This window comes from Schistocerca serialis, chromosome 8 (assembly GCF_023864345.2).
Source record: "Schistocerca serialis cubense isolate TAMUIC-IGC-003099 chromosome 8, iqSchSeri2.2, whole genome shotgun sequence".
In the NCBI taxonomy this organism is placed as follows: domain Eukaryota; kingdom Metazoa; phylum Arthropoda; class Insecta; order Orthoptera; family Acrididae; genus Schistocerca; species Schistocerca serialis.
The window spans coordinates 380,297,667-380,369,755 of record NC_064645.1 but is presented as its reverse complement, the minus strand read 5'-3'; positions in this window follow the sequence as shown (position 1 = coordinate 380,369,755).

Sequence of the window (72,089 nt, the reverse complement as noted above, 5' to 3'; positions counted from 1 at the left end):
CTCTTCGTCAAATTTCTGGCAGATGAGTTCCAAGGATTCTTATAACGTAACTTTAGTTATCTAATAGGTCACTGATACTTATTGTGAAAAGTAGACCTTATATAACACTCCCTTAGGGAACGCCAGAAATTACTTTTGCGTCTAAAGACTTATCTTAGCTCAGAATGACATGCCGTGTACTGTTTACAAGAAATTTTTCGATCCAGTCACACATTTGTCTTGGCGTTCCGTTATCTCGTGTTTTTGTTGATGTGGTGGCAGGGCGGGACTGCATCGAATGCGTTTCAGTAGGCAAAGAACACAGAATGCATCTGGGCTGTTGTAGCTACTGATTTCTGCATCTCGTGGTCAAACAGAGCAAGCTGGGTTTCACACGAATGTTGTTGTCCTAACCCATGTTGATTCCTACAGAGGGGATTTTCTGTCCCAGTAATATGCGAGTATAAAACATGTTCCAAAATTCTATAACAGATCGACCTCAGAGATAAAGCCTATAGTTTTGGGCGTCTTTACGACGAACCTACTTCACTTGGAAACAAGAAAGACCTGATCTACCCTGCTTCTAGAAGAGGGGAGGGGGGTGAGGGGTCATTTGCATTCTCTTTGTAGAATCGAGCTGGGTCCCCTTCCCCCCCCCCCCCCCTCCCCTGTTAGCTCTAGTGGCCTTTTCTCTGCTGAATGAGTTTAGTTACTTCTCTGTCCCTTGGTCACTTATTTCGAGATCTGCCATTTATTCATTCGTTCGACGATTTAAAGGATGAATGTAATCTTTCTCTGTGAAACAGTTTTGAAAACAGTCGTTTAGTAGTTTTTTTTTTTTCTCATTCTCGTTTTCATTGCCATTAAGGTCACAGAGTGGGTGAACAGATGTCTTCGGTCCGTTTATTGATTTAACATAAGATCGTGACTTCTTAGGATGTTTTGTCTAGTCGGTAGGTAGTATTTTTCTTTAGAATTTGTTGAACGCTTCATGCAAAGTGCTACTTACGCTAATTTTGGCTCCGTTTCGTTTCTGTTTGTCTGTGATGAACTGGTTACGTTTCAAATCGGAGCGAAGCTCTCTTTGCCGTCGTAGCAGCTTCCGAACAAGGTTGTCGAACCGAGGTCGTATTTTCCAGCTCTCACAATTTTACTCGGCATAAGGCGAATTGTGCGATGATCTTGAACTTACTCTATTGATTCTTAGTATTATTACCCTGGACATGCAATTTTCATGTTGATTTGTCACGCAATGTTAACCTGTCTCTAGTTGCTCCTGCTGAAACGTCCCCTTAGAAAAATTAATGAATTACTGTGCTGATAAACATCTTATGTTATTTGATTTTCAAACAGCTGAGCAAAACGAACGTACTCAGACGTTCACTAAAGTGACACACTATATTTCTAGCGCAATGCAATCTGTCTTTCAGTAATCCCTATAAAAGAATGGTCCTGACTAACAATAACCTATACCTTTCATGAATCACTACAATACAGCGAGCGCCAATACTGCCATGCCAGCTAAATAAAGGATTCAAACTACTGAAGGGACTAACTACTGATAGGCATGGTTAGCAAATGAAAGATTTTGACAAAGAACAAACAATGTATTTACCTTAATAGTGTTCAAAAGTCATTTTATATATATATATATATATACAGGGTGATTCACCTAACACTACCGCTGGATACACTTCGTAAACCACATCAAATACTGACGAATCGATTCCATAGACCGAACGTGAGGAGAGGGGCTAGTGTAATTGGTTAATACAAACCATAAAAAAATGCACGGAAGTATGTTTTTTAACACAAACCTAGGTTTTTTTAAATGAAACCCCATTAGTTTTGTTAGCAGATCTGAACATATAAACACAAACGTAATCATTGCCTTTTGTTGCATTGTAAAATGTTAATTACATCCGGAGATATTGTAACCTAAAGTTGACCCTTGAGTACCACTCCTCCGCTGTTCGATCGTGTGTATCGGAGAGCACCGAATTACGTAGGGATCCAAAGAGAACGGTGATGGACCTTAGGTACAGAAGAGACTGGAACAGCACATTACGTCCACATGCTAACACCTTTTTATTGGTCTTTTTCACTGACGCACATGTACATTACCATGAGGGGTGAGGTACACGTACACACGTGGTTTCCGTTTTCAATTACGGAGTGGAATAGCGTATGTCCCGACATGTCAGGCCAATAGATGTTCAATGTGGTGGCCATCATATGCTGCCACAATTGCAATCTCTGGCGTAATGAATGTCGTACACGCCGCAGTACACCTGGTGTAATGTCGCCGCAGGCTGCCACAATACGTTGTTTCATATCCTCTGGGGTTGTAGGCACATCACGGTATACGTTCTCCTTTAACGTAACCCACAGAAAGAAGTCCAGAGGTGTAATATCAGGAGAACGGGCTGGCCAATTTATGCGTCCTCCACGTCCTATGAAGCGCCCGTCGAACATCCTGTCAAGGGTCAGCCTAGTGTTAATTGCGGAATGTGCAGGTGCACCATCATGCTGATACCACAAACGTCGACGCGTTTCCATGGGACATTTTCGAGCAACGTTGGCAGATCATTCTGTAGAAACGCGATGTATGTTGCAGCTGTTTGGGCCCCTGCAATGAAGTGAGGACCAATGAGGTGGTCGCCTATGATTCCGCACCATACATTTACCAGTCCACGGTCGCTGTCGCTCTACCTGTCTGAGCCAGCGAGGATTGTCCACGGACCAGTAATGCATGTTCCGTAGATTCACTGCACCGTGGTTTGTGAAACCCGCTTCATCGGTAAACAGGTAGAACTGCAACGCATTCTCTGTTAATGCCCATTGACAGAATTGCACTCGATGATTAAAGTCATCACCACGTAATTGCTGATGTAGCGACACATGAAACGGGTGAAAGCGGTGACGATGCAGTATGCGCATGACACTACTTTGACTCAGTCCACCGGCTCTCGCAATGTCCCGTGTACTCATGTGTGGGTTCATGGCAACAGCAGCTAACACACCAACTGCACCCGCTTCTCCTGTGACGGGCCTGTTACGGACCCGTTTGCGTGCTACGACCATACCTGTTGCATACAGTTGGCGGTAGATGTTTTGCAATGTGCGGCACGTTGGAAGCTCTCTGTCCGGGTACCGTTCTGCATACACCCTGCAGGCTTCAGCTGCATTTCGTCGACACTCGCCATAGATGAGTATCATCTCCGCCTTTTCAGAGTTCGAATACACCATGGTCACAGTTCCTACAGCACTACACTATCACAGACGTCTGGTAACACGGTGTGCTACAGATTGTCTGCGTGCGGAGACGAATGCAGAATAGCAGTAGCAGCAAGCGCTACATGCGGACACTGCGACAGCTAGACCAAACCACAACAGTGCACTACAGCCACACTCGTAAACACGGTCGTCATCGTAAACATGCCCCTGCAGATGCTGTTCGCCGACCGTGGCCCCTGTTTGTTACAACACGCAACTGAACGTCGGAGGTTTCAAGCGTCAACTTTAGGTTACAATATCTCCGGATGTAATTAACATTTTACAGTGCAACAAACGACACTGATTACGTACTTGTTTATATGTTCAGATGTGCTAACAAAACTAACTTGGTTCCATTTAAAAAAAACAAGGTTTGTATTAAAAAACATACTTCCGTGCATTTTTGTATGGCTTGTATTAAACAATTACACTAGCCCCTCTCCTGACGTTCGGTCTGTGGAATCGATTCGTCAGTATTTGATGTGGTTTACGAAATATATCCAGTGGTAACGTTAGGTGACTCACCCTGTATCAGTTCATGACATCCAGTCTTACAAATTTACTGTCTCTAATGAACACACGTCCAGATCGTCCGCTCTCAAAACTCCGCCATCTCTCTCCCCACATCCACCACTGCTGGCGGCTCACCTCCAACTGCGCAACGCTATGCGCTGTTAACAGCCAACTGCCCAACACTACAATGGCGAATATTCTAACAATTCCAACGAGCCACGGACTGCACACAGCACAGTCAGTGATTTTCATATAGAGCGCTACATGGCGTTACCAACATAAAAACCTAAACAGCCTACTTACAGCGCTAAACAGAAAAATCTTCCCAACTTCCTTTCTATTCTTATTTCCGCCGTATTCAGTGATGCTGTAGCGGTCTTATGATCCGCGATTCCCCTTCTACGCGTGATGTTCCGAAAAGTACGAGTCTGTCGCCAGCAGATCTAAGATATTATCTTCACGAGTTCCCTTTTTGATTTTCGGATAAAGCACCTAGAACAATTTCACTCGATTCTGTGTCTCTACTAACCGTCCTAATCACTTGGATTTCCCAGTCTATATTATAGCTGTTAAGTTAAAATCTCCACCTAGAACGTTGAAGTAAATTTGTGATTCACTTTCACGCTAACCTGAATGAGGAGGCCCAAGTCATAGTGCGTAAAACATTCCCAGACATTATAGAACCTCCGTCAACCATAACTAGGGATTAAACAAAAAGGGTTGTCGGTGCACTGAGAGCCCTGCATCTTTAGGCAAGAGGCAAACTCTCAACAGTTACACCATACTCCGCAAGCCACCTAATGCTGAGTTGTGGAGGGTACTTCTCGTATCACTAACTGACTTCCCCCTAACTGTTCCACTTGCGAAAGGCACGTGGGATGAATGATCGTCGGTAAGCCCCTGTGTTAGCTCTAATGTCTCGAATTTCCTCGTCTTAGCTATTTCGTTAGATGTATGTGGGGAAGTAATATGCTATCCGTCTTTCCCCGAAAGTACTCACTGAAAATTTGAATAGTAAACCTCTTCGTGATGCAGAACGACTCTCTTGTAATGTCTGCCACTGGTGTTTTTTGAGCATCTCTGTAACTCCCTCGCGCCGACTGAACGAAACCGTGACGAAGGGTGCCGCCTTCGTCCGTTCTTTGTCAGCAGATCCAAGATGTTATCTTCACGAACTGGTTCTCTCTTTATCTGCTCTAAGGAGTTTTTGGACAACACATTCAGAATAATGACACACGAATCCCTGTCTCCGGCAGAAGTTTTGACAGCATAACGATCCCAATCTGTACCTGGCAAGTTGAAGTTATCCGCTATTACAACAGCTTCAGCAGGAAAATTACTAAAAATATTCTGCAAGTTATCCCTGAAGCGCTCTACAGCTACAGCTCCTGAACCGACCAGTCTATAAAAGCATGTGTGGCCAAACTTACATGCACATCTTGAGCCAGATTAAATTAAATTTAGAAATTTACAATACGTGATTACATCGCTAGATATTATATTGTTCATTACTGTAATAAATTCACCGTCACCATTTGCGACTAACCTATCCTTGTGATAAATAATTAAATATTAGCTTAGAACTTATTGGCTGTTTACTTCCGACTTCAGTCAACTTCCTGTTCATAGCGCTATCCACGGGTTATAACTTTTAATAAGTGATACTAACTCTGGGACCTTTGGTTGGATATTGTTACAGTTGCCTAACATCATATTGATCTTTCCGATATCAGATCTCTGAAGATGAACTTTCGCTTAGAATACTGTGGCTGATATATATTAGATATTGGCAGGCTATTAGTGTCTCATCCCAAGAAGTGGAGGGGGACGTTTCCTCTAGCCTAAAATACCGCTGTGCAAGGCACTCATAATCCGCTACACCAGTAACTGCTTCCTGCATGTAGCGGTGCAGTGCATGCCTGTCTTATTAAGGGGAACCCTACAATCCTCTAGCAGGTAGCGGAGGTCGAAAAATTCGCATCAGATACCGTCGCAAACTCCTTTGAGCTTCTGGTTTAGATCTCCCGCTCTGCTCCAAACTGGAGGACCACGATCGACGCTAGTTACGATGCCACAAATAGTCAGCTCTGCCTGCACACCGCTTGCAGTGCTAGTTGCCTTCCCGAAATCAGCCATCCGCCAAAAGGAACTCACGATGGCCTCGGAACACAAGGGACAGGCGTCATTCGTGCCGACATGTGCCACTAATTGTAGCCGGTTGCATCCAGTGCGTCGATAGCCAACGACAGGGACGCTTCCAGTAAACTATCAAGAGCACAATCTCATTCTTTCCCGCCCTGCCTGCTGTTCCTATGGGGGGGCTCCATTACCGGCCCTGCTCCCAGTGATTAACTTTCCTGACCTCTGCACTTGTCCAGACTGTGCAGGGAAACCGACGGCTGTCAAAAACGAGAGGCATCCCGAACTGTCTCTGAAGAATTATCATCATTGGGTAGTGTCACATACCTGTTACTAAGGCATGTGGCTTATTCCCTCTTTCGTGTTCCGCTCAGTGAAGTAGGAGCCCACCACTGTCTGCCACTCACTATCTTTTGAAGACGGACTTGTCAGATGTTGAGTATCTGAAGGCACAGTGACAACCAGGTCACCAGGGGACTCCAACGGCACCACAGGTTCCGCACGTATCGTCATTGTCGCCCCGGTGTCCGCGCAGTCGGAGCCAGAAGCCTGTCGATTGTGGCCAACGCAGCTTCCAGCTGTTTATGGACAGCTACCAATTGTCCTTGGGTCCGCTACAACAAGCACAGACCCTAGACATACTGTAGTGTCTAAAAAAGTGAGTAAGATCTAAAAAAAGTTCAAGAAAAGCGCTCAGGGTTAGCATTGAAAGTATTAACTGACCCCTGCAAAAGAGATCATTACCCAGCTATGCAGCTATTGAGGTTGGAGTGTGTGCAGAAGGTTGCAAGGAGAATAAACAAACCCTAAAATCTGCTCTGCAGAGAAAGCCTGTAAAAATAGAAATAAATATACCTACTACTGCTACTGCAGGAAGTAAATATGAAAACTCTAAAACAATGATATAAAGCTATACGCTGTGTACTAAGAAGAGATTTATACATAGTCACGTGGCGTATGATGTGGCGCTTTCGGTGGCAGAATATGACACGAAGAAGCCTCTAACAACCCTACCACAACAAATGTCAAAATTTCATAATGATTGTGGTGTTGCTCACGCTGCTAAATACTGCATTTCCGGGCAACAACAAAGTTATTATGTGGCAGGTGTCATTAGAGCACAGTTAATAAAGTCATTTCATGTAATAATGAATAAACTAGGCACTCATCTTTTCATGTTTCCCATGCTGGTCTCGTTGTAAAATCATGGCTCAATCGTCGAAAATCTAGGTGGTGATGATTCCAAGCTCGGATGCAAAAAGGCCTAGGTTTTATTCTGCTATATTCAAAAGTTTTGTAGATGTGTTTTACAAACCATTATTGAAGAATACACCTTTGAATGTTAGCACAATGGTGATGTAAAAAAAAGTAATCAGCACTCCAAATTCAAGTTACGCTTCCTTCTCATTGCTTTTATTGCAATATCACATAACACACAAAGGATCACTTCACAATACAAAACATACTTGAAAACATCTTCCTCACTGTTAAAGTTCACATTTTATAAGCTGACTACAATAAGCGTCTTTCCAACATGACGTCAAAAGACTTGACTCTCTCAAGGTCCGACTCTCTAACTAACTAATAATCTGCTTACGCGCCCGAAAGTCAGAGCTACAAGTACGTCAAAGATCATAGTGACAAAAGAAAGAATACACACAAGAATAATATCATTGCAATATAAACATATCGATGAATCAAAGTACTTCTACATTAATTAAATCAAATCTGAACGTTGTGTCAGATATATGTCAACTACTTTACAGAAACACAGTAGAATATTGCTGGTATCGAGAGGTTCAGGTAGGTTGCCGTAATGGTTACGTAATTCAAGTACCATTACAAGCCACATCATACAATGATATGCTCTAAGATTTACACAAAAGCAAAAACTTAAAGCTGGCAAACACTAGTCTTCACGGTAAAATGCAAAGGTACAGTTTTCTTCTTCGCAGAACCACGTGGGAGTAAAAAACAGAAACTAAACTAATTATGGTTTATCAGACAACTGTTACAGCTGCTACCGTTACAGGGGCTTCCTCTCGGCTTGGTGTCTGCCGCTGTACTCGAGTCATTAGGTAACATTACATGCCTACAGTTACCTACTGTCAAGTATCTCTGTTGTTTAGCCCATTCAAGATGGGCAGCTTTGTAAGTCACAGAAGCCATTTCCTTTTTCGAGGAGCCCAACTCCAAATGCCATTACATCCAGTTTCCTTGGCAGTGTTCGCTCAGAAGCTGTTTGAGAAACACCTTCATCCAGTGACAGAGGCAGTCCATGTCGTATTGATGCTGATCGTCATTGACAATAGGTGATACTTGCCTCTGGCTCTTGTCAGTCACCTTCTTTTTGCGATCATTTTGTTATGATGACGACGAATGTTAATGACTGCTGGCCAAGGCTAAATAGAAACATACAAATCTCTTCTTTGCATATACAGCAGGTTTGTCAGTGAAGTCGATAAGGACCTGGCTGCATGGTCTGGGTGTACAACGACTAAAATAATTAGCTGTCGTTGGTAAAAAATTATTTATTGTACTTAACTGGTGATACAGCAGTCTTCATAGTCGGGAGGAATATAATTACAAATAGAGAGCTGCAGAGGCATCACATAGGCCATACTTGAACTTGTTAGAGATTGCTTCCTATCAGCTGAAGGCTACACTACTTTCCTACTTGACGTTCCGAGCAAGAGTGGCCGAGCGCACGCTAGGGACTTGTTGCAAGCCGCTAGTCTCGACTCGATGGGTCCAGCGATATTAGTACGGAGCGCGGTCGATAACTGCAACCCCTAACAAGTGTGGTATCGAACGTTGATACCACACGTTGCTCTTACGCTGTGTTATAGGGTTGAGAGAGGTACATATTCCATGCAGATACGCTGGACGTACCGTGTCGATATACCAAATGTTTAGACAGATTTATACGCAGGGAAAATATGGTCACGTTCACGTAAAACAGTTCCGTTTCTGTCATTTCGTCGTGACACCATATCTGCCACCTGCGCTGATTGCATAATTGCATACAACCAACTGCACGTAAACACCACTGCACTGGCATGACGCATCAGCAGTGGATGGTCATACGTTCACCTGGTATCAGTTCTGCATCATTTACAGCTCTCCAAAGAGACCATTGTAGTTCCTTGTGAGCATCTAATAGTTTGTCCAGTGAGTTTTTTATTTACCTGCGTAGCTAACATTGTTAATTCAAGAAATATCTCTATCATACCTAGTTCACTTCCACAACGGTGAATCAATAGAATCGTGTCTGAGCTACGATTCTTCATTTCCATTATCATTGTACGTACATTTTCATTAATTTTAGTATGTTATCCATTTTCCACAGTCGTAGTTGTATCTATCGACATAACCAGCAACCAGTTGCATAAAAGAAATATTAATTGTTTAACCCGTTTCAGGCACTTAACGCCGTTATCCAGAAGGCTGTACATAGTAATATACTACAAATAAGTAGAAGTTAGGTCAGCGTATTAAATTGAAGAACGAAACCTTTAAAAATTTTAAAAATTTTAACATAAAAATGAAACATATGTATAGCTATCGCATTATTTGCAAGTGTTCAAATGGCTCTGAGCACTATGGGGCTTAACATCTGAGGCACCCGTCTCCTAGAACTTCGAACTACTTAAACCTAACTAACCTAAGGACATCACACACATCCATGCCCGAGGCAGGATTCGAACCTGCGGTCGTAGCAGTCGCGCAGTGCCGGACTGAAACGCCTAGAACCGCTCGACCACCGCGTCCGACTATTTCCAAGTGTCAACAATACGATATATGCAGCACATTGCTGTCGTCCTAAGAATATAAGAGCAATAACTAATACCATAATCAATTCATTAATACAAAAAGGACTTGTAAATGCTTACATGCGGTTCGTAGTGCCTATACTAAAATGGTGTAAGGAAGTCAAACAACAAATACAGACTTAGTGACAGAACTAGAACTAATTAGCTAACGATATGCATATCTTCTTGGTCTAAGGAATCAGGTAAAACAACGATAATATGATAAAGCAAGAATTTTACGTAACTGTAGTTGTCATAAGTCATAAACGACCATATAAGCAGAGTGGTAAGTAATATATAAGAATCTAATGATAAATAAAATAAATTAATACCAACAACAAGTGGCACTATGGACGGGAATTTTGGAGACTGATATCCAAACAGCTGCAGTGAGGTTACTAACATGCAGGGAATCAGTCAGTAAAAACAAAGTACTAAGCGCATCGTGGGTCTAGAAACTGTAAGTGGAGCAAGTGAAGAGAGAATTAACAATCTTTGGCTAATATTAAGTTTCGGAATGTGGGTATACAGTAAAAGAAGAGTGGGTACAGCTGTATTACAGAGAAACAACTTGTACTGGAATACATGAAGGTTGCAAATATAATTAGTATAAGAATTCCCACTAATTTTATGGAGTTGTAAGTTTTATAACACATCGCTGAACTGGTGTAGAGGTGTCAACAGCGTGCGAGCAGAAAATACGGCTAGGCAAACAGCCGATAAGCAATAACTGGTGTAAAAGGAGAAATATTTCTTAGTCAGTAGGTAAAACGAAGAGTCAAAAATAACTATGTGAGAAAGAAAACGTGAAATCATTATGTACGTTTCTAGCAGTGGATAACGAGTTCAGAAACGCATACACTGATCAGCCAGAACATTATGATCATCTGCCTAATAGCCGGTATGTCCACTGTTGGCACGAAGAACAGCGGCGAAGGGTCGTGGCATGGAAGCTGTGAGGCCTTGGTAGGTCGCTGGAGGGAGATGGCAACATATCTACACACAAGTCACCTGATTCCCGTAAATTCCGAGGAGGCGGGTGATGAGCTTCAACGTCACGTTGAGTCACATTACAAACCTGTTCGATCGGGTTCAAATCTGACGACTCGGGGCACCAGTTCATCAACTGGAACTCGCCACTGAGTTCCTCGAACCAGTCCATCACATTCCTGGCCTTGCGACATGGCGTATTGTCTTGTTGTTGAGTGACACTGCCGCCGGGAAACATGTTCATCATCAAGGGGTGTACATGGTCTGCAACCAATATACGATACTCGTTGGCAGTCATTGTACCTTGCAGAAGCTCCACTGGACATATGGGTGCCGACGTGAATGTTCCTCAGAGCATAATGGAGTCGCCGCCAGCTTGTCTCCGTCCAGAGTACAAGTGTCAAGGAACTGTTCCTCTGGAAGACGACAGATTCGGGCTCTCCCATCGCCGTGGTAAGGAAGCCATCGGGATTCATCAGACTATGAACGCTCTGCCACTGCGCCAACGTCCAGTGCTGATGGTCACTGCCCACATCAGTCGTAGTGTCCGATGTAGTGGTCTTAACATTGTCACACGCGTGGGTCATCGGCTGTGGAGGCCCATCGTTAGAAGTGTTCGGTGCGCTTTGCGTTCAGAAACACCTCCATCCTGCCCAGCGTTAAGATTTGATGTTAGTTCCGCCACAGTTCACCGCCTGTCCTGTATTACCAGTTTTCCCAGGTACCACATCCGATATTGGTAATAATGGCTGGCAGTCCAACCCTATGACGTCTAGACGTGGTCTTTCCTTGGTTTCGCTACGAATTGAACATTCTCACTACGGCATTCCTAAAACATAAAAAAAGTCATGGCCTCTGGGCCATCACAATCTGCCCTCGGTCACACACAGATGTATCGGACGCCTTCCCCCTTCTACACACAGACATCAAGCTACTCATATTACATGCATCATATGTGTCTGACTAGCCTGGAGAAGTTTACATCGATAGTAGGTCAGTGGTCATAATGTCCTGACTGATCAGTTCGCGACGTCCTAAACACTCTTTACTACCGATATTCACGTAAGCTGTGTGAAATACGTGCACTAGGTTTGACTACATGACCGTGAATTACTAAGAGTACTTCTTCTTCTTTTGCTACTGCCTGTGTCCCACATCGTGCGCAGGGTCGGCAGGGTTAAGTACGGATTTGCCATGGTTTATTTTTAAGGAGTGGCTGTATGCCCTTCCTGGATGACCCCAGCTGTCTGTGTCTAGTGTTAATCACGAAATAACGCGCCGGCCGGTGTGGCCGTGTGGTTCTAGGCGCTTCAGTCTGGAACAACGTGACCGCTACGGTCGCAGGTTCGAATCCTGCCTCAGGCAAGGATGTGTGTGATGTCCTTAGGTTAGTTATGTTTAAGTAGTTCTAAGTTCTAGGGGACTGATGACCACAGATGTTAAGTCCCATAGTTCTCAGAGCCATTTGAACCATTTGAGCGAAATAATGCGAATTTGTTTCAAATGTTTGCGAGTCAGGTAACTGAGGCCGGATGTTGTAATTCCGACCTGGACGGTCGCGGGGTAGCAATGACGGAAAGCGCGGCGGGACCCGTGGAGGGGGCCACTAACAACAACACAATTGAGAGGACGGAGACGACCAGCGAAGGACAGAACAAATAGAACAAGATCGAACAATGGAGTCACAAGGAAAGAAACACTTCCACTCGTACACAGAACAAGGAAGTAAGCTGTCTAACGCGAGGCGAGGTGTCAACCGATGTACGTGAGATTAGACTGGCTGGCTGAGCTTTTTCTTTCTTTCTATTTTTTTTTCGTCAGCTGAGTGACACGACAACTAAAACAAGAATAAAATGATACATACATAGGGGGATAAAAAAGGGGAACATAAAACGGAGTAAGGGGAGAAAATGGAGGTAAAAATACACTGATATGGAGGCGTTCATGGGGGACAGTTAAAAAAGTCACCAGAAAGTTAAAAAACACAGGTGGCGATTCTTAAAACACAGAGAAGACACTGAATGCGCATGCACAGGTTAAAAGTCGGCCACAGTATTAAAAACACCTCCAAAACAACACACTTAAAACCCACTTGGAGCACACATGACTAAGAATAAAAGTACCAGGTGGGACCTACCGAGGGAAAGGTCAGAGAGGATGGAAAAGGAGGGGAGAGCATGGGGCAGCTGGGGAAGCGGCGGGATGAAGAGAGGAGGGGCATCAGTGGGTGCACGAAGAGGCAGGAGACCTGTGGGGCGGGAGAGGAAGAGGGAAGACAGGGCAGGAGGGAGCGCAGAGACACTGAAAGGAGGCACAAGAGATGGAGGGGGAGTAGGAGGGGGAAGCCGCTCAGGAGGAGGGAGGGGGAGGAGAGGGAGCCCTGAGGAGGAGGCAGGAAGAGGGGGTTAGAGTTGGTAGGAAGGATACATGTCAGGGCGAAGTTCATCATCCGGGAGGGGTAGACGGTGGAAGTTGTGTTGGGAAAGGAGATGGAGGGTGTGGAGATGGAGAGAGGGAGGGACACAACGGTAAAGATGCGGCAGCTGGTTGGTGGTGGAGAGGAAGGGAGACACCAGGGGGTGAGGGGGATCAAGGCGGCGGACAATATACAGGGCTATTACAAATGATTGAAGCGATTTCATGAATTCACTGTAGCTCCTTTAATTGACATATGGTCACGACACACTACAGATACGTAGAAAAACTCATAAAGTTTTGTTCGGCTGAAGCCTCACTTCAGGTTTCTGCCGCCAGAGCGCTCGAGAGCGCAGTGAGACAAAATGGCGATAAGAGCCGAGAATGCGTATGTCGTGCTTGAAATTCACTCACATCAGTCAGTCATAACAGTGCAACGACACTTCAGGACGAAGTTCAACAAAGATCCACCAACTGCTAACTCCATTCGGTGATGGTATGCGCAGTTTAAAGCTTCTGAATGCCACTGTAAGGGGAAATCAACGGGTCGGCCTGCAGTGAGCGAAGAAACGGTTGAACACGTGCGGGCAAGTTCCACGCGTAGCCCGCGGAAGTCGACGAATAAAGCAGAAGCCTTATCATTTACAATTGCTACAAGCCCTGACACCTGATGACAAAGTCAAACGCTTTGAATTTTCGGCGCGGTTGCAACAGCTGATGGAAGAGGATGCGTTCAGTGCGAAACTTGTTTTCAGTGATGAAGCAACATTTTCTCTTAATGGTGAAGTGAGCAGACACAATGTGCGAATCTGGGCGGTAGAGAATCCTCACGCATTCGTGCAGCAAATTCGCAATTCACCAAAAGTTAACGTGTTTTGTGCAATCTCACGGTTTAAGGTTTACGGCCGCTTTTTCTTCTGCGAAAAAAACGTTACAGGACACGTGTATCTGGACATGCTGGAAAGTTGGCTCATGCCACAACTGGAGACCGACAGCGCCGATTTCATCTTTCAACAGAATGGTGCTCCACCGCACTTCCATCATGATGTTCGACATTTCTTAAACAGGAGATTAGAAAACCGATGGATCGATCGTGGTGGAGATCATGATCAGCAATTCATGTCATGGCCTCCACGTTCTCCCGACTTATCCCCATGCAATTTCTTTCTGTGGGGTTATGTGAAAGATTCAGTGTTTAAACCTCCTCTACCAAGAAACGTGCCAGAACTGCGAGCTCGCATCAACGATGCTTTCGAACTCATTGATGGGGACATGCTGCGCTGAGTGTCGGAAGAACTTGATTATCGGCTGGATGTCCGCCGAATCACTAAAGGGACACATATCGAACATTTGTGAATGCCTAAAAAAACTTTTTGAGTTTTTGTATGTGTGTGCAAAGCATTGTGAAAATATCTCAAATAATAAAGTTATTGTAGAGCTGTGAAATCGCTTCAATCATTTGTAATAACCCTGTATAGTGTGCAGATGCGTTAAAGGAAAAGAAGAAGGTGGGGGAAGGAGATGAGGTCGTAGAGGATGCGCGTGGGGGACGGAAGGCGGATGCGGAAGGCGAGGCAGAGCGCATGGCGTTCGAGGATTTGGAAGGCCTTGTAGAACCGGGGAGGGGCGGAAATCCGAGCGACGCTGGCATAACAAATGATGGGGCGGATCATGGATTTGCAGGTGTAAAGGATGGTGGAAGGATGGCTGGCTGAGAGAGAGGCAGGCGCTTAAGTACGCTCTCAGGGGCGCCACTATTGGCCGCTGGAAGCACGTGTTCCACTGTGGCGCCCTCACACTAAAAGCGGGCCAGGAGGCGCGCGCTGCCACAGCTTACGGCGCGATGATGCAGAGACCTCTATGGGTCTTCGACGTCCATGACGTCTGGCGCGGATTCCAAATTCCGCGGCGCACGGTACCAGATGGGACTTTGGGACCAGCCCAGAACTTACCTAGTGGGATGTGGAAAACCACCTAAAAACCACATCCAGGCTTCTCAGCACACCGGCCCTTGTCGTTAATCCTATTCGATCCGGGGCTGGCTCTCCTACACGAGTCCATGAAGCAGTGCCTAAGCGCTCTCGGTTAACCTCTGGGGTAATTCCAAAGAGTAAATACTATTTGTAACTATCAGGTATTGCATAAGTAACTTTTGCATTAGATTGTCTATAAGTATTTGTTTGCATATAGCTAAACACCAATAGCAGAAATAAAATACCACATGTAGGTTGGAGATGGTTTAGTATGTGCTGTAATAAATGGTTAACTTCATGGCAATGTAAGTGGGTAGCCAATTAGAACTGAAATTGCTTGACTACTTATAACTGTACACGCTAGCAGGCTGTAGGTATAGATGATCAGCTTACTAAAAATCTTTGTACAAATGTTAGAAAACTAACTACAAAAGTACCCATGTAAAGGGTTGACTAATTGTAGCTGTGAGCATCTGTTTAACTGTGACTGTGTAGAGCTAACCGAGACAAACTAAACGCAATAATCTATGGCCAAGCTAGAGTGTGTAAAACGCTACTATAGATTTATTGGGCATGAATAACAAATTAGTGATCTGAGTGTAGCCACATACTGCTAATTATTGAAATTAGCGGACTGACTGCAACCTATTGACGGCAACTTACTGAATATAGCTGCAAAGAAGCATATGTAATATAGACTTAAACCAACCAAATGACAGTATTCTACCTATGGAAATTAACAGGTTCATTTAATAAACTAAATATACCTATGGTATCTAATTATATACCAGGTGCTGATCGTACAGCGCTGCAATCGTAACTGAAAAATAATAAGAAAAATGTGAGAAAGGAATTTGGGGAAATGGGGAGAGGGGATGGAGTGGAGGGAGAAAAAGAGGAGATAAACTACATACACAAAACTGTGAACAAAACATGATGTGGGGAGGAGGGCTGGGAGTGGGGTTTGGGGAAGGGAGAGGTGTCATAATGCGGTAAATGGGTAGTGAGGAGTTAGTGGAGTGGGGTAGGGTGTGCGAGGAGAGATGTGGGAGATGTGATACATAGGAATGAAGCTGGCTTAAAACAGCTAAATCTCTTACAACCGATAACATGTAGCAGTGCTGATAATTAGTAGCTATAAGATAATACCAACACTCCGCAAACTATTGAAAATAACATTCTAACTGTAACTTACGATGTATAACATACTGTTTATAGCTAAGATATAAATAAATATTTGTAAGCACCCATTACCTTTCATTGGTACAACATTATCATGCAGCAGACCACAAATAATGGCATAATCATTTGATTTTCATAAATATCAGTAGTTTAAACGCAGTGTGTTTCAGTTGCTATGTTAGCTTCAATAGTTTGCTGACAGTTAGTATTACCAGGTAGCAACACATTATCAGTCGTAGCAATCCAGCTCCTGTTTATCACTTCTGCTTCTTGTCTCCCTCCCATCGGCACCATTCTAACAGCCGGCCAGGGTGGCCAAGCGGTTCTAGGCGTTATAGTCTGGAACCGCGCGACCACTACGGTCGCAGGTTCGAATCCTGCCTCGGGCATGGATGTGTGTGATGTCCTTCGGTTAGTTAGGTTTAAGTAGTTCTAAGTTCTAGGGGACTGATGACCTCAGATGTTTAGTCCCATAGTGCTTAGAGTCATTTGAACCATTTTGAACCATTCTAACAATACCTTCCACCTCGCCCTGTTTTAACATATTACCACCCCCTCCTTACCCCAGAAAACCCCAATGGCAATCCACACTGATCATTTGTCATGTTTTGGTCACACAGTTCCACCTATTGGTTTTGTATCTTTTTCTTTCTGTTTCTTTTTAAAATTTTTCACATCATTACACCCCCCCCCCCCCCAACGCCCCCCATTTTCCGTCGCAACATTTTCGTAAGGTTTGTCTGCTGTAGCTGCAATACTGTATAATCAATTCCTGATAAAAAATCAATTCCTCGTTACATATAATTAGTTATAGGAACATATCAACTTTCATAGATAGAATGTAATTACTTATTAAGCCAGAAGTAGTGCGAAAATCATTCCATTAGTGTTATAACCAGTATGTTTCACTTCGCAAGTTAAAATTAGGATGTTATTTTCAATAGTTTGCAGAATGTTAGTATAATCTTGTAGCTTCTAATTATCATTATTGCTGCATCTTATCAGTTGTAAGAATTTACTTGTTTTAGTCGGATTTGCTACTATTTAACACATATCCCCTATTTCTCGGCTCCCACCTCTACTGCCTGACTCCTCCAGCACCTTACTACCCGGTTTACCACATTACCACACCTCTCCCTTCCGCAAACCTCACTCCCAGCCTTTATCTCCCCCTACACACCGCTACACACATGTTATGTTTTCCTCACAAAGTTTTGCATATGTAATTTGACTTCTTTCTTTCTTCCCCCGTGTCTGTACTTGAAACTTCTTCCCCCCTATTCCCCTCTCCCCCAATTTCCCCAAACCTCTCCCTCATATTTTTCTTATTAGTGTTCAATTACGTTTGTAGTGCTGTACAGTAAGCGTCTGGTACGTAATTGGACTCCCTAGGTGTAGATAGTTAACTATATGAATCTACTAATTTTAATGGGTAGAATATTGCCATTTGCCTCGTTACTGTCGCTACTACATCTACATCTTTGCAGTTATATTCGGTAAGTTGCAGTCAGTGGATTGCAATCAGTACGCCAGTTCCAATAATTAGCGGCAAGTGGCTATACTCAGATGATCACTAATTTGCTTTTTATGACCACTGTAGCTTGGCCATAGACTATTGCTTTTAGTTGCTGTTAGGTATGTACAGTCACAGTTAAACATCTACTCACAGTTACAGTCAGTCAACCTCTTACTGTTGGTACTCGTGTTACATATAGTTAGTTTTTAATTTTTTGCGCAGTATTTTTAGTAAGTTGTTTATCTATAGTTACATGCTGTTACGCATCTACAGTTATCAGTAATGAAGCATTTTCAGTTCTAAATGATTAGCCACCTACCTTGCCAGGTAGATAGCTATTGACTACTGTAGTTACTAAACCATTTACAACCTACCTGTGGTAATTTATTTTTGCTATAACTGGTTAGCTATATGCAGCAATGAGCTATAGACAGTATATTCTTAAAGTTCCAAACATTCTACCTTTTAGTTACATGTAGTATTTACAGTTAAGAAGCCCTGTTAATTCATTGCCACGTAGTCAAACCTATTGTACTTAATTCACAGAACTTCTGTGAATCGCACTACTGAAGGGTAGTTAGGACGTTGCACACATTTCTGAACTAGTTATTCCACTGTAACAAAAATATATAACAATGCCCACTTTTCCTATCTCCTACAATTATTTTTGATTCATCGTTTTAGCTACTGGCTAGGAACTGATTCTGCATTTACTCCAGTTATTGCTTCTCGGCCCTCGTTACATCTTGTGCGCTGTTTGCGCTGCCGTAGTTTCTGCTCCCAAGCTGTTGACGTCTCTACACCATTTCAGTGATGTGTTCTACATGCAGTACCATTGCCTCTCGCTAGAATACTTTCACGAATCATGTTTTTGTGACCTGCTTATATCCCAGTACTAGTTGTTTCACTATAATACAATTAGGCTCACGCTTGTTTTTCTCTATAGTCATTTTCCGAAACTTAATATTAGTCAATGATTGAGAGGGGGCAACATCCTCATACCTCTTATAGAATATAACTTTGCTTCTACTTTCTTACATTTGCAGTATTTTATTCTCTGTATGGTTGATGAACATTTCAGCTACAGGGTGGAGCGCGGTAAATTGCTTTTATTATAATTCACGTTGTGGCGGCACTGTTGGTCTAATAGAGGGGACAGTGGGGGGTTTATTCAATTGTTGTTCAGTTACTGTAATGCAGGGGACACGTGAAGAGCGCTCATTTTGTGCTGAAGCGTATTTCTCGAATTCCCACTCGATCATTGCAGTGCAGCGTGCTTTTCGTTTCCGATTTCCAATACCCCCACACGGATGTGTTCCTGAATGGCAATCAATTTTAAATTGGGTAAATGTATTCAGAACAACATCTGTAAGAAGAGGACCCGGGAGAAGCGTTACAGGTCCACAAAATGTCGAACGAGTCAGAGCAGCTGTACTGCAGTCTCCGAAACGCTCAGCTCGGAAACACCCACTTGCTCTTGGTATTTCAAGACGTTCCCTCCAGCGGATTTTTCATGTTGAACTGAATTTCCACCCGTGTAAAATGTGCGTGGTCCAGCAATTATCAGTATAGGATTATGTAACACGAAAAATATCTTGTGAAGACATGCTTGTAACCACACACCGTGACGCAAATGTGTTCGTTTCTGATGAGACGCATTTTCACATCAGTGAGTGTGCAAACACACAGAATATGTGGTACTGGAGTCACACGAACCCCAGGCAAATTCACGAGAGACCCCTCCACTCATACCGCGTTACTGTGTGGTGCGCCATACCACTAGTAGGTATAATTGGTCCTTCTTTTTCCAAAAGAATCGACGTGCTATAACTTCGAATTCGGATCGTTACTTAACTGTCCTGCAAGAGCTGTTCCAGCCGGCTGTAGAGGCAGTGCAATTGAAATATAACCGGTTTCAACAAGATGGTGCCACTGCACACACAGTGAGCATTAACATGATTTTTTGTGGTTAACTTTTCCTGGAAGGCTTATCTCTCGGATGGGGGATTTCAACTGGCCCGCAAGATCACCGGACTTAGCCCCAAGTGACTTTTTCTTTGGCGTTACCTGAAGCAAAAGATGTATTGCAGCTGTTCCAACACCCTGGGGAACCTACAGTACAATATTGAGGCAGAAATTGCAGCAATACTTGAAGACATGCTTGAAAGAGTGTATTAGAATTTCAGAAAACGACTGCGGCAGTGTGTGGATTGTGAAGGTGGACATTTGACAGATATACTGTTTAAAGAAAGTAATTAGAAACTTCCATTATTAGGAGTGTGAAAATCTCATTCTGGAAACATCCCCCAGGCTGTGGCTAAGCCACGTCTCCGCAATATCCTTTCTTTCAGGAGTGCTAATTCTGCAAGGTTCGCAGGAAAGCTTCTGTAAAGTCTGGTAAGTTGGAGACGAGGTACTGGCAGAAGTAAAGTTGTGAGGACGGGCTGTGAGTTGTGCTTGGGTAGCTCAGACGGTAGAGCACTTGCCCGCGAAAGGCAGAAGTCCCGAGTTCGAGTCTCGGTCCGGCATACAGTTTTAATCCGACAGGAAGTTACTGTCGTTGAGGCATTTTCTTAATATAAAATTCGAATTTTGGTGTGGTCAGCCTAGACTTCTATTGTGTCGTTCTTTGCAAAGAATTCAAGTGCTTTTAGTGTATAATCATCTTAAAGCATAATAACTGTTGTGGAACCTTTATTCCCTTTTTCTGACAGAAGACCATGGGTTTTTACTTCGTTGTTGATGAAATTAATTACATTTATTTCAGCATTATTTGTTTTTATTGATTTATTAGCACTGTGTTTTTCCTTAATTCTACCATCCTCATGGACTAGTGTTGGTTTTTCAGTGTTTTTAAGTTTTTCAATATATGCAACAGTGCACAACGCAGGTAGGCGAGGGTTGTGATACTCCGAAAGAAAGGACCTGGTAACCTGTGAGATGAGGTTGTAATGTTATGTGTGTCAGCTATTTCTTCACTGTCATCTACAACGGAATGTAGTCTGTCATCTGCCATATGTTTGTTGGGTTCACGCACTGTGTTGTATGAAATTCCTGAGCGAGAAAGTTACGCAATAGCTTGCTAAGCCTTCTGGGATGTTCTGACGTAATGAAGACGTCTTCCTAACAATTGCCTACGCTCGCACAAGATGACACGATGGATGCTACTGATCAGAGACAACTGAATACCAACGCCCTTTATGCAATATGGAGGTTCAGACAAAGGGTTTTTTTTTAAGCTAATACTGAGTATAAAAATACCTGAAATTATACAATGCTACTAAATGTCTACCTGCAAATTACCTTCATGCACTTTCTACTGTATTTGGATAGGTTGATGGAAAAAACACAGAATCTTGTTACATGAGAGGGCATTAATGAAGCTTCTCAACGGAAAGAAAAGAAGGTACTCACTCTTGCGTGTCTGAAACTGCTGAAGAATTTTTCAAAGTCTAAAATGTTCTTTTCACCGCAAAATTTATCATCCGTTCCGCTTTTTATTTACCAGCTCAGCAAACTAGTATTGTTTCCGGCATAATTTTGTCGTGGTACATGAAAATGACATCTATTAGCAACGATGAAATAGAAAAATTTTTTACAAGACCTTCAATATTTTAAGTATAACAAATACAAGTTAATTACAAAGGCGTTTCGAACAACAGCATGAAATATTTTTAATTTCGTTTCGCGTCCCCGTTCGGTCGCCAATATGAAATAACTTTTATTTTAATAATATGAATATTTATATACGTGTTTGGAGATAGAGAGAGATTTTTGATTGAGATTTTTACTTTATGTCGTAACTGGTACCTGAATTTTGGTTGCTGCCTCCTTGAATGATCAGCTTCTGCACTAGTTGGTGACATATTACAATTTGGTGGAAGTTATTGTTCTTTAGGGTTTAAAATACGAGTCTCTTAGTTACTTGGCCGTACTACGGATAGCTTTGAGCCCCAGTTTTCGTAGCTTTTCATACCTACTGGACCACTGTTGTAAGTAAATAAAATCAAACCGCAATCTTCTTTTCGTGAGAAAGGGAGATTGCTTGGCACACAAACTTCCTTCAAACTACACGTCTTGCTACATCAAAATTGGTCAGTGTAGTTCAACACCATACTGTTGTACAAGAACATAATCCAAGTACTGTAATTAATAAATTATGAGAAGTTGTTACTTAATGAATGAAAACAATAGAAAATGCATTTCTTTTCCTGTATTTTAGTGAACTTTGTACACTTTCAGTTTTGTCGATTGATAGACGGCGACGACAATGAAGTTCACCTCCTTTTCCAAAAGCAAGATATTTCTATTCTTCGCTTCCAGAAAATTTGTGTAAATAAATGTTTGGCAACTCTTACACATACTTTACTCGATTTTATCACTAAAATATCAACTTTCATTAAATGTAACAATACGTTCTGAGCGACGGCCTAGCAACACGTCCTCTTTCCACGAGATACAGATTAACAGTCCTCTTTTTTTGATAAATCAATTGTCTTTTTTTTTTTTTAGAGTCCATACTCAAAGATTCACAACTACTACCGTTGCAGGGATTGCGCGCTAAAGAGTTTGTTACTGTCCAGCTGCGCTTCACTTCAGTCCAAGTCCTTTTTGAATCAAATTTACATTTACAATATTTACATACATTACTGAGCTTCTCAGAATAAAATCAGACACAAATTAGTTAAAAAAAAGCAGTGAGGCACACATAACAAGGTGGCCAGTATGAAGCTCTTAATGAGCGATCACTGTCTACTTTCCGCATGTAGCTGCTGGCGTAACTGAACCACAATTACTCGTGTTTTCAGTGCATTCTGAAACAACCAGTGCTGAAGGATAGAAGGACTTATTAGCTTAGTGCTGCCACTGATGAAGTTCTGTAAACTGTGAGGAAACAGCGATGTCTTACTAGCCTCTTTAAAGGAACGCTAAACGAAGTAGGTAAACAAACGAGACTGCAAATGCCGACAGTAATGACGATTATTATCACAGAGCCAATGAAGTCACTTCAAGCGTTGTATGCTGCAGAGCAGCTGCAGCTGAAGGTTGTCACAAACATGTACTGTCTGATGAAAAGTATCTAGACAGCCCCATATAATGTTTGACGGACGACTACATGTCATGAGAGGCAAACCCACCGGTGTAAAAGGAGAAGGGGAAATTTCAGTCCTTCTGAAGCTGCCCACGTCGACTGCTGGTAATGAGACAGTGAAGTGAAAGCGCGAAGGAACAACCACGGCTAAATCAAGAGCAGCAGACATCGTGCAGTGACGGACAGGGACTGTCGAACACTGCGAGCGGTAGTTTGTTAAAAAAATCCCTTGAAATCAGCTGAAGGAATAATTCTTGAGGTCCAGAGTACTACCAACAGTCTAGTTAACACAGTGGCTACGGAGTTAAAAGGAATGCGATAGAATGGTCGACCATGTCCTCATAAACCACTCATGTCTGTAGTCAGTCGAGTTTACCCTCATAAGCTACCCATTTCTGTAGTCCGTACTACTCACTGCATGAGGTGGTGTAAAGAGCGATATCACTGGACAGTGGATAATTGGAAACGAGAGATTTCAAGTGACAGATAACGCTTTATCCCGTGGTAATCAGATTGAATGGTTTGAGTCTGACGAATGCCTACAGAAATTTACTTGCTAAAACGCGTAGTACCAACCGTGAAACATGGAGGAACACGAGTTTCGTGTTTAGGTAGTAGCCTACTTATTGCGCTTAAGAAAACGCTAAATGCGGAAATATATGAACACATCTTACATAACTGTCTGCTGTTTACTGCAGATCAACTGTTCAGAGGCGATGACTGATTGCATCAGCAAGACAGTGCTCGCTGTCATGGACTGGCCTGCCCAAAGTCAGTACCATAGCGCAGTAGACAACCTTGGAGAGAGTTAAAACGTCGAAATCGCTCTAGACCCCACCGTCGAAAATCACTAGCTTCTCTGGTTTCGGCTCTTTGGGAAGAACGAACTGCCATTCGTCCAGAAATATACAGTTGATTGAAACTGTCCTCAGGAGAGGTCGAGTCGTCGTAAATACCAAGTTTGGACTCAGCCCACACTAATGCACACGAACAGGTGGCCAGATAAGTGTGATCAGACACTGTAAATGCAGGCTTGAAAGTCGCCCATAAGCTAGCATTATCTGCAAGTGTGCTTGATTGTCTGCAGAATTATTTTGCGTAAGTATTGGGACCATGCGAGCTTCGAGAATGTTAGACATCAAAACGCAGAGACTTACAAGGAAACGCCTGTTGAGAGGCAATCTTATTAGCTGCACTCTGTCGAGTGGTGTGAAACAATATGATGGTAAAGTTCCATCGTGTATACGAAAGTTAGCATTGTTTTGTTTGTGTTAAACGTCTATAACAGTAAGAGAAAAAGGGATGTTACATACATTGTTGGTTCAAGAAAATAGTTAACAGTTGCCCTGTCACGAACAGACGTTAAAAAATGAATTTACCCAGAACCAGTTATAAGAAGGAAGAAATGTAAGATCTACATCTACATCTACAACCATAATCCGCAAGCCACCTGACGGAGTGTGGCGGAGGGTACCTTGAGTACCTCTATCTGTTCTCCCTTCTATTCTAGTCTAGTATTGTTCGTGGAAGGAAAGATTGTCGGTATGTCTCTGTGTGGGCTCTAATCCCTCTGATTTTATCCTCATGGTCTCTTCGCGAGATATAAGTAGAAGGGAGCAACATACTGCTTGACTCCTCGGTGAAGGTATGTTCTCGCAACTTCAACAGAAGCCCGTAGCGAGATGCTGAGCGTCTCTCCTGCGGAGTCTTCCAATAGATTTTGTCTATCATCTCCGTAACGCTTTCGCAATTACTAAATGATCCTGTAACGAAGCGCGCTACTCTCCATTGGATTTTATCTATCTCTTCTGTTAACCCTATCTGGTATGGATCCCACACCGGTGATATTTATTAAATTGGGAACGGGTCAGGTGAAGTACATAAATCAACACTCGCGTATTACAGACACGTGTTTGAGCTTCATAGCCCTTCAGTATGGCTGTCGCTCTTTCTTGTGGTGGTACAGTGGCTATACTTTGCTTTTTAATGTTTTACGAGTGACAGAAGGTTGAAATATGTTTCTCCGTTGACCATGAAGTAATTACACCAGTCAAAGAGAAACATAATTTCGGAATAAAAGTCTTTCATCTCATTAATGAGTTTTTACTTTTAGCGTTAAGGGCTCTCGCTGTTTAATTACCTGCGTACACGTGCCTTAGCTTCTAGCCACGCAGAACTTTCAGCAAGCAAATAAAAAGGAACTGATTGAATGTGAGCGTAGAATTTTTCTGTTCATCGTTCTGGTTTACTTATTTTATTTCTGAAATATTCTCATTATCCGAAAAAAGTTGAAAATGAACTTCTGGAGTGCGCTAGAGGTCATAAAACGAGAAAACATGTTCACAACTTAGCCATAATCAAAATATCACTAAGGTAGACAGTTTTCGTGTACGTTTTTCTCGTGGTTCTTGTTGTTGTTGTTGTTGTGGTCTTCAGTCCTGAGACTGGTTTGATGCAGCTCTCCATGCTACTCTATCCTGTGCAAGCTTCTTCATCTCCCAGTACCTACTGCAACCTACATCCTTCTGAATGTGCTTAGTGTATTCATCTCTTGGTCTCCCTCTACGATTTTTACCCTCCACGCTGCCCTCCAATACTAAATTGGTGATCCCTTGATGCCTCAGAACATGTCCTACCAACCGATCCCTTCTTCTGGTCACGTTGTGCCACAAACTTCTCTTCTCCCCAATACTATTCAATACTTCCTCATTAGTTATGTGATCTACCCATCTAATCTTCAGCATTCTTCTGTAGCACCACATTTCGAAAGCTTCTATTATCTTCTTGTCCAAACTATTTATCGTCCATGCTTCACTTCCATACATGTTTACACTCCATACAAATACTTTCAGAAATGACTTCCTGACACTTAAATCTATACTCGATGCTAGCAAATTTCTCTTCTTCAGAAATGCTTTCCTTGCCATTGCCAGTCTACATATTATATCCTCTCTACTTCGACCGTCATCAGTTATTTTGCTCCCGAAACAGCAAAAGTCCTTTACTACTTTAAGTGTCTCATTTCCTAATCTAATTCCCTCAGCATCACCTGACTTAATTCGACTACATTCCATTATCCTCGTTTTGCTTTTGTTGATGTTCATCTTATACCCTCCTTTCAAGACACTGTCCATTCCGTTCAACTGCTCTGCCAAGTCATTTGCTGTCTCTGACAGAATTACGATGTCATCGGCAAACCTCAAAGTTTTTATTTCTTCTCCATGGATTTTAATACCTGCTCCGAATTTTTCTTTTGTTTCCTTCACTGCTTGCTCAATATACAGATTGAATAACATCGGGGACAGGCTACAACCCTGTCTCACTCCATTCCCAAACACTGCTTCCCTGTCATACACCTCGGCTCTTATAACTGCCATCTGGTTTATGTACAAATTGCAAATAGCCTTTGTCTCCCTGTGTTTTACCCCTGCCACCTTCAGAATTTGAAAGAGAGTATTCCAGTCAACATTGTCAAAAGCTTTCTCTAAGTCTACAAATGCTAGAAACTTAGGTTTGCCCTTCTTTAATCTAGCTTCTAAGGTAAGTCGTAGGGTCAGTATTGCCTCACGTGTTCCAACATTTCTACGGAATCCAAACTGATCTTCCCAGAGGTCGGCTTCTACTAGTTTTTCCATTCGTCTGTAAGGAATTCGCGTTAGTATTTTGCAGCTGTGACTTATTAAACTGATAGTTCGTTAATTTTCACATTTGTCAACACCTGCTTTCTTTGGGATTGGAATTATTATATTCTTCTTCAAGTCTGAGGGTATTTCGCCTGTTTCATACATCTTGCTCACCAGGTGGTAGAGTTTTGTCAGGACTGGCTCTCCCAAGGCCGTCAGTAGTTTCAATGGAATGTTGTCTACTCCCGGGGCCTTGTTTCGACTCAGGTCTTTCAGTGCTCTGTCAAACTGTTCACGCAGTATCGCATCTCCCATTTCATCTTCATCTACGTCCTCTTTCATTTCCATAATATTGTCCTCAAGTACATCGCCCTTGTTTAGACCCTCTATACACTCCTTCCACCTTTCTGCTTTCCCTTCTTTGCTTAGAACTAGGTTTCCATCTGAGCTCTTGATTTTCATACAAGTGGTTCTCTTATCTCCAAAGGTCTCTCTAATTTTCCTGTAGGCAGTATCTATTTTACCCCTAGTGAGGTAAGCCTCTACATCCCTACATTTGTCCTCTAGGCATACCTGCTTAGCCATTTTCCACTTCCTGTCGATCTCATTTTTGAGACGTTTGTATTCCTTTTTGCCTGCTTCATTTACTGCATTTTTATGTTTTCTCGATTCATCAATTAAATTCAATGTTTCTTCTGTTACCCTAGAATTTCTACTAGCCCTCGTCTGTTTACCTACTTGATCCTCTGCTGCCTTCATTACTTCATCCCTCAAAGCTACCCATTCTTCTTCTATCGTATGTCTTTCCCCCATTCCTGTCAATTGTTCCCTTATGCTCTCCCTGAAACTCTGTACAACCTCTGGTTCTTTCAGTTTATCCATGTCCCATCTCCTTAAATTCCCACCTTTTTGCAGTTTCTTCAGTTTTAATCTACAGGTCATAACCAATAGATTGTGGTCAGAGTCCACATCTGCCCTTGGAAATGTCTTACAATTTAAAACCTGGTTCCTAAATCTCTGTCTTACCAACTGGAAGGTAGAGCAGTTGCCCGCGAAAGGCAAGGTCCTGAGTTCGAGTCTCGGTCGGGCACACAGTTTTAATCTGCCAGGAAGTTTCAAATCAGCACACACTCCGCTGCAGAGTGAAAATCTCATTCTGGAAACATCCCCCAGGCTGTGGCTAAGCCATGTCTCCGCAATATCCTTTCTTTCAGGAGTGCTAGTTCTGCAAGGTTCGCAGGAGAGCTTCTGTAAAGTTTGGAAGGTAGGAGACGAGGTACTGGCAGAAGTAAAGCTGTGAGTACCGGGCGTGAGTCGTGCTTCGGTAGCTCAGTTGGTAGAGCAGTTGCCCGCAAAAGGCAAGGTCGTGAGTTCGAGTCTCGGTCGGGCACACAGTTTTAATCTGCCAGGAAGTTTCACATCAGCGCACACTCCGCTGCAGAGTGAAAATCTCAGTCTGGAGTTGAAGACACAGTTGGAATGGGCCATCAGGTCAACAGCATCACTGCGGACCACCACGCAAAAGGCGAGCAAAATGGAATGATTTCAACAGTGGGTGTAATAACTATAACTGGCGTGTTGATAGAAACTGGCGTGAGCCGAACAGGATCAACCCACCTGAGGAGATAGAGATTAGAGCCCAAAGCCAAAGAGTGAGGATCGAAACGACTACCCATGATGCAGCTGAAGATACAGTAGTTCGGGTTCAGCTCGAAATTTATCTGCACGAAACACCAGAGTGAGCCAGATTAACTCATTATAGTAAGAACGTAGGGAGATAATTGTTAGAAAAAGATCATACCAAATGAGCCAATAATACTACTCACCGTAGGAGGATTATTGCCAAAAGATATTGTGGACAGTGGAAACTACGTTACCGCCATATCGGAATCGGCATTTGAAGATGCTCTCATAATCATTCACGGCTGACCCTTTCTCTCAAAAAAAAAGCGAAGATTAAGGCAGTTTTAGTGGCCAAACGCACGGAATTCACTCAGCAATTGCTACTAGAATATATATTCTTGGCCACACACTAGCCGGCCGCTGTGGCCGAGCGGTTCTAGGCTCTCCAGTCCGAAACCGCACTGCTGCTACGGTCGCAGGTTCGAATCCTGCCTGGGGCATGGATGGATGTGTGTGGTGTCCTGAGGTTAGTTAGGTTTAAGTAGTTCTAAGTCTAGGGCACTGATGACCTCAGAAGTGAAAGTCTCATAGTGCTTAGAGCCAATTGAACCATTCTGAGCCACACACTAGAAGACAATTTCTCGGTGGTGCCTCATTTGACGATCAATCTAATAATTGGAATGGATTTCCTTAATGAATAGAAGGTCATACTAGGCGTTTGCAGAGAAGGGACGCTTAATTCCAAATCGGTTTGAGGAGCAAACAGTCTAGGCATATATTCCACAAAACTGTTGGAAACTAAGTTTTTCTGTCAGAATAGAGAGGGAAACTTGACAGATGTGACATGATAAGGATATCCACCCATCAGGCACAATTGTTGAGATGACAAGTTAACACTGCAATAGGGCAGGAAATTCAGTTATGCAAAACATTGGAGAGAACTAGAGGCAAGAAGTATGTTATATTTTATTAAAGAATGCCAAGGTATTTTTACCAAAACTTTGCAGTATAAAGATCTTTCAGTACCAGTTTCTAGTGAGGGGACACAGTCGATTTCTGGTGCTTCTGTCAATGTTCCACCATCACACAAGCATCAGGTATTTTCAGTAATTCAGAGAACGCAGGAAGACAGGGTATACAGCCTGCAAGTTTGACATACTACAGCTCTAGGTGTGAGATTGAAATGAAGAATAGTTACACTCAGATGGTGTTGGACTCCTATCAAATCATCACAATTATTGACCCAGAGACAGACAAGCCTGAGAAATTAGTGGAGCTACTGTAGAGTTTCTGAGGAGTGTCAGTTTTCTCATCGGTAGACTTACACACCAGTTTTTGGCGGAGAAAACTTTGTCCTGAGTGCAGACAGTACACCGTCTTTCTAGTATTCCGACGTTCTTACCAATTTAAACGTTTGCAGTTTGGGTCAAATGTCTCTTCATCTGTATTCATTTGTGGCTTACGTATTATTCTAATCAAAGCGTTGAAACAAAGAGTCACCTTTTACATGGACGATCTGCTAATAGCTGAATAGTATTTGGAGGAACACCACACAGTCTTTAGGTATGTTTTGTGGACATTTCAACAACATAATGTGATGCCCAATATAGAGAAATCAAGTTTTGGGTCCAAAAAGGTACAGGTCCTTGGGCACATCATTTCTGATGATGGTGTAGCACCGAACACAGAAAAAATTGAGGCCATTGAAAAATTTGCAAAAACCTCTACCAAGATGCAGCTAAGCGGATTTCTTGGAATCATAAATTTTTGTAAAAAAATTCACCAGTATTGACACTTTAGTCCCCACTTATGTCAACTCATGTGGAAGAAAGCCTCTTGCATCTGCAATAACGGAGCTACAAAGACTTGATGGCAGCAATGACTGAGCTGCAGACGATGACTGACTACATCGGCGCTGGCTCACCAGTGAGCGCGGCTACGAACTGTAGACTGGCATAACTGCACTACTCTGCCGCTGCACATGAAGTGGCCTAGTGACGCCTCGCGGCGAGCATAAGTACTGCGACTGGCCGTGTACTCTTCGGCTAGCACAACCGTTCTTCTGTTCCGTTTATCGAGAGAATCGCATCCGCTAGATCGATCTCTCAGGCGGCGGTTAGGACTCACGACATCACAATAACAATGACGTCTCCTAAGGACCTGATATGAGAAATCCTTGACTCTCGCCCAAGTACCAGAGTACACGACAAGAAGATATTAGAGGATACACTGTGCAAGATGCAGATTCCATGGAGGAGAAGGAAGGAACGCTCTGACAGGAAAGCCAGAGAGTGAAAAATTTTCCATTGGACAAAAAGTTTTGGTTAAAGCGTTTAACCTCTCCAATAAACAGAGCCAGGTGTGTCACAAATTCTTTACTGTCGATAGTGAACCAGTGCGCATGAAAAGAACTGAAACTAGAAATGTCAGAATCTAGCAAGTCGATCGGCGTCCACCATGTAAACCACTTAAAACATTTCGTAGAATAAGGGAGAAGGTGAAAGATGGAATTTTTTCTGCTACTATGGTAGACTGAATAGTCTTAAGGCAGGTTGTAGTGTATTGATGGTTTAACAAGCTTGTATGGGATTAAAAAAAAGTTTACAAATTTAGGTTCCTCTATAAAGCGTTATGGATGACTGCGTGTAATTAATTCATTAATAAATTGTGTATCTGCCCAGTGCACTAATTTCAGCACATTATTTGTGTGTTGTTGTTAACTATGTTGTCCATTGTATATAGATAAAAAGGAAAAGCTAGGCTGCAGAAATCAGAATCAGATGTCATTGTTGTTACCTTTCCGGAGAGATGATTCAGAAAAGTTAGCAGGAACCTTACATTCCACTCACATTGCGTGTTACATTAGGGAATTTGTTGCCGTGATCCACATTCAAAATGGTTTAGGTTCCATGACTTGGTCTTCTTTTCGCTGAGAGACAGCGTTGTATTCCTTTTATGTCTTTGTGTTTGCTCACTCCACTGAGGCGTTGTGTTTTAGATTTTCGTTGGTGTCTTCGGTTGTGTCTGCACAATGGATGCGTGTACTCCTCGAACTGAGCCTAAAGGGTTTTGTCCCCACAAAGACAGCGGTCCGACCACGTTTTTGTTGATGTGCGAGAGATCTGTGAACACCCCGTACCACGGTAGGCGTGCAAGATGATCGCACTGTCTCTCTCTCTCTCTCTCTCGTCGTTTATCGCACACTGAGTGCAAAGCGCCATTAGTTCTGACTCCAGGAAAACGAAGAACAGTATAGAAAATAGGTCGACCTAGATGAGGAATACGACGGTCTGGTTCCCATGGAAGGAGAAGCATTTACTGTATTGCACAAATGAGCTCCGTTATGCATGGAATGTCTCATCATTGTACTTTATCTCACTGAATTAGAAATGTGAAGCATTTGGTTAGTTTGGTGAGTTTCAGAAAAAGAAGAGGGAAGCCATGATGAGTAAATCGTCAAATTATATAAAAACTGTTACTTCAATGATGTAGCCACCGGAAAGTCGACCCAAGGCACACGATACATCCACCTTAGTCGGTAACTCTGCACCAAAGGTAAGAGGTAGGAGTAGAATGTTGACCAGACCCTTCGAGGCCAATTATGACACGTGGATTAACAATTTTGTTTGTTTTTTGTGCGTGTTCTCTATCTTGTTCGCGAAGGACCAAAGCAATATCTGGGCTTTTCCGAGGAGGACAACAATGAGTTGGTGAACAGAGGAAAACCGTGCATAGTTGGGATCCCAGCCAGTTTTACGTTCAGTTTATTTTGTGCGTGTTACCCTAAGTTTCCATGCTTAATGGTCAAAGAAACTACATTTTTTTTATTTCTCGTGAAGGCGCTAATGATTCAACGGTGACTGGTAGCCTGTTAGCATGATTTTGTTCCATGTGTATAATTTTAACTGTAGTAACTGGGCTACGTCTTAGTGGGTGCTTGCGAAGCTCTGTTTTGGGCTCTGACACAACACACAGTTACTCACACATCAAATTTTACTTTTAGTATCATTATTTGTATGATGTACAACTTTCCCTCGTGCATCAGTTTCATACTATAAAGTATAAGTAGGAATAAGTTAAATCGTGGAAGTATATATTTGATTCACCCTTAAGGAATTTATCCATCGCTATTCGACATGTAATCATCTATGTGACCCATATGAGTTGTAAGAGACCAATGGCTTATGTGGCATGCAAAACTTTGTTCAGGCAGCGCCCAGAAGATTGGCGCCACGGGAAGTCAACATTTGACTGATTTCCTGGAGAGCGGAATGAATGAGGCAGGCATCCCACGGGCCGTGGTTACGGTGACACGCAGAAGTCTCTGTCACAAGCAACCCTCCAGGAGAACGGACGCACGCAGTTCTGCCTGGCCGGCCTATTGAAGGACGTCTGCAGCCACGTGCCGAACTGGCTCACCAGCAGACCTTTATCTGCAACGGGAGGTGAACTGATGCGTGCGAGGTTGGCGAAACACACGTGACCCACCGCTCGACCGCTACGGTCGCAGGTTCGAATCCTGCCTCGGGCATGGATGTGTGTGATGTCGTTAGGTTAGTTAGGTTTAAGTAGTTCTAAGTTCTAGGGGACTGATGACCTCAGATGTTAAGTCCCATAGTGCTTAGAGCCATTTGAACCATTTTTGTCCGCCCCAGGCGTGGAATGCATGCGCGTTCCTCTGCCACCAAGTTCAGCGGGGGAGAGCGTAGAGCTTGGCGGCAAACATTCTCACTCGAAGAACACCGTTATGCCGTGTGTAGCACGGAGTTCTGGCACGGTGTTACAAGTACGCCATTGGCGCAAGCTGTGTGAGGAGTTCGGCCGTTGGAGGGGACAATTTTTTACGACTCCACGTGGATTTGGTGTCTTACAGCCATCAACATCATCTGTCACCATGTATTTTGTTTCGTGCTTTCTCTTTTTGTGATTTGATCGGTGTGCTAATTTTGGGAATTCACATGTTGGCTTTTTAGAGCAATATTTTCTAACCATTTGAATTATAATAATTTTGTGTGAGTTTGAGGGCAAGTAATATGGGTAGGAAATCTTACAACTGTAAGCCATCTAAAGATGGGCACAAGGCCGAAACCAGTCGTGTGTTAATTAGAATCAAGCTCCATCCTGAAGAAACTACAACATTGGTAATAACAACAATACCAACGAAAGTAGTTGTGGTTGTCCATTAACGGCGAGGTGAAATCGAGATATCACAAGGAATCGTAAGACCGTTGCGTGTGTCTCCCAGAGTGTATGTTCCAGGCCTGAAGCAACTGTTAAATATTTCTACGCTGTTGATGAGCGACAGAGAAATCTCATCTCGTGGTTATAGCAGTACCCTTCACACTCCCGGATACAGCACGAGTTGACACCTTTGATAATTGTACCTATGCTGAAGTACCTTTGATTTGGTTGGGAAGTTATTTCTTACTGGCCTTTATTTTTAAATTTTATTGATTTTTGTTTTACACTGTCGTTTTCAATAAATAATTATGCGAGACACGAAATGACTTTCATAGACTGCGCTTGGTGCAAGTCTGTACTACATATTTCTTGTATTTATGGTATACAAAAGCAGTCGGTCTACCAATCACGACTAATACTTTTATGTGTCATGACCTCAGTGCGACAGCTTTTTAATATATGCGTGAGCGTATCGATAAATAATTGTTCATTTAATAATGATTTATTTTATTACGCCACGACTATAGTTCGGTGAATAAGTGCGGTTTTTATAATGACCAGATATTTTTTATTACCACAAATACACTACATTACAAAAAATACACAATACTAAGACTGATGCATTAATCAGAGATGTAATCGCCATCTTTGTCAGTGCCCCCCCCCCCCCCCCCCGTCAGTGTTAAAGTAGGTGTTCTATTTCTCTCCTATAGATCTGTTGTGGTTTCGAGGTGAAGAGATCTTTTAGTCAGTAGCTAACGGAAGAGAAGCTCCATCATGAAATACGTGTCTCTGTGTTGTTAGAGAGAGAACGGAAAAAGATGATAATGAGAAACTGCTAACCCCAAAAAATATGGAGGGCGAGGAATTGATTATGACCCACGTTCCGCAGCTGCATCTTTGGTGATACCAACACTACGTGCGTGTGTATGAATCATCCTGGAGCAACAACGAAGGTTTATCTGGTGTTTTGTTTTGAATAGCCATAGCAAGCCCTCTTAGATTTTATCGTTTTATTTCTTGGTATGACAGTAATTCACGATGAAGAATGTCAGTGTCTTTCCACCAGACGTACAACATAACTTTCTGAGAGGGAACACGATCTTCCACACAGGTCGTTTCTTTCTTTTTTTTCGATGGACAGAGTCATTTTTGCCTCTTCTTTAAGTTCATATAAACGCAGTACTTCCCGTCACCCGTGACAATATTCCGAAGGAATGGAGGATGAAATTCTAAATGGTAGCGGGCCAGCATAGACGAACATGATTATTCGCTGATTTTTATTGATGTCGCTTAACACATATGGTACCAATTTACCCTCTATTTGCACCCTCCCCAGTGATTGTAAATGATGCACAATGAATGTGTGCCCGCGCTCCATGACTTGCACCACTTCCCGCGTTGTACGGAGAGAGTTATTGTGAAGCAACTGATTTAGGCGATTTTCGTGAGAAAGAAGTGGACTTCCGAGATGTGTTCATCACAAATGTGTCAGAAACGAGGAAACCATTTCTGTACCGTCCTCTCAGCAAATTTTTCCTCCCTGTACACACCACAACTTCTTCACGTGAGTTCTTCGACTAAATTCGAAGACTTTAATGAGAAAAGAGGTGTTAATTTTTGGCTACTTCACACTCCACACTGATTAACCTTGAATATGGCCAAAATGCGCTAGTAACAACATCGACTCCCTCCTCACAACAACCAAACAACAGACTGAAGAAAAACAACTAAATCACGAAAATCGAAGGATTCACATTCGAGTGGTCATTTCATGCAAAACAGTGCAGGGTTGTCCACAGAACCTAGTATTTACCTATGTAATTATACAGGGTGTTACAAAAAGGTACGGCCAAACTTTCAGGAAACATTCCTCACACACAAATAAAGAAAAGATGTTATGTGGACATGTGTCCGGAAACGCTTAATTCCCACGTTAGAGCTCACTTTAGTTTGGTAGAGGCGGACCAATTCCATGGCCTCCACGCTCTCCTGACCTCAACCCTCTTGACTTTCATTTGTGGGGGCATTTGAAAGCTCTTGTCTGCGCAACCCCGGTACCAAATGTAGAGACTCTTCGTGCTCGTATTGTGGACTGCTGTGATACAATACGCCATTCTCCAGGGCTGCATCAGCGCATCAGGGATTCCATGCGACGGAGGGTGGATGCATGTATCCTCGCTAACGGAGGACATTTTGAACATTTCCTGTAACAAAGTGTTTGAAGTCACGCTGGTACGTTCTGTTGCTGTGTGTTTCCATTCCATGATTAGTGTGATTTGAATAGAAGTAATAAAATGAGCTCTAACATGGAAAGTAGGCGTTTCCGGACACATATCCACACAACATATTTTCTTTCTTTGGGTGTGAGAAATGTTTCCTGAAAGTTTGGCCGTACCTTTTTGTAACACCCTGTATATTGCTGCTTCTTATGTTGTAGCGTTAGGTTCTGGGAGGCATTTGAAAAACAAACAAATGCGTAAATTGGAATGCAGTATGGACAGAGTCAAGCGCTGTTTGCCTGGCAGTACAGTGGCCACAGCCACAAGGTGCTCGCAGTCTTACGATTCTTTCAAAAGGGTAATGAGATACCATGTTTTTGCTGCAAGCCCCAGGTCTAATCTGAGGTTGTTGTCTCTTCAGCAGCCCGCTGACCTTCCTTCCCTCCCTAAGCCTGAGCCATGAAATAGCACAAAAGGAAACTCCTCGCAATTTCCTCTCAGGGTGTTTTTCTCGAGCGTCTCACCAGAAATTATCTACAAAATCCGAAAGTGACTGTAGCCATTTTCACGGAAGACTTTTCGTTGGTCTCTCATTTCATACGAAATACTTTAGAGCTCTCAAAGTGCCTCTTATATACTGATGTGAGAGAAATCATGGGACAGCAATATGTACGTATACGGGTGATGGGAGTATCGCGTACACAAGGTATAAAAGGGCAGTGCATTCGCGGAGCTGTCATTTGTAATCACGTTAACTGACTTTGAACCCAGAATGGTAGTTGGGACTAGATGCAAGGGACATTCAATTTCTCAAATCGTTAGAGAATTCAATATTCCGATATCAACAGTGTCAAGAGTGTGCCGAGAATACCAGATTTCAGTCATCAGCTCCCGCCACGGAATACGCAGTGGCCGACAGCCTTCACGACCGATAGCAGTGGCGTTTATATAGAGTTGTCAGTGCTAACAGACGAGAAACACAGAGAGAAACAGCCGCAGAAATCAGTGTGCGGTATACGACCAACGTATCCGTCGTTAGCGGGCTACGGCAGTAGTCGACTTCCGATGCGGGTGGCTTTGTTTACTGTACGACATCGCCTGCAGCGCTTCTGTTCTCGTGATCAAATTGGCTGTACGCTAGACGAATGGAAAACCGAGGTCTGATCAAACGAATACCGATTTCAGTTGGTGAGAGCTGGTGGCAGGGTTCAAATGCGGCGCAAACGCCCACGAAGCCGTGGACCCAGTCTGTTAACAAACCTCTGTGCAAGCTGATGGTGGCTCCATAACAGTGTGGGCTGTGTTTACATGGAATGGACTGGGTCATGTTATGTTTAGCTACTTGGAGACCATTTGCAGCCTATCATGAACTTCATGTTCCCAAACAACGTTATAATTATTTGGATACCAATGCCGTATGTCACTGGGCAGCAAATGTTCGCGATTCGTTTGAAGAACATTCTGGACCATTCGAGCGAATGATATGACCACCCACATGGCCCGACATGAATCCCATCGAACATTTATGGGACATAATCGGGGGTGAGTTCGTGCACAACATTCTGCGCCGGCAAGACCTTCTCAATTATGGACGGCTAAAGAGGCAGTACTATTTGTGCAGGGGACTTCGGAATGCCTGATGAGTCCATGCGACGTCGAGTTGTTACGTTACGCCGGGCAAAAGGAGGTCCGACACGATATTAGGAGGCATCCCATGACTTTGTCACCTTAGCGTGCAGTGAAACTGTGTCTTCAGACCACCGCGCTTACATAGTGGTCGACAAGGAAGTCATGATAGTATCACCGATATTGTCTCCAACACAAAACAACGCAGTGCTTTTCCTATGATGAAACAGACTTGTAATTATAGCTTCATTTTCTGCAAGCTTGACTCCTATTTTTAATTTCATGTATTTAAATGTAAATGAAATTTTATGTATCTTAAAAGTACCGGAATAAGATTTTCATTGTGCAGCAGAGTGTGCGCTGATATGAAACTTCGAGGCAGATTGAAACTGTGTACCGGACTGGACTCGAACTCGGGACATTTGCCCTTTGCGGAAAGTGCTCTAGCAACTGAGCTACTCAAGCACGACTCCCGGCCCGTCCTCACAGCTGTACTTCTGCTGGTACCTCGTCTCCTACGTTCCAAACTTTACAGAAGCTCTCCTGTGAACCTTGCAGAACGAGCACTCCTGAAAGAAAGGATATTGCGGAGACATGGCATAGCCACAGCCTGGGGGATGCTTCTGTAAAGTTTGGAAGGTAGGAGACGAAGTACTGGCAGAAGTAAAGCTGTGAGGACGGGTCGTGAGTCGTGCTTGGGTAGCTCAGTAGGTAGAGCACTAGCACGCGAAAGGCAAAGGTCCCGAGTTCGAGTCTCGGTCCGGCACAGGGCTTCAATCTGGCAGGAAGTTTCATATCTTAAAATTAGTTCCAACGGTTCATGCAACTTTAATTGTACGCAATTTGTATTTGGAGAATTCCCTTTGGTCCGGTAGTAAAAGTTTTATGTGTCAAAAATTTTTTTAACGAGGAAGTGACAAGTGAATGGAGCCTGTCGGTGAAGGAATTCGGTAATGATATCACCGATGAACGAGGACGGGTCATTTACTTTTTAAAAGGCGTGTACTTCACTCAGAGGAAAGAGAAACAATTCTCTTTTTTAAGATCAGAAGGTTGAATGTGGAAAACGGAATTACAGCAGTGGGCCGGAGGAAAAGGTTTAAAGATAACGACCACAGTAGCACTTGCAGTAAAAGACGAAGTTTCAAGAAGAAATGCAATTTTGAAAGAAATGTGATTTTGATATTTTCAGCGCGGTCACACAAATGGGAAAGATTACAAGAAAAGAAGACGCAAGATTTCGAGACCATACAATTTGACGTTTGATCGATGCAGAGAATCTAGGCTATCAAGACACTGAATGGATGAGAGCACATAGTCGTCATCACAAAAAGCGTTTAGACAAACAATGAACTAGCTGAGTCAGTGTCAGCTTCATTTTGGTTCCGGAGGGACTGTGAAGTACAGCGGTAATATGAACTGCCACGGGGGAAAGGACAAATATATAATAAAATTCATTGACGCCATTCTGCTAAAAATTTCCCATTACGTGGACCTACATCACAGTATTGTGCATAATACTTTTTTTCATATTTCTACCTTACCAAATCCCAATCCAATGCCCTTTTTACAAGAATCTAAAAGGTTTCTACAGTGGGAATTCTACGAGGGGACAGCGGAGTCGAGCGCAGGTGGGATATGTTTTACTTTTCTAAATTAATTTTTTAGATAGCTCGATGGCATCACATCTTATCCCCACGGACTGCCAAACATCTACCACCAGACATATGTAGCGATTGTCAACTATTGCAGCAGCAAAGGAAACTTGCAGTCATTCACCTGTGATTCCAGACGACATATTTTTCTCTACACCACAACCATTCAGTTCTCAGCAGACTTTCTGCGTCACTATTAACCAAAGTTACATAAATCTAAAGCACAGTGAAGATTAAAGACAGTTCTCCAAAGAAATAATACACTGACGGTCACAAAAAGAGCTGCAGCCAGCAGCACCCAACCGATCCACTGCAAATCTGGTAGATATGTAGCACACCATCAGCTATGGTAATGATTACTTTGTGGGATGGCAGCCAGTCAAGGAATATTTTAGGGAATCGGTTTAAGAAATTTATTTCAAAGGCCCAGTGAAATCTTTACAAGTTTTCTCCCAGAGTAATACAAGCCGTGTCTACGTGATACAAGTCACTTACCTTTCAGAACCATGGCGGTTCTGTCCAGTTAAAGCTGCTGACAGGAGACACCCTGAGCCCTCTGCTGCAACTACTAGCGAATTCACGGCATTGATTTTAGCCAATAGCGTGCGCGGGATAGCGATCAGGTGTGTGGACGCTGGAGTGGTCTGCGGTGCTGAACACACTTGCTTCTCTCTCTTGTAATCTAGACCTGGAGCAGAAAGATGTCTTTTTGGAAGGCAAAGCCTCCGGCTCAGCCTTTCGTGACCGGTCACCAACGTAAGTTAACATGAACCACTTCCCCTTCCGTTGCCCATTTTAATTAATTATTCGACCTCCTAGACTGGCCTAAACCTGCTAACTTCCAACCCTAGGCTCGCCCTTTGTACTCTGTATATTGAAATATATCCTGTTCATTGTACTTAATTTCCTGTTTTGTCATTTAACAGCAGCCCTCGATGACCACTATCAAATTCTGACCCCTCGACCTCCTGCACACTGCCGCCACGAGTCATATTTAACAGCCTTCTTCCCCCTTCCCGGCCAAGCTATACATTAACATCGGTTTCAGAGGTCCATCGTAAGCTTCCCCTAACTTCACTACTTATTCACTGTCGATTACGGACTCCGTGGACGTGAGGGGGGGGGGGGGGGGGGGGGGGGCGGCATGGAGTCGTACCCTTTGGTCACAAACAGCTGAGCTGGCCTGCACGAAAGTAGACAGCATTGCTAGTCTATCACCAGCACGTGCACTATGATAAGGCGATAGGAGTCAATGTACGTCGGTCGGCCCGAGCAGCACGACAGTGGCCACATCGTGAAGCTGCAGGCGGGTGGGTAGAGCTGTCGTTAAACTGGAAACCCTAACGCTTCGCGTTGGTGGCAGCAATGAATATCCGAACGTACACATGGCCGGGCAGCGATTGTGAAATTAGACAGTGGTTTGCAAGGCTTACCCAGAAGTAGGTATCGACTCAGATCACAATTTAGTTGTGATGAAGAGAAAGCTGAAGTTTATGACACAATGCAAGAAGTGGGATACAGAAGTACTAACGAATGAAAAGATAAGCTTGAAGCTCTCTGAGGGTACAGGTACTGCGATAAGGAATAGCTCAGTAGGCGTTTCAGTTGAAGAGGAATGGCCGTCTCTACAAATGGAAATAACAGAATTTGAGAGAAAAAAACATAAGTACAAAGAACGTAACTGCGAAGAAACTACGTGTCGTAGAAGAAATACCTCAATTATTCGACGAAAGAAGGAAGTACAAAAATGTTCATAAAAATTCAGGAATAAAGAAATACCAATCACTTATAAATGAAAAAATAGGAAGGGTAAAGCAGCCATGGCGAAATGGCTGCATGGAAAATATTAAGATATCTAAAATGAAACGACTTTTGGAAGGACTGACTCAGCATACAGAAAAGTCGTAACAAACTTCGGTGAAATCAGTAGCAAGAGTGCACCGGGAATTCTACTGTTAAATGCTGAGGAGAGAGCGGGTAGGTGGAAAGAGTACATTGAAGGATGTATGAGGGGCAAGACCTGTCTGATGACGTGACAGAAAAAACAGTAGTCGACAGGAAAGTGATAAGGGATGCAGTATTGAAACCAGATCTTAAAATAGCTTTAGAAGACTAAAGATCGATTAAGGCAGAAGGGATTGCTAACATTCCATCAGAATTTCTAAAATTACTTGGGTGGGGGCAGGGGGGGGAGGGGGGATGAAGCAAGTAAACGAATACTCACGTTGGTGTGTAATTATATGAATCTGGCTGACTTTCGGAGAAACATCGGCCACACACCATTCCGAAGATTGGGAGAGCCGACAAGTACGAGAATAACAGCACGATCAGCTTAACGCCTCGTGTATCCACGTTGCTGACAGGAATATTGTACAGAAGAATGGAAAAGAAAATTGAAGATGTATACATGACGATCACTTTGGCCTTAGGAAAGGCAAAGGCACCAGAGAGCTTGTTCTGGCGTTGTGGTTGATAGCGGAAGCAAGAATGAAGAAAAATCGAGACACATTCATCAGATTTGTCGACTTGAAAAATCGACAATGTAAAATGGTGTAAGATATTCGGAATTCTGAGGAAAATAGGGGTAAGCTATACGGGAAGATGAGTAATATATAATAAATATAAGAACCAAGAGCCGGCCAGGGTGGCCGAGCGGTTCTAGGCAGTACAGTCTGGAATCGCGCGACCGCTACGGTAGCAAGTTGGAATCCTACCTCGGGCATGGATGTGTGTGATGTCCTTAGGTTAGTTAGGTTTAAGTCGTTCTAAGTTCTAGGGGACTGATGACCTCAGAAGTTAAGTCCCGTAGTGCTCAGAGCCATTTTTTTAAGAACCAAGAGGGAACAATAATAGTAGGAGACAGAGAACGTAGCGCTCGGATTAAGAAGAGTGTAAGCCAGGAATGTAGTCTTCAGCCACTATTTTTCAATCTATGCAATGGAAGAAGCACCGACTGAAATAAAAGAAAGATGCGGGAGAGGAATTAAAATTCAAGCTGGAAGGATATCAGTGATACGATTCGGTGATGAGATTGCTATCCTCAGTAAAAGTGGAGAAGAAATACAAGATCTGCTGAATGGAAAGAACAGTCTAATGGGCACGGAGTATGGATTTAGGGTACATCGAAGAAACATCAAAGTAATGAGAAGTAGCAGAAATTACACCAGCGAGAAACTTAACTTCGTGATTGGTGATCACGAAGTAGAAGTTAAGAAATGCTGCTACGTAGGCAGCATGACGGACGGAGTAAGGAGAAACGCGTTAGGGGTTGAATTTCCAAAGAGTGAAACAGGTATTTTTTCATCTGTAACTGAGGAGTCAAACACCAGTTTTCCAAGATTTATCTTTAAAAATGCTTTCGCAATGAAGTATTTTCATAGAACGTTTCACCTTATGTTTCACCTCCTTTGGGGCTGAATTTCCAAAAACAGTGACATGCGTTTCTTTTATTTCTAAGGATAAGTCAAATAAAAATCAACACAGATTTACTGCTTCCACAATAATTATTTCTAAAGACATTTTTATGCCCCGTTTCGCCTAACCCCCACCCCCTCCCTGCTCCCGAGAGGTTGAATTTTTAAACGAGTGAAACACGTATTTTTTATTTGTAACTGGGAAGTCAAATTTAAATTTTCATAGATTTAGCCGTAACGATACTCTCTTAATAAAATATTTTCTGAAAACTTCTCTTCCCCTATTCTTTCCCTTAGGGATTAAATCTCCAAAAACACTGCAACACGTATTTTTATATTTGTAATAGTGAAGTAAAATACCAATGTTCATAGATGTGGCTTTAAAAGTATTTTATAACTCTTTAATAGTGACATATTTTCAAAAATAGCTTTTACACCTTACTTCACCCCCACAGGGATAAATTTCCAAAAATACTGAAATATATTTCTTTATTTCTGACCGAGAAACCAAATACCAATATTCGTAGTTCTAGCTTAAAAATTGCCTATATAGTGATATTTTTCAAATAGCCTTTCATCCCCTATTTCACACGCTTGGGGTTGGAATTTCGAAAAATCCCTTCATAAACAAGGCCTACAGTGTAAGTTCCACAACTTTTCCAAATTTCAGGTTCCTATCCTTAGCGGTTTGGGCTGGGCTGATGTGTTAGTCAACCAGTCAATCTCTCAGTCAGGATACTGCCTTTTATATGTAGAGATTATGCTGCCCTTTCTTAAAATGATGCTTATTTTAAATAATGTTTCTTCTGGTATAACAAGTAAAATATAATGTCATTCCAAAAAAAACTAGTATTTGCTTATCTGCTTGTTTAATGTTCCGACGGACTTACTAAATGCTGTCATCAATACATACCTCGGCTAGTTAGGCGATTATCACGTTTCGAATATTTAGCGCCCGCAACACACTAGTGTGCAGAAACTAAAGATATTACAATCGCACTGACTCTTTCGTCATGGCATTAGGTACAGAGTGTTAAAACGAGTCAGCACTCATGTTGTGTATCATACATGTCACAGTATTCATTTGCTTAGAGAAGCACAACTGTGTACGAATCAAGGTGAGAACGAAGAATCTGTAATTTCAAAACACAGTACGAGAGACCTTTTAAAAAAAAAAATCACCTATGCGGTAGAAGCTAATATTACTTAAATATTGATAAAGCTTTGTTACTGTTGTTTTTTACATTAGAAATACGCAAGTTATAGTATACTGTGTAGGATGTTTGTAACTTGCTGGCAGTGTAAGCTTACAAGGGTAACAGGATAGAAAGTTCAGGAACACACAGTATTAAAATATACCGGGCTGAGGAATGTAGTATAAGGAAAGTGTAGACACTGAAACAGGGGAAAGAGAGCGAGAGGCATAGATTGTGTTAAGAGCAATATTTGAATATCCTTGCCTCAACTTCCTTTTTTTCCTTCTCAGGTAATTATTATGATTCTGCAATATGTCATTAATGAATATTTCATTTATTATTTTCATAATATATATCCTGATAGAAGGAGAAAAATTTTTCGTTGTGAGACTGGAAAAAATGGATACACAAGAATTTTCAATCAAATCAGTATAGACACTTTATTTATATTGTTTCACCTATGTATGTGGCAAACATTATGTACAACCTATTGAGTACTGTAAGCATCAGGGTGATACTGATCACAGAAAAACATCAAAAAAATAATTATCATGACGTATACCACTTGTCATGAACGTCGACTCTTCGCATATGCATGGTTTCCACACTGCGTCCATTGCACAGCTAACTTGGGCTACATTCATAATCGGTGCTCGGTCATCACACAATTTTGCGGCGTACCACCTTCTTATATTTACGTGGGAATGAAATAAAAAGAGAATAACGGAAGCGAGATTCGATCCATAGTCCCTGCGCTTATGAAACAAAGTGTTCACTCGTTTGCCTACAAAATAATTATCATACGAAGCACGCAGGCAAGCATAAAATATTTAAATTCGATGTTCTCGAAAATGATTGAGAGTTGCGTCCGGCTGTTTACATCTGTAGAAGTCCTAGTCGTGTCTTTCACAGCTTTCAATATGAATTTAATTGGTGAGGGAAAGTCCATACGGTCCCTTCGTAAGTATACCATTAGAATGACTGAAAGACTAATTTCTGATATAGCGCAGTCGGTGTTTGTCTTTCATAACAAGTTAAAGACTGTTTCACGAAGACCTTATGCTTAAAACAACTGCTCATTCCAGATGTCTCAAAAAATTACAGAAATGCTTCCAAGTTCAAAAGGAGACTACAGATTACTTACGTAAGCCCTCTTATCTCACTGAAGAAATATATAATAGTTTTAGTAATTCGATGACATTTAAAAAGTCATTTTCATTCCTGGATAATCCGTTTGGTGTTCATTTTTCGAGGGATGGACTGTCCCGTTTCACCGCCAATTACCTACCGGAACTGCTAGAGGACTATGGACTAGAGGAGCTGAAATGAAATCGTTCGATATTTGAATTTTTAGAAGATCCTAGAAGAAAATTACTCACAAAGAAACCCAACTGAAGAACTAAGTGAGTTGTAAGGAGTGTTGCAAGGGATAGATTTCAATCTTCAGGACAACTCATACGCATAAATCACCTTGCTCAGTACAAATGTTAGTTACATCTAAATATCGACCTGCAATAACAGACGAGCATTTAAGTGAATTTGTGCTAGCTGCGCTGACCAGGTTATCTGCCAGATTTGAAACAGCTCACAGCAAGAATTTACTCTGAAAAAAGCATTCCACGCAATTAATTTCTACTTGTGAAAGGAAATACAATAGTTTCAAAATAAAAACAAATTTCTTTATTAACGAAATAAAAATGTTCCTTAATTATAGGTAACTATTAGTCTTTAAAAATGCACATCTCTTCGAATAAGTTCCGTAAGTTTTGTGGCTCCCAGAGGCAAGATAAGATAAGTTTATTGGCTACCCCTCCTAAGGGAGTGATTCTTAATAGCTCTTCCACCCAGGAGTAACTGCTTCAGAAGGTCTTATGTCTTCGTCGTTGTTCATTATGCAGACCCGAGTGGCTGTTTGCGGTAGATGTCGTCCCATTTATGAATAGAATTTGTACGTCGCAGTCAATCCTATCCAAAATAATGTATGCGTAGCCCCTATCAGGTATAAAGGGAACATATTATTAACGTTATATAAGGAAATCTGTCATACGTACATTTTACAATCCCTCAGACACAAATTATTTAGACTTAACGCGGCATCTGAGTAGGAGGACACTCAGAAGTTTTTAGGTAGCTACGCTTTCGTTTCTTAAAATATCCAGACCAAAAGTCGCGACAAAGATTCCATTTCGAGCCAGCGGAAACATTAGCTCGTCGTAATCAGAGAGCTGTCGGCTTTGTGTCTCCATAGTCTTCTTAGATTACATGCCACGTAACTGTATTTACGTATATATGGCAAGGCGAATCTGTTGGAAATACCCCCAAAATTATCCATAATGATCAAAAAAGAACTGCCCCTGTGCTGTTCTTCAGCTGAGCATTGCTCTTCATTAGGTGTGACGAATTTTGTACGAGGACTCACGATTAATGTCACGTGACTGATATCGCAAACATACACAACGGTGATCTCCATATGTGATGAGCAGATATCGAATTTACTTACGATATACTGATTTGCTTTAATGAAAAATTCAACGCACGGGAATTTGTCCATTTCATTGTTGACTTATTTAGCCATATCTCATTTAGGCATGAATCAAGTAAAACATATATCTTTCTAACTTCCTCCAAAAATTGACCCTGAGTGAACCGAAACCTAATCTTGATATGTCTTACATTGCGTCTAATGTCCTAGTCTTTCAGCCAGCACAGAATTCGGAATTTCGATTTATTTATGTGAAATAAATATAGACGACAGACACAAACTAAATACAGATGCCCTACATATAAGCAGGGAAAAACATAGGTTGCTGGAAGCATTTCAGCTGACCAGCATTTATCACACAAACCTCACGGGTTCCAAATAAACACCTCCAGCTAAGCAGCCATCACGCTTAACCTCCACTTGATCCACTCAGACGCTTTGCCCATTCCCCCATCCCCCCGCCCCTCCCTCCGGAATCCAGTGATGTCATTCACTTCACATAACAAAAGTTTGTAAATTTGTTTTATTGTGTGTCACCTATACCACAATTTGTGATCCTGGTTGTCGTTAGTGTAATGGAATTGTCTCTTATATTCTTGCTCCTAGACTATAGTAATTCCTATAGTGACTTATAATGTGTAAAAATTATATGTAAACCTACACTCACTCTCTTTGCTCTTTATCACTGACTACACCTCCATTTTATTTCATTCAACAACCGATACACTTCAGTATTGTGTGTGTGTGTGTGTGTGTGTGTGTGTGTGTGTGTGTGTGCTATTTGGTACTACTCATCTAGTTAACTCATTAACGACCCTTGTGCACTTACAGTGCCTTTTGGTTACCATCATCCTAGGCAGAACAATGTAACCTGAGCATGTCTAATATAAAAAACTATGGTAATAACTCTTTGTGAATGTTTAAGTAATATTATCTGCTACTGCAGTTAACAAGGTTTCACTTTTTGCACACCAGTGCCTGTTTCTGACGCTACACGCTTATAAGCTGATAATTGTCTAACACCTGACAACCGCTTCAAAATAAACAAACGCAATTTGCTTGTTTTTCAAAATGAAGAAAAAGTCTACCTTTGCAGTACTACTGAAGCACCAGTCACCCAACTCGTTGATTGAAATTGGTTTCATCAGGGCTGTCCATGATGACAGACTGACTAAATCAGTGGTAGTCAGGCTGGTCCCAAACGCACACTAACGGGCATCCCAGCTTTCGTGGTAAGAGGTACTGGTTTTAAAAACATTTTCATAAAGTTTTCTTGAAATTTTGACATAAAGTAATTGGTAAGTAATTAGTATTACATGCTTTGTCCTTGCTTCAGCACTGCTTTATAAATTTTGTAAGTTAATGTCGCTTTTCTACTTTATAAATAACCATTGTGGTGGAACCGATGTACTACTAGAAAGTCTTACTACTATCAGAGACACAAAAGTGACGGTAGGCAAAAAAGCTTGAGGACTCTTGGAGTAAATCATAGAAAAATGATCATAACTTCTATGGAAGTTCGAAATCTCTAAAACAAAAGGATTATTTTTGAAAGGACTTTTGTGACGTAATCATAAAGGAAAATAAAACTTCAGTAACTAAAAAAAATAAAATATAAACTCTGAGGCATCTATTGATGACCGTGTCTAGGAAATCCGTCATACATGCATCATTAAATATGAATTAGTTCTGGATTAATTTTAGATCTTCCTTGTTATAGGATCAGAACTTTGTTTGAAATAACTGGCATTTGAAGGAAGGAAAACAGACAAGTGATATTGTTCTAAGCTGACTTTTCGAAGTTTATGATCCTACAAGTCGAGTACAATGTTTACGCGAAAGACGCGCTTAAGTTATTTCATATTACGTACAGTCTGTTGCATTATGAAATGAATATTCCTGTTACTACCAAATCATTCTCATTCAAACAGACAAATTCCCGACTGCAGAAAATCTGTGCCCTGCTCGAGACTGTGAATAAAAACTTTGTTACTCGGTAAACTCATTGTAACGAGCAGACTCTAACAAGCTCTTGCGAGAAACGTCAATTCAGCAGTGTGTACTGGCATTGACTCTAGAACCACGTAACAAGTTAGTAACAGCAAGAAACTACCTGAAAAGTGTACAAGCACGACGGCTGAAGCGATGCTCAGCAAAAATACCCCAGTAACGAACTTAGTACGATAAAAAGTGGAGTACTGCAAAATTTGTATATTCAGGATGTTGATTTTCATTTATTGCTTTCAGAAACTGCACTTCACCTGTGCCCTATAGTGATACCAATGTCAATAGCTCCCTGTTTATAAGGAGCATGATAAAATTTCACTGTTCGTCGCAGCTAGCTGGTATCAAGAAAACTTTATTTTTGTTGTCTGCTGACGGCCGTAGTGACGGAGCGGTTCTACGCGCTACAGTCTGGAACCGCGCGACGCTACGGTCGCAGGTTCAAATCCTGCTTCAGTGATGGATGTGTGTGATGTCCTTAGGTTAGTTAGGTTTAAGTAGTTCTACGTTCTGGGGACTGATGACCCCAGCAGTTAAATCCCATAGTGCCCAGAGCCATTTGAACCATTTTTTGTTGTCGGCTGTTTAGCAGTAACATAATTCCAGTTCGACTACATCTAAGAAGTAACCTCATTCATCATTGTTGCTTTTGTGGTCTTCAGTCCTGAGACTGGTTTGATGCAGCTCTTCATGCTACTCTATCCTGTGCAAGCTTCTTCATCTCCCAGTACCTACTGCAACCTACATCCTTCTGAATCTGTTTAGTGTATTCATCTCTTGGTCTCCCTCTACGATTTTTACCCTCCATGCTGCCCTCCAATACTAAATTGGTGATCCCTCGATGTCTCAGAACATGTCCTACCAACCGATCTCTTCTTCTAGTCAAGTTGTGCCACAAGCTCCTCTTCTCCCCAATTCTGTTCAATACCTCCTCATTAGTTATCTGATCTACCCATCTAATCTTCAGCATTCTTCTGTAGCACCACATTGCGAATGCTTCTATTCACTTCTTGTCTAAACTATTTATCGTCCACGTTTCACTTCCATACATGGCTACACTCCATACAAACACTTTCAGATATGACTTCCTGACACTTAAATCTATACTCGATGTTAACAAATTTTTCTTCTTCAGAAACGCTTTCCTTGCCATTGCCAGTCTACATTTTATATCCTTTCTACTTCAACCATCATCAGTTATTTTGCTCCCCAAATAGCAAAACTCCTTTACTACTTTAAGTGTCTCATTTCCTAAACTAATTCTCTCAGCATCACCAGACTTAATTCGACTACATTCCATTATCTTCGTTTTGCTTTTTTTGGTGTTCATCTTATACCCTCCTTTCAAGACACTGTCCATTCCGTTCAATTGCTCTTCCAAGTCCTTTGCTGTCTCTGACAGAATTACAATCTCATCGGCGAACCTCAAAGTTTTTATTTCTTCTCCATGGATTTTAATACCTGCTCCGAACTTTTCTTTTGTTTCCTTTATTGTTTGCTCATTATACAGATTGAATAACATCGGGGATAGGCTACAACCCTGTCTCACTCCATTCCCAAACACTGCTTCCTTTTCATGCCCCTCGACTCTTATAACTGCCGTCTGGTTTCTGTACAAATTGTAAATAGCCTTTCGCTCTCTATATTTTACCCCGCCTCCTTCAGAATTTGAAAGAGAGTATTCCAGTCAACATTGTCAAAATCTTTCTCTAAGTCTACAAATGCTAGGAATGTAGTTTTGCCTTTCCTTAATCTTTCTTCTAAGATAAGTCGTAGGGTCAGTATTGTCTCACGTGTTCCAACATTTCTACGGAATCCAAACTGATCTTCCCCGAGGTCGGCTTCTATCAGTTTTTCCATTCGTCTGTAAAGAATTCGCGTTAGTATTTTGCAGCTGTGTCTTATTAAACTGATAGTTCGGCAATTTTCACATCTGTCAACACCTGCTTTCTTTGGGATTGGGATTATTATATTCTTCTTGAAGTCTGAGGGTATTTCGCCTGTCTCGTACATCTTGCTCACCAAATGGCAGAGTTTTGTCAGGACTGGCTCTCCCGAGGTTGTCAATAGTTCTAATGGAATGTTGTCTACTCCCGGGGCCTTGTTTCGACTCAGCTCTTTCAGTGCTCTGTCAAACTCTTCACGCAGTATGATATCTCCCATTTCATCTTCATCTACATCCTCTTCCATTTCCATAATATTGTCCTCAAGTACATCGCCCTTGTATAGGCCATCTATATACTCCTTCCACCTTTCTGCTTTCCCTTCTTTGCTTAGAACCGGGTTTCGATCAAAGCTCTTGATATTCATGCAAGTGGTTCTCCTTTCTCCAGAGGTCTCTTTAATTTTCCTGTAGGCAGTATCTGTCTTACCCCTAGTGAGGCCAGCCTCTACATCCTTACATTTGTCCTCTAGCCATCTCTGCTTAGCCATTTTGCACTTCAAGTCGATATCATTTTTGTGATGTTTGTATTCCTTTGTGCCTGCTTCATTTACTGCATTTTTATATTTTCTCCTTTCATCAATTAAATTCAATATTTCTTCTGTTACCCAAGGGTTTCTACTAGCCCTCGTCTTTTTACCTATTTGATCCTCTGCTGCCTTCACTATTTCATTCCTCGAAGCTACCCATTCTTCTTCTACTGTATTTCTTTCCCCCATTCCTGTCAATTGTTCCCTTATGCTCTCCCTGAAACTCTGTACAATCTCTGGTTCTTTCAGTTTATCCAGGTTCCATCTCCTTAAATTCCCACCTTTTTGCAGTTTCTTCAGTTTTAATCTACAGTTCATAACCAATAGATTGTGGTCAGAGTCCACATCTTCCCCTGGAAATGTCTTACAATTTAAAACCTGGTTCCTAAACCTCTGTCTTACCATTATATAATCTATCTGATACCTTCCAGTATCTCCATTCTTCTTCCATGTATACAACCTTCTTTCATAAGGTTTCTTAATCAGTCTTTTGAGTTTTTTCGTAGGTAAATAGGATTACTATGTCGACCAAAAATAATTTGTTTTTTATTCCAGTACAAAAAACGCAAATTCAGTCAACGTAGCGAAAGGTGTATACGAGTACTGATACTTTATTTTCAAAATTTGTGATCGATCTTTTATTTCTTCTTTAATACGATCATACCTTAATTCGAAACGATCCACGTCAAGAATGTTCCCACAGATGCAAAATCGAAAAAGTGTGCAGAATGATGTTGGGCGATATCTGCATCTACATCAATACTCCGCAATCCACCTGATGGTGTTGTGACGGAGAGTACTTCTGGTAACACTAACTCACTCTGCCTTTCCCTGTTAGACCGGCGAGTGCCGCAAGACAAGAATGACTATCGGTAAGCATCTGTATTAGCACTCATTTCTCGATTTTTTCGTCGTTTTTATTTTGCGAGATGTATGTGCGAGGAAGTAATTGCTTGGCCGTCTGTCCGTGGAAAGTACTCTTCCGAAATTTCAATAGTAAACCTCTCGGCGGTGCAGAACCCCTCTCCTGCAACGTATGAAACTGGAGTTTGTTGAGCATCATTGTAACGCAACGTACCGCTCTTCGTTGAACCGTCTCCATCTCTTCTTTGACTTACTCGATAAGGGTCCCAGACTGATGGACAGTACTCAAGAATTAGTCAAACAAGCGGTTTTGCAAGCAACTCCTTTCGTGGATGAATCACATTTCATTAAGATTACTTTATGAATCTCTGTTCTGGTGTCTGCTTTAGCTAATACTTGTTTTATACGATAATTCCACTTAAGATCGCTCTGGATAGTTACTCATAGATATGTTACGATAGATACTGTTTCCAGCAGTTTTTAATCAGTAGTATAGCTGTACAGTAGTGGATTTATTTTTATATGTAAGCGCAATATGTTACATTTACTGACGTTCAGGGTCAACTGCTAAAGCCTTCATAGTTCATCAATTCTCTGCAGGTCATTCTGCAGATCGACAATACCTTCTGATGTTGCTACTTTATTATACAGGGTGATTCATTGATCGTGACCGGTCCAAATATCTAACGAAATAAGCGTCAGACAAAAAAACTACAAAGAACGATACTTGTCTAACTTGAAGGGGGAAACCAGATGGCGCTATGGTTGGCCCGCTAGATGGTGTTGCCATAGGTCAAATGCATGTCAACTGCGTTTTTTATAAATAGGAACCCCCATTTTATATTAGATATTGGTGTAGTACGTAAAGAAATATGAATGTTTTAGTTGGACCACTTTTTTCTCTTTGTGATAGATGGCGCTGTAATAATCAAAAATATATGGCTCACAATTTTAGACGAACAGTTGGTAACACGTAGGTTCTTTAAATTAAAATACAGAACGTAGGGACGTTTGAACATTTTATTTCGGTTGTTCCAGTGTGATACATGTACCTTTGTGAACTTATCATTTCTGAGAACACATGCTGTTACAGCGTGATTACCTGTAAATACCACATTAATGCAATAAATGCTCAAAATGATGTCCGTCAATCTCAATGCATTTGGCAATACGTGTAACGACATTCCTCTCAACAGCGAGTAGTTCGCCTTCCGTAATGTTCGCAGATGCATTGACAGTGCGCTGACGCATGTTGTTAAGCGTTGTCGGTGGATCACGACAGCAAATATCCTTCAACTTTCCCCACAGAAAGAAATCCGGGGACGTCAGATCCGGTGAACGTGCGGGCCATGGTATGCTGCTTCGACGACCAATTCACCTGTCATGAAATATGCCATTGACTTCTTAAGTAATAGAACCCAGTACGTTGTCGTCCATGGTGAGTGTTCATCGGAGGTGAGGGTACCATTTGGAGTGCCCCAGGGAAGTGTGGTAGGTCCGCTGTTGTTTTCTATCTACATAAATGATCTTTTGGATAGGGTGGATAGCAATGTGCGGCTGTTTGCTGATGATGCTGTGGTGTACGGGAAGGTGTCGTCGTTGAGTGACTGTAGGAGGATACAAGATGACTTGGACAGGATTTGTGATTGGTGTAAAGAATAGCAACTAACTCTAAATATAGATAAATGTAAATGAATGCAGACGAATAGGAAAAAGAATGATGTAATGTTTGAATACTCCATTACTAGTGTAGCGCTTGACACGGACACGTCGATTAAATATTTGGGCGTAACATTGCAGAGCAGTATGAAGTGGGACAAGCATGTAATGGCAGTTGTGGGGAAGGTGGATAGTCGTCTTCGGTTCATTGGTAGAATTTTGGGAAGATGTGGCTCATCTGTAAAGGAGACCGCTTATAGAAAGCTGGTGCGAGCTATTTTTGAGCACTGCTCGAGCGTTTGGGATCCCAATCAGGTCGGACTGAGGGAGGACATAGAAGCAGTTCAGAGGCGGGCTGCTAGATCTGTTATGGTAGGTTTGATCATCACGCGAGTGTTACGGAAATGCTTCAGGAACTCGGGTGTGGGTCTCTAGAAGAAAGGAGGCATACTTTTCGTGAATCACTACTGAGGAAATGTGGAGAACCAGCAATTGAGGCTGACTGCAGTACAATTTTACTGCCGCCAACTTACATTTCGCGGAAAGACCACAAAGATACGATAAGAGAGATTAGGGCTCGTACAGAGGCATATAGGCAGTCATTTTTCCCTCGTTCTGTTTGGGAGTGGAACACGGAGAGAAGATACAGAGTATGTATGTAGATGTATTCAATACCGCTTCAACCGCATGCGAGCTATGTGCCGGACATCCATCATGTTGGAAGTACATCGCCATTCTGTCATGCAGTGAAACATCTTGTAGTAACATCGGTAGAACATTGCGTAGGAAACAGCATACATTGCACCATTTAGATTGCCATCGATAAAATGGGGGCCAATTATCCTTCCTCCCATAATGCCGCACCATACATTAACCCGCCTAGGTTCCACTTGCCGCAGTCATCGTGGATTTTCCATTGCCCAATAGTGAATATTATGCCCGTTTACGTTACCGCTGTTGGTGAAGGACGCTTCGTCGCTAAATAGAACGCGTGCAAAATATCTGTCATCGTCCCGTAATTTCTCTTGTGCCCAGTGGAAGAACTGTACACGACGTTCAAAGTCGTCGCCATGTAACTCCTGGTGCATAGAAATATGGTACGGGTGCCATCGATGTTGATGTAGCACTCTCAACACCGACGTTTTTGATATTCCCGATTCTCGCGCAGTTTGTCTGCGCTGTTGTGCGGATTAGCCGCGACAGCATCTAAAACACCTACTTGGGCATCATCATTTGTTGCAGCTCGTGGTTGACGTTTCACATGTGGCTGAACAGTTCCTGTTTCCTTAAATAATAAATATTGTAAACTATCCGGCGAACGATCCGGACACTTCGATGATGTCGTTCAGGATACCCAGCAGCATACATAAGCACACGCCCGTTGTGCATTTTGATCACAATAGCTGCATATCAACACGATGTCGACCTTTTCCGCAATTGGTAAACGGTCCATTTTAACACGGGTAATGTGTCAAGAAGAATGTTACGTGATACCACGTACTTATACGTTTGTGACAATTAAAGCGCCATCTATCACAAAGCGAAAAAAGTGGTGCAACTAAAACATTAATGTTTCCTTACGTACTACACGAATATCTAATAAAAATAGGGGTTCCTGTTTAAAAAAAACGCAGTTTATATTCATTTGACCTAGAGCAGCGCCATCTAGTGGGCCAACCATAGCGCCATCTGGCTTCCCCCTTCAAGCTAGACGAGTTTCGTTCTTTGTAGTTTTTTCGTTTGATGCTTATTTCGCGAGATTTTTGGCCAGGTCGCTATCAATGGACCACCCTGTAGACAACCGCATCATCTGCAAACAGTTTTAAAGAGCTTCTACTAGATCATTTATACATATTGTAAACAGTAACCGTCCCATCACACTTGCTTTGCTTATTTCGGAAATTATTTTTACATCTGTAGCTTTTGTTCCGTTAAGAGCGACGCGTTGAGTTCTGTCTGTAAGGAAGTCTTGAATCCAATGAGAAACCTGCCCGATACTTGAAATGCTCGTTTGTATTTATTTATTTATTTTTCAGTAAACTCAGTAGGGGCTTTGTCAAACGCCTTTCTGAAGCGAAGGAGAATGGCACCAATCTAAGCACCGTTATCTACAGTGCTATGAATCTAATGAAGGGATGGAGAAAGCTGAGTTAAGCCATATTTCTGTTTGCGGTATACTCGTTGATTTTTATATTAGAGATTTTCGTTCTTCAGCAGAAAACATAATCCGAATTCCAGAACTGATTAACGTCAACGGTATAGGTCTGTATTAAGTCCTTCTGCGATTTTTAGTGAAAACGTGAATGACCAATCTTTCTTTCCAGTCGCTAGGTACACTTCGTTGCTGCAGCCATTTTACGATAAACTTCTCTTTGCAGGCGACCCAGTTCTTTCACATAATCTTTGTAGAATCTTACAGGCGACTCATCTGCTCGTGACGTCTTTCCTCCACAAAGCGACTGTAGTTGCTTTTCTGTTCCTCGAACTGTTATTTTAGTATCTACCCTTTCGACGTTCGTACGATGATGGAAAGGAGGGATAGTATTGCGATTTTCCGTTGTGAAACAGTTTCGGAAGAGCAAATTCAGTATTTCCGCCTGCTGTCTGTCACCTTTCGTTTCGGTGCTCGTATGGTCATTGAGTGCCTCAATAGTTTATTTCGATCCGCTTACTGTTCTTGCGTATGACCAACACCTGTTTAGGGTTTCCAGTCGGATCGCTTGACAATATTTTACTTGAAAGTCATTAAACGCTTCTCTCACTGATCTCATTTTCACTTCGTTCAGCTTTTGCTTGTCTGCTAAGTTTTAAAATCTCTTGAATCTGTGATGAAATTCTCTTTCTTTCGGTTCCTGTCGTCGGTGTGTCTCTCCCATCCCTTAAGATCTTCCCCGGAACATGGTTACTTGGGCATATTGATTTGTGCTTCGTCCTCATCACTGAATATTTGGTGTTGACTATTAGATACCGTGCAACTTCTTTTCTCTCGTTATTATTAAGCAAAAATATTTTCCTACCTTACTATACGGTGGTAGTAGTTGCTATCACAGCCTTACTGTCACTGATACCTTCCTATACGTTAAGTGATTCGGTAAATTCAGGTGTGTTTGTGTCGAGGAGGTCTAAGACGTTTCCTTCTCGAGTTGGTTCTCTAACCATCTGCTCGAAGTAATTTTCGAACGAGACATTAAGAATATTGTGAAACGAATCCCTGTCTCTGGCACCAATTTTGATAACAGGCGTCTCCCAATCTATAACTGGAAATTTGAAATGACCCCCCCCCCCCCCCCCGAAATTACAACGGTAAGATCAGGAGAGATATTAAAATCATTCTGCTAACTTGTCTCTGAAGCGCTCTACCATTACATCTCCTGATGCAGACGGTGTATAAAAGCACCTAATCACCATTTTTGACGAGCATTTGATGCTGAACTTCACTTAGATTAATTCGCACTCTACAACCGTGGTAAAATGCCTAGATGCAGTAAATACGCCACCTGATGAATAAAACAATAGGAACTTAGGATTTCATTGCTGTTCACTTCTGGTTTCAACCAACTTTCTGTTCCTAACGCTAGCTATATATTACAACTTTCAATAAGCGATATTAATTCTGGGAGCCATCCTTGAATACTCCTACAGTTTACTAACATTGTATTAATCTTTTCTATATGCGATCTGCAAATATGACCATTCGCTGACGTGTCTTCGATTTTGGCGAGCGAAGGAAGCACCTCTTGATCCGAAACAGGAATTGCTTGTCCCTGGAGCTAGAAGGTTCCGTTGTTGCAGCCTCGGCCCCAAGAGTACAGCTCGGTGTTTCGAAAGTTGTAGATCGGGAATGAAATCGTTCAATTCCTTCTGATTAAAGAGCTGAGGCTAAGTGTGATGATATTGAGGGCAGTACTCTTCTGTATGTTCTGATCCACTTGACGTGGTGTCTGGTTTCGTGGCATTCAAGTTAGAGATACGAACAGGCAACCCCTCATCATGGGGCACAGGCAAATGCACTGGAGACACATTTGGATACTTTATTTTACCAAAATGAGAATTTCGCTCTGCAGCGGAGTGTGCGCTGATGTGAAACTTCCTGGCAGATTAAAACTGTGTGCCGGACCTAGACTCGAACTCGGGATCTTTGCCTTTCGCGGCCAAGTGCTCTACCATCTGAGCTACCCAAGCTTGACTCACGCCCCGTCCTCACAGCTTTACTTCCGCCAGTACCTCGTCTCCTACCTTCGAAACTTCACAGAAGCTCTCCTGCGAACCTTGCAGAACTAGCACTCCTGAAACTGGCACAAGTAAAGCTGTGAGGACGGGACGTGAGTCGTGCTTGGGTAGCTCAGATGGTAGAGCACTTGCCCGCGAAAGGTAAAGGTACTGAATTCGAGTCTCGAACCGACACACAGTTTTTATCTGCCAGGAAGTTTCACTTTACTTTATGTCTAGTTTTGCTTGAATGTCAGGAAATATTTGTAAGGAAGAAGTAACAGTCTGAATAATGGTCTTTAGGCCCACACCACACCGTCGGAAGAGCAAATGGCATGGCTCGGCGTTTTCCTTTCAACCACTCAGTTGAGGTAGTAGTACAGGTTATTCAGGCAAAATTTTTATCTTGATCACGAACAGGGCAATCAAAATATAATTCATACGTGTTTTTAACCAAATTAGTGATGGGTTTTCTATGGGCTTTTGGAGTGAATTTCCCACACACATAACAAAAGTTTAGACAGCAACGAGATTTACTAATTGCCATGTTCTTAGTGTAAGTTTTAAACACAACAAGTTGGCACTATATTTCACAGGAAACACTCACTGAAGATCTATTCCACACCACTGGATTACCACACCAACCATTTACTGACGATTTGTAAATCTTCTAGTTCTCTTTGAAAATCAAAAACAAAAAATTAAACATCAAAACAGAGGAATAGGTAAAAGCGAAATACTAAATATGAAAAATAAAAAACCTTTAAAAACTCAAAAATGTTACGTGCTACGTACACACCAAAAGACATACTAGTTGAGCCGCGCGGGAATAGCCGAGCGGTCCAAGGCGCTACAGTCATGGAGTGTGCGGCTGGCCCCCGCGGGGGATCGAGTCCTCCCTCGGGCATGGGTGTGTGTGTTTGCCTTTAGGATAATTTAGGTTAAGTAGTGTGTAAGCTTAGGGACTGATGACCTTAGCAGTCAAGTCTCATAAGATTTCACACACATTTGAACATTTTGAACATACTAGTTGATGTATGACATTCCAGATGCAAAATGGCTATTGAGTAGTGTAATTAACACAATTACTAGGCTATAATTTGACTATATTTTCGCTTTTCCTTTAGCTGTCATCGATTTCCTACGGTACACTGACTCAATTGAATCCTTAGTGTGTGCTAGTTACTAAAAAATGTAGTATACTACTCTGATTATTTGTTTCTCTAAGTACACAAAATGGGAAGATTTAAAGATGAAAGGCAGTCCGAAACGAGTCGAATGACTCATGGCTCCGAATAAAACTGAAATAATTCTGTAATCGTGCCGTCCCTATTAACGGAAACACAGAGGCAACAAATCCATACTAGTAGGGTCGAAGAGACGCGCATGTACATGTATCATAAGTTTATCGCAGTATCGCGTAAATAAACAAAAGAACACAAATCAATTTTTTTTCATTACGCCTGAAAGCTCCATAACATAAGGAGTAGTTTGTTTTCGCTTCAGATGTGGTTTGCATTCGGACGCGCTCTTCTTACGGCACCTGAGTCGTTCTAAACGGGAATCGATTGAGACTAATCTCTCCTCTCGGACGGCGAAAGGAAAGGTGAGAGCGTCCCTTATTTGTCTTCATTAGGCAGTGACCTGCTAAATCTTCGCAAAAAGAGCAACGTGGTCGTTTCGTGGCGTTTTGCTTACGTAGCTGCGTCTAGCAGCACCATTCTTTTGTAAAGGCCGGTCTAGTGGGATTTAGTCAGGACCCATTTCGCATGGATGCCATAAATCGGGCTTTGATCTATACTCTGAGCAGTAAAGTATTCGGCTGTTGGCCTCAGCAGTGGCTTGCACTCTGCTAGATGCCTTAAGATACCTTTTTAAGGGAAAGCTGTGTTGAACGTTCACGGCATTGTAGACTACGGATTCCGTCACTAGACTTATAATCAATAATATCGTATCCTTTTTCTTAAAAGAAAGGTAAAAATCACCACTTAGCTATGTTTGATGTTTTGAGTCTGATGTTTGAAGCTTTAGAGCTACGTCAAACACATTTATTTTACCGCTTCAACTATGTAAATTATTGTTATTAAATGGCTTCAGGTAGTTCCATTGATTTAATATTTCATAGCCAACGTACCATGTACCTGATTAGAAGTTGTTGCTTTTGAATCAAGATTTTTGTTTAACGTCCCGTTAACGACGATGTCATTACTGACGAAACATAAGGCCGGTTTGGGGAAGGATGACGAAGAACATCAGCCAAGTTCTCTTCGAAAGAGTAATCCTAACATTCACACTAAGGGATTTAGGGTGACCATGAAAAACGTTATTGTGATAGGCCGGATTGCGATTTCAACCACATCCTCTCGAATTCGTGTATAGTTTCGCACCTGTGATCGATATTGCTTATATTTATGTTTTGGATTCGACAATATTTTGTGGTTACCTGTGTAGTGTGTTGTAATTCGAGTTTTGTTGTTATTTATGTACTGTTCGATTTTTATTTTTTCATTGCATTACCACCACACTGTCAAGGATGTTACTTACTGTATATTTCTACATCAGTCTAGACGTGTTACTTCTCTTCCAATGTTGTTTGCAAACATTGTAGCTTCTTTGGTGACAACACTCAGTAAATGTCTGAAGATGGCCTTGTAAACCGAAAACCGGTTAACAATAAAAGTAATATTGTAGAACAAAAGCGAACTCGTGCTTCTCATTTATTAATCCGATTTACTTTGTCAATCCGTTGTATTGCTATCACTTGAACCTCTTGAGACGCTCTGACTACAGGAAGGCTATATATCGAATGGTAACTTCGCACCTTCACGAACCTGGACGGCCTAAGGCTGTTAAGTCCGACCAAGGTGCGAGAACCATCAGTAGGTCCTCAAAATAAATGTCCTTGTTAGTGCGCAAGGGTCATTTAAGCTGTTGGTACTGACTAAAATGTTCATTTGACTGCATGACATTAAAATATTCATCCTGTGTGCGATCTGTAAAATTTGCAAAATCTCTATAATCAATTATTAACTCGAGAGTTTAAACACCTTGAAATTTTCGAGTTTGCTTTAGAGTAGTATTAACCAATAAATTAAACTCACAGCCTCGATTCAACACACAATCATTTCCAAGTACAAAGAAAGAAATCGGTAAACTGTTGTTAGTCATGCCCCGTAGATTCACCGCAAAACAAGTGAAGAAACATCAAGACACTTTCATAGGATTTGTCGGCCTCGGAAAAGCGTTCGACAATGTCAAGTGGTACAAGATGTCCAAAGTTCTGAGAAAATTCGGGGTAAACTATAGGGAAAAATGGATAACACAATGATTAGACAAAACATTTTGACCTAATGCTTAATAACTTGTTTGTCCGTCTTGGAAACGAAATAAATCAGTAATTCTGTGTATCAGGGATCTGGCAGTTTGTTGATGGGTTTGTGCAGGTACGTGGCATTAGATGGCTACGCACACGTCTCGTATTTCGCGTAAACAACGGGCCACTGATTTGTGTACGCGGTGATGGCACCCGATAGCGATCCAAATGAGTTCAATAGCACTTACATAGGGCAAATTTTGTCGCCGAGACATCAACGTGAGTTCACTCTAATGCTCCTCAAACCACTGTAGCACAGCTCTCGCTCCGAGACTAGGACAGTTATACTGCTGAAAGATGATACTGTCGTCGGGGTAGAGATCAAGCATGAAGGAATGCAGCTGGTTCGTTGCTGTCAGCGTATCGTCGGTTACTACCGTAGGTCCCATGAAAGCGCAGAAGAATGTCTCTCGTAGCATAATACTGCTTCCATGATTCTGCATCAGTGGAGATCTGCACGTTTAGAGCCGCCGTTCTCCTAGATGACGGCATTTGTGGAGACGACCAGCGACCTAGTGTAGCAAAAAGTTGATTCATCCGAAGAGCCGTCACTTTTACATTGGTCAACGGTTGAATCCCGTGAACACTGCGATCGTAACTGCCGATGTCATCTGGTCAACATGTGAACACGTAGGGGTGGTCTGCTGCGAAGCTCAGTGTCCAACAATGTGCGAAGAACGCTGGGCTCCGCAAAATTTGGGTGTGCACCAGCATTTTGCTCGTTCGGCAGAGATGCCGCAGATCACCATCTATCCTACTTTACAGAGCAGACAAGACTCCGAACCCCACATTCGGGGAAGAGTCGTTAACCTCCAACTATTTAGCGCCTATTGGTAGCTTCAATGGCCTTCTACCTCTGTCCGTGAATGCATCCGACCAGCTTTCGAGATATTCGTTTACAGACTCTGCGTAATAATAATCTTCCCTTTGTCAAAGTCGCTTATCTCAATAGATTTCCCCACTTGCAGCCCATATCTTCGCTAGGGTGATCCACCGTCCGTGTCCGCTCCGCTTACATACTTTTGTTACTGCGTCACGTGCCCGCAATGCCAGCAGGCACGATTCAAAGGCGCGGTGGGCCACAGTCGTCACTTTTTGGCATATATATAAAAGAACCAAGAAGGAACAATGAATGTGGTAGACCAAGAACGAAGTGCTGGAGCTAAAAAATGTGTAAGACAGGGATTGTAGTCTTTCGGCTCTGCTGTTTGATCTATATATCGAAGAAACAATGACGGAAATAAAAGTAAGGTTCAAGAGTTCAATTAAAATTAAAGGTGAAGAGATGTCAGTGACAAGATTCGCTGAAGACATCACTATCCTCACTGAAACTGCTGTATGTAATAAAGAGTCTAATTAGTACAGGAACTGGACTGAGAGCAAAGCGAAGTAATGCGAAAGTAATGAGAAGTAGCAGAGATGAGAACAACAAGAAGCTTTACATCAGAATTGGTGATAACGATATGGATGACGTTAATACAGCAAAATAACCGACGACGGACGGTGCAAGGTAGGCATAAAAAACAGACTAGCAATGGCAAAAAGAGTGTTCCTGGCCAAGAGAAGTCTACTGATATCAAATATAGGTCTTAATTAGAGGAAGAAAATTCTGAAAACGTCTGTTTGGAGCACGGCATCGTGTGGTAGTGAATCATGGACTATGACGAAAGTGAAACAGAAAATCATCGAAGAGTTTTAGGTGTGGTGCTGCAGAAGAATGTCGCAAATTAAGTGGTCTGATTAGGTAAGGGATGAGAGGGTTCTGCGCAGGATCGGAGACGAAAGGAATATATGGAAAAGAGTGACAAGAAAAAGGGACATACACTCCTGGAAATTGAAATAAGAACACCGTGAATTCATTGTCCCAGAAAGGGGAAACTTTATTGACACATTCCTGGGGTCAGATACATCACATGATCACACTGACAGAACCACAGGCACATAGACACAGGCAACAGAGCATGCACAATGTCGCCACTAGTACAGTGTATATCCACCTTTCGCAGCAATGCAGGCTGCTATTCTCCCATGGAGACGATCGTAGAGATGCTGGATGTAGTCCTGTGGAACGGCTTGCCATGCCATTTCCACCTGGCGCCTCAGTTGGACCAGAATTCGTGCTGGACGTGCAGACCGCGTGAGACGACGCTTCATCCAGTCCCAAACATGCTCAATGGGGAACAGATCCAGAGATCTTGCTGACAAGGGTATTTGACTTATACCTTCTAGAGCACGTTGGGTGGCACGGGATACATGCGGACGTGCATTGTCCTGTTGGAACAGCAAGTTCCCTTGCCGGTCTAGGAATGGTAGAACGATGGGTTCGATGACGGTTTGGATGTACCGTTCACTATTCAGTGTCCCCTCGACGATCACCAGTGGTGTACTGCCAGTGTAGGAGATCGCTCCCCACACCATGATGCCGGGTGTTGGCCCTGTGTGCCTCGGTCGTATGCAGTCCTGATTGTGGCGCTCACCTGCACGGCGCCAAACACGCATACGACCATCATTGGCACCAAGGCAGAAGCGACTCTCATCGCTGAAGACGACACGTCTCCATTCGTCCCTCTATTCACGCCTGTCGCGACACCACTGGAGGCGGGCTGCACGATGTTGGGGCGTGAGCGGAAGACCGCCTAACGGTGTGCGGGACCGTAGCCCAGCTTCATGGAGACGGTTGCGAATGATCCTCGCCGATACCCCAGGAGCAACAGTGTCCCTAATTTGCTGGGAAGTGGCGGTGCAGTCCCCTACGGCACTGCGTAGGATCCTACGGTCTTGGCGTGCATCCGTGCGTCGCTGCGGTCCGGTCCCAGGTCGACGGGCACGTGCACCTTCCGCCGACCACTGGCGACAACATCGATGTACTGTGGAGATTACCAATATTATCGCCTGCTGTCATTGCTCATGCATCCTCTTGCCTCCGAAGGCACACCCGCATATTGCGTGGCTCGCTACATGATACAACTTATCAAACATATTATCATGAATATTAGTACACAATACACCCCCCATTTTTTTACTTGTAGTCTGACTCGCCGCTCATCAGTATTTGTTGATCCAGTCCGTATCTTTATGATGTACTCGAGGATTCCTTGCCGACAATCGTCCTATGCGATCCATCACATGTTCTCGCTAAGAAGAAGCGCTACTATTTCAGCTGCTGAATCGGCGCAACCAGTCCACAAGTTGGGTTTATTGTATATTGATCTTTATATGAAACTATCACCAAAAATGTATATAGTTTTTTCTCAGAATTACTAGCCACTAATCAGATCTTTTTGGAACACTGCATTTTAATAAACACTTCATAACATTCCTACAACGACTTGTTATCATGTCCGTAGGTGAGACTAAAAGATCAGCTTGTACGTTTTTATGCCGTTCTAATATTCTTCCTTACGATATAGTTCAAACTTCGTAAACGCTCTTAATTCCCACCTATATTACCATTTTATTCTACATACACGTTTATCATTACTATCCTACCGCACTTATTTCCCATAAAATAAATTAATACAACACTTCTTACCAAGCTCTCCATCACGACTGTAACGAGACTGCATAACATCCGTCATTCTTGTCCAAACATCCGCTTCTCGTACGTCTCCCCTCAAATTTATGCTATAAAGTACCTCCAAATAATATTTTATATTCCACATTAATAAAATTCAAGAGGGGGAGTTGGAAAATAAGTTTCTCCTGTCGACTGTGGTCAGAGTTGTGTGTTAAAGGAAAAAAGAAAAATGAGACATTCAGTATAAAGCATATCTTTATTTTTCTACATAATTTCCAAGTATGCTGAGACATTTGTCATACCGGTTTATAAGCTTCAAAAAGGCTTCCAGAAAAAAATCTGGGCGTTGCATACGGAAGAAGCGTTGAACGGTTTGTTTGACGTCAGCATTGCTGCCAAAGCGCCTTCCGCTGAGAGTCTTCTTCAAAGCAGGAAACAGATGGAAGTCACTTGGTGCGAGATCCGGACTGTAAGGTGGATGATGTAGGCGCCCCCAACCAAGAGTTGCAAAATGGTTTTGCGATGCCGTCACCGTGTGTGGTCTCACATTGTCATCCATCAGCAGAACGCCAGATCTAAGAAGGCCAGGCCGCTTATTCTGAATTACATCTTTCAATTTCGATAGAGTGGCGTATTACCGCGCAGCATTGATGGTTGCATTCTCCAGAAAGTAAGGCAGCAAAACTCTTTTGGCGTCCCAGAAAACGGTGAGTAGCACTTTACCTGCAGACGGAGTGCTTTTGAACTTCTTTCGGACAGGTGATGACGGATGTTTCCACTCCATGGATGCGGCCTTCGATTCGGGCGTGTAATGGTGGATCTACGTTTCATCCTCCTTCGCAGTCCGAAGCAGAAGTTCATTGCCAGATTCATGGTAACGCACGTTGTTCCATGTTTGTCGGGGTCAGTTGGCGAGGCTCCCATCGTGCTGACACCTTCCTGTATCGAAGAATGTCGTGGAAGATCTTGTGAGCTCGCTCACGTCCGATTCCAAGTTCTGCCGCCACTCCATAGGTGCTCATACGCCGGTTCGCTTTAATCATGTCATCCACCTTCCTGACATTTGCATCTGTAGTGGCCGCGCGCGTCCGTCCAGGTCTCGGTATGTCCTGCACTTGCTGACGCCCATCACTGAATTGCTGGCACCATTTGCCTTGATATCACACATGACCCATACACCTCAACAAGGCGGTTATGAATTTCTGTGCCTGCTACTCCACATACCCATTCATAGCGAATAACAGCTCTCACTTCAACCTTTGAGCACAACTCCCAAACGCACCTTCTCTCCATAGCTCCGGGAAAAGACTGAGCAGCTGGCCTACGCTTTGCGCAGGCTCTGCGACAGCGTTATCTGCTGCGTCGCGGTCGACCTCTGCCCAATGGTGCATTGGTGTCTTGCACGTGCGCGTTCACCTGCAGTGTGTATCGTCTTTCGCCCATATCACACAACTCTGCCCACAGTCGACAGGGGAAAATCATTTTCCAACTTCCCCTCGTACATACTGAAGATGTGACTGGAGAAGTCCCAGACAGCGGTGAAATACCAAACTCACGGTCGCCCGCCATACGGGCTGAGAACCTGGAGTGATGATCTGAAGTGTCTTCGTTTTCATGGTTGTAGTATCACTGGTGTTGTTATCCCACTCCCACCTACTTCTTACACGATCTGAGTCCGGACATAGAATAACATTTATAGCATGTAACTACATTTTTTCCATCATTACAATAATTTATTCCTCGATTCCACTATAACTATGCTGTGTTCAAGTCCCAGGTCCATTTTGTAAATAACTTATGTTCAACTTATTCTTTATATGACAGTAAGGGAAATACAATGGAGGGAATAAAGCCGCCTTCCCACTCACACGTTCATTTTTATGGCCTAATGTATCTACAGACACGCCAAGACAAAAAAAAAAAAAGAAAGAAAGAAAAAGGAGAAAAAAAACATATCACGAGGGAACTATCCGAATGGAAAGGAAATCAGTTGATGTGATGCACATGTACAGAGAAACAAATGATAAAAATTTTGATTAAGCCAAGAGAAAAAAGCTTCACAAATTGAGCAAGTCAATTACGCTTAGGTCCATCTCTGCCCTTTATGCAAGCAGACTCGTCTTCCGCCTGGAAACTCACTGAACGGAGTACAATTGTCTTCAGTTACGGGTCCGAAATGGACCCCAATGTCCAGCGAAGATGTGACTGGAGAAGTCCCAGACAGCGGTGAAACACCAAACTCACGGTCGCCCGCCATACGGCCCGAGAACCTGCAGTGATGATCTGAAGTGTCTTCGTTTTCATATAGATAGAAGGAACCTTTTGGTTTTTCATCCGCGACACTCTTACACCATAGCGACTTGTCGACGATACTCTACCCCCCATTCTGTTGCCCTTCATGCCTTCATGGCAAGCCACCCTGGGCTTCCATTTCAGCAAGATAATGCCCGCCCCCAAACGGTGAGAGTTAAACTGCTTGTTTTCGTACTTGCCAAACCCTATCTTGGCCAGCAAATTCACTGGATCTCTGACCAATTGGGAAAATTTGGTGCTTTATGGGCTGGGTCACCCAACCAGCTCAGGATTTTGACATTCTAACGCACCAATGGGACAGGCTTCTGCACGATACCCTCAGGAGAACATCTAAGCCTATCAACCAATACCAAACAGAATTACTGCTTGCTTAAGAGCCAGAGGTGGACCAACGTGTTATTGACTTGCTCAGTTTGTGATGTTCATTCTCTTGAATAAATCAGTTTTTTTCTGGAATTATAACAATTTGTTCTTCCATATAAGTACCTCACACTTGCCGAGTTCCTCCCGATTCAGATAATTCCTTCGTGGCACGTGTTTTCTTGTTTTTCCTAATTTCCTTGTAGCGTCTCCATAAATAAATGTAACGGAAATCAGGTTAGTCTTCTGGATACGCTCTGCTTTACTTGCATCACATGCACTTGAGGACTTACGTTGCAAACTTATAATTGCAACATTTCCGATCCCGATGCACGTTCTGCAACATATTAATCAAAACAGCAGATGTATACTTAGTAATTAATGCTTGGTTTACTCCGACGGTCCACGCGTTTCAGTTTAAGAAAAATCAAAAACTTTATAAGTAATGATAAGGTGTGTTGTACAGTCGACTCAGCGTTTACAAAATACTCATCCGAACATACTTAATATTCTCTGTCATGTATGTACATGTAAGTTTAAGTATCAGATTAGTACATTTTACAAATTACACTACATATAACTTTAATACATTGCAGCAATTTTACAATGTTTTTCCTATCATAGTAGAATCTATTTTCCTTTGAATTTGCATTGATAACTCAGTGAATCTAGAATTTACGCCTTTTCTTCGTAATACGAAGTATTGTAATTTTCAGCATTTTGATTTTGTACACTCACTTTTTTCCTTGGCAACGGGCTCTAACATTTCCTTACATTTACACATCATATACTTTATTCCTTTTATTTATTTACTAATCCAGCGCCTCGATCACGTAAACTATATAGACAGTAGAGATTTTTCTTTGTTTTTACTTTATCAAATTTTTATATTGTTCACAAATTGCTACACCTTATAAACTTTTAAGGCCGTATAAGCATGATCTTTTCCGAATGTACTTCTGATCAAAAGGCGATTCTGGTAGCTGGAGTCTAAAGTGTTGTTAATCATGCCTTTTGCGTTCTTGCGGAGATATTGCCACAGCAACTTTAGCCCCTAACAAAAATTCCTTTCTGTCTCACCGAGAAATAAAGAGTAAAATACCAGTAAAAGTAAGAAGTAAAATACCAATTGTCATATATTTATCTTCAAATATTTTAATGCAACGAATAAGTTTCTTAAAAATTTTCATTCCATATTGCTCTCCCTTACTGGTTGAATTTCCAAAAACACTGAAACACGTATTATTTTATTTCTAACAGAGGAGTCACACACCAATTATCATAGATGTAGCCTTAAAATCAGTTGTAGTTCTTTAGTAATTATTTATTTGCAACAGAATTTCCAAAAATGCTGAAACAAAATTTTTTTTTGTTTTCTGTCTACAAAACCAAACACCAGTTTTCGTAGTTATAGCTTCAAAATTCCCTTCAAAGCGACATCCTTTCAAAAACTCTTTCATCCGCTGTTTAATTTCCTTAGGAGTGGAATTTGGGACAATCCTTTCCAAACGATTCCTACAGTATAAGATCCGCATCCTCTGCAAACTTCAAATTTCTATCCTTATCGGTTTGAGCGGGGCTATGATGAGTCAGTGAATCAGTTTCACCCCATTACGGGTTGAATTTCCGAATGAGTGAATCGCATATTTTTCATCTTTAACCGATAAGCCAAATACCATTTTGCAAAGCTTTGGCTTTAAAAATGCTTTTGCAATGAAATACTTTCGCAAAACGTTTCACCACCTCTTTCATTCCCTTAGGGACTGAAATTTCCAAAAACAGTGAAACACGTATTTTTTATTTCTAAGTAAAAACCGATATTTCAATTTTCAGAGACTTAGCTTAAAAATGTGTTCACAATAAAATATTTTCATATGAAATCTCGACCTCTATTTGAGTCCCTTAGTGGTTCAATTTCCAAAAAGCACTGAAACCTGAATTTTTTATTTGTAACCAAGTAGTCCGGTACCGATGTTCGTAAATGTACCTTTAAAAATACTTCAGTGGTTCTATAATAATGATATACACTCCTGGAAATTGAAATAAGAACACCGTGAATTCATTGTCCCAGGAAGGGGAAACTTTACTGACACATTCCTGGGGTCAGATACATCACATGATCACACTGACAGACCCACAGGCACATAGACACCGGCAACAGAGCATGCACAATGTCGGCACTAGTACAGTGTATATCCACCTTTCGCAGCAATGCAGGCTGCTATTCTCCCATGGAGACGATCGTAGAGATGCTTGATGTAGTCCTGTGGAACGGCTTGCCATGCCATTTCCACCTGGCGCCTCAGTTGGACCAGCGTTCGTGCTGGACGTGCAGACCGCGTGAGACGACGCTTCATCCAGTCCCAAACATGCTCAATGGGGGACAGATCCGGAGATCTTGCTGGCCAGGGTAGTTGACTTACACCTTCTAGAGCACGTTGGGTGGCACGGGATACATGCGGTCGTGCATTGTCCTGTTGGAACAGCAAGTTCCCTTGCCGGTCTAGGAATTGTAGAACGATGGGCTCGATGACGGTTTGGATGTACCGTGCACTATTCAGTGTCCCCTCGACGATCACTAGTGGTGTACGGCCAGTGTAGGAGATCGCTCCCCACACCATGATGCCGGGTGTTGGCCCTGTGTGCCTCGGTCGTATGCAGTCCTGATTGTGGCGCTCACCTGCACGGCGCCAAACACGCATACGACCATCATTGGCACCAAGGCAGAAGCGACTCTCATCGCTGAAGACGACACGTCTCCATTCGTCCCTCCATTCACGCCTGTCGCGACACCACTGGAGGCGGGCTGCACGATGTTGGGGCGTGAGCGGAAGACGGCCTAACGGTGTGCGGGACCGTAGCCCAGCTTCATGGAGACGGTTGCGAATGGTCCTCGCCGATACCCCAGGAGCAACAGTGTCCCTAATTTGCTGGGAAGTGGCGGTGCGATCCCCTACGGCACTGCGTAGGATCCTACGGTCTTGGCGTGCATCCGTGCGTCGCTGCGGTCCGGTCCCAGGTCGACGGGCACGTGCACCTTCCGCCGACCACTGGCGACAACATCGATGTACTGTGGAGACCTCACGCCCCACGTGTTGAGCAATTCGGCGGTACGTCCACCCGGCCTGCCGCATGCCCACTATACGCCCTCGCTCAAAGTCCGTCAACTGCACATACGGTTCACGCCCACGCTGTCGCGGCATGCTACCAGTGTTAAAGACTGCGATGGAGTTCCGTATGCCACGGCAAACTGGCTGACACTGACGGCGGCGGTGCACAAATGCTGCGCAGCTAGCGCCATTCGACGGCCAACACCGCGGTTCCTGGTGTGTCCGCTGTGCCGTGCGTGTGATCATTGCTTGTACAGCCCTCTCGCAGTGTCCTGTGCAAGTATGGTGGGTCTGACACACCGGTGTCAATGTGTTCTTTTTTCCATTTCCAGGAGTGTATTTGCAAAGTAAGCTTTTACCCACTATTTCACCCTCATAGTATTAAATTTCCAAAAATGCTGAAACACGTATTTGTTTCTGAACGAGAAACCTAATATCAGTTTTCCTAGGTCTAGCTTCGAAATTGCCTTAATAGCTACATAGAAAGCATTTATCTCCTATTTCACCCAAATAGGTTTGGAATTTCGAAAAATCCCTTTTTAAACGACGCCTACAGTATGAGCACACCGTCTCCAAATCTTAAGTCTTTATCCTTAGCGATTTGGGCTGGGCAGTAATGAGTCAGTCAATCAGTCAGTTAGGATATTGCCTTGTGTATACAGCGATTTCGTTCTGCACAGAACACACAATGACACACTGTTAAATATTGGTTAATGTATTATTACATCGTACGTTTTGACTACATATAATACGAAAAATACTGAGCTGTTACCCTGAAAACGTTGGTTTCCAGCCACGCCTCACGTTTCTTGATACTACACAATCAGACGTCTCGTAGAGGGTTACATTAGTACTTTGTAAACCTGAACTTTGATTGTAAACTCTGAGGTTCCGCTTTAAGACATTTGCACTCATCCAACACAAATTCTTCTGCTCGGTGTCTTAAATGAATGTACAGATTCACACTTTTTCATTCTGCACAATGTAGTAATTACACTTGTAGTTTTGGAACAGTAGTTTAAGTTTCAGAGACTTGTGGAGTGGTCCTAATTTCTTCTTACAGCAGAGAGAATAGTCTTTTATAACAAATTGTTTTAATGGTGGAACATTTAAGTGGATTACTGTCCAAAGGAAGATGGGGTGGCTCGGTCGTATCAGACGCTGGGAAACTCTTTCAGCTCGCAGTTTCTGGCTGTCTGTTGTAGGAACTGTCCCTTGGGAGAGTAGCGGCCCTGTTTCTCGGAGTTTGTCCTGTGTCAGTTACAGTCCCGCTGAGAAGACGAGTAGCAGTCACAGACAACGGAAAACTACCAGAGGCACGGCCCCTATCACCAGTGCACAGAGACAACCGGTTAGAGCATCATCAGCAAAGTTTTTATTTTCAGCGAACAAATCTTAATTCATCTTTTTGTAAATGAGTAGAAGCAAAGTTGGTTTGTATCACGAAAATAAGAACTATAAATACCTGAGTTATAACGGAAAGCTTCAACTATGACGAGACTTATTTCAAGATTTATGGGTTTGTCTAAAATGCTCACGTTCTGCTATTCAGTTAAGCAAATGTTACTTCCACTGTACATAGCGTGAATTAGCAAAATTGTGGACTTAGAGGTAAAGTTACCAGCACAAACTCTTACTGTAAAGTTTTTCTGAAAGTCGTTCATTGGAGAGAGTTGTTCATTATACAGTCTACTAGTGATGGAATAACTTTCGTTTAAAAATAAAAATGGAGGAGGTACGGGAAGTTTGGACTGACGAAACTTGACTTTTTATTGACATATAGACAAATAGAAGTATACGAACTTTCAATTGCTTATAAGAATAATTAATTACTTTCAAGATTACTTAAAGCTGGTGTTCCCATTTCCGGTTTCACCATTTCATTGCTATCTTTAGAAGTGATTCATTAATTCCAGTGAAACATTTTGAACATCATGAAGTCTTATAAAAATGTCAATCACATATTCACATTTTAAAAGAGATATGGATTGTTGTATACCTTGACGAGGCTGTTACCGAATAAATCACCTCGGAAGATGGCATTCAAATGGTGATAGACATAGTATGAATAATGAAACTTTTAAAGGGTCTAGGACATAATATGTAAAGTGAATTTTTGAATGCCCAAGAAGTAAAGTACCCAAGAAGAATCTCAGGAAAAGGAAGAGCAGGAACATAAACAAGATTTGCCCGGAAAGTGGAGCCAGATTACAACGTCACAAAAGAGCTCGCAGCAATTATTTGTTGATGTTACACAATACAAAGACAGTCACGACCTCTTCTCCAAACACGATGTGGAT